At 35.1% G+C, this 72,089-nt stretch overlaps 3 protein-coding genes across 5 annotated transcripts; 2 read left to right on the forward strand and 1 right to left on the reverse strand.

Annotated features, from left to right (window-relative positions):
- Nucleotides 1-1,816: 1,816 nt before the first annotated feature.
- Nucleotides 1,817-32,247, forward strand: LOC110916161 (probable LRR receptor-like serine/threonine-protein kinase RFK1). 2 transcript variants are annotated; one of them, XM_022160913.2, is made up of 23 exons: nucleotides 1,817-2,295; nucleotides 2,776-2,953; nucleotides 3,477-3,548; nucleotides 3,645-3,713; nucleotides 3,804-3,875; nucleotides 4,030-4,101; nucleotides 4,209-4,280; nucleotides 4,380-4,451; nucleotides 4,582-4,653; nucleotides 28,240-28,311; nucleotides 28,384-28,455; nucleotides 28,540-28,608; nucleotides 28,699-28,764; nucleotides 28,859-28,921; nucleotides 29,048-29,095; nucleotides 29,174-29,217; nucleotides 29,534-29,922; nucleotides 30,003-30,345; nucleotides 30,420-30,538; nucleotides 30,629-30,839; nucleotides 31,073-31,304; nucleotides 31,379-31,529; nucleotides 31,756-32,247. In XM_022160913.2, the coding sequence occupies exons 1-23, from the start codon at nucleotides 2,202-2,204 to the stop codon at nucleotides 32,134-32,136; spliced, it is 3,033 nt and encodes a 1,010-aa protein (XP_022016605.1). In that variant the 5' UTR covers nucleotides 1,817-2,201; the 3' UTR covers nucleotides 32,137-32,247. The 2 variants fall into 2 exon arrangements, with proteins under 2 accessions (XP_022016605.1, XP_022016604.1); XM_022160912.2 differs by having other exon boundaries at nucleotides 1,819-2,295; nucleotides 30,629-30,842.
- Nucleotides 32,248-34,223: 1,976 nt separating this feature from the next.
- On the forward strand, nucleotides 34,224-36,667 carry LOC110915724 (seipin-2). 2 transcript variants are annotated; one of them, XM_022160460.2, is made up of 4 exons: nucleotides 34,225-34,655; nucleotides 35,061-35,251; nucleotides 35,387-35,821; nucleotides 35,929-36,667. In XM_022160460.2, exons 1-4 carry the CDS (start codon nucleotides 34,328-34,330, stop codon nucleotides 36,406-36,408), a joined length of 1,434 nt encoding a protein of 477 aa, XP_022016152.1. In that variant the 5' UTR covers nucleotides 34,225-34,327; the 3' UTR covers nucleotides 36,409-36,667. The 2 variants fall into 2 exon arrangements, with proteins under 2 accessions (XP_022016151.1, XP_022016152.1); XM_022160459.2 differs by having other exon boundaries at nucleotides 34,224-34,655; nucleotides 35,061-35,821.
- Nucleotides 36,668-42,222: 5,555 nt separating this feature from the next.
- Nucleotides 42,223-42,966, reverse strand: LOC110917416. The gene has a single exon (XM_022161976.1). It carries the CDS (start codon nucleotides 42,964-42,966, stop codon nucleotides 42,223-42,225), a length of 744 nt encoding a protein of 247 aa, XP_022017668.1.
- Nucleotides 42,967-72,089: the final 29,123 nt, after the last annotated feature.

A 72,089-nucleotide genomic window follows, 5' to 3' on the forward strand; every position in this document is an offset into this window, starting at 1 on the left:
TTGAAATTTCAGTTTTAACCTAAATCTTTAAATCTTTTACAATTTTAACTTTAAAAAATTGTAACCTTTTACTTTAAAGTCACAATTTTTCTTATTTTACAATTTAACTTAACAACTTTTTTACATTCAACTTTGTTCTCTTATACTTTTCATCTTTCGCAAATTTTTCGTTTTAGATTTCGTACTAAATTCTGTGAGTTACCACAGAGCAACATGTGTGTGGTTCAATGTTTTTACATTTCATTCATAATTTTGCGAGTTAACACGGCGCAACGTCCATGTGTAGTTCAAGGTTTTACATCTATTGTTTTTCATTTAATAGGTTTGTCGCAACGCGTGAGTCATTGATCAACTTTGTTATTTTTTTATATGATTTGTCTTTCGGTTTCTTGCAATTTTAACCTCACAAAAATGATTTTTTTACCTTTTTAACCCAAAACTTATTATCTTTTAGAATTGAACCTCATAATGTTTTTAGTTTCAACTTTGGTCTCCTGTACTTTTCATCCATCCCAAATTTTCGTTTACGTTTCGTACTAAATTATGCGAGTTAACACGGCGCAACATGCGTGTGTGATTCAACCTTTATACGTTTTGTTCATAATTTTGCGAGTTAACACGACGCAACACCCATGTGTTGTTCAATGTTTTAGGTCTATTTTTCTCATTTGATAGATTCGTCGCAACGCATGGGTCTTAGATCGACTTAGTTATTTTTTAATTGTTCTACATTTTGGTCCATCACTTCGTTTTAACACGCCTCAACTTCAGCGTTGATGGTTGCTGACGGTTATGTGACATTGGTGCTATTTGACATGCTTTTACGCCTCTGCCGCAACGCACTAGTGCTTAATTCTAGCTTTTTTTTAATGGACGTTATTTTTTTATTTTTTTAATGGACGTTTTTTTTGTTTTTAATTCTAGTTGAAATTGAAATTAAAATTCAAATGTATGTATGAAAATCGGAATACTTGGATGAAACAACCTTAATCTCTTTATCTAGAAGCCAACAAAAGAAGACCAATAAGTCATTCAAACACGTTGAGGGCCCCACAACTTAAGTCTACCTGCAATGTTCGTCAATCCGTGAAACTACCTGCAAATAGGTGTTGAAATAGTACAATCCATGAAATTACCAATAAGGGTGAAGAGGGTGCATCCTTCACTTGAGAGAAATTTTTACCCACTCAATAATAATGTGTTATGTCAATTTCCCTCTAAAACACTACTCTTGTCTAAAAAAACATAAGAGATGGTTTCACTCAAACCATTTAAAAAAACATGATTGGTTGAAAGATAGTGCACCCACCATTACCCCTCTCCCTCATCTTCCCCGCATGCATGCGGCAAAGTAGTCCCCGCAAAACACCTTCCCCGAGCGGCAAAACAGGGACGGCGGTGCACACCTCATGCGGCAAACCCTCACCGCGCTTGGTTTCCCCACTCCACCCCGTTCACCCTAAGGTGTTGAAAATAGTACAATCCAGAAATTACTTGCAATAACCTTTTGAGGGTTGAAACAGTACAATCCATGAAATTACCTGCAATAAGGTGTTGAAATAGTACAACCATGAAATTACTCCAATAAGACTATCTCCAATACTATGTGCGTTTTTATGTGTCCTTAGCTGTCACGTCATCTGTCACATCATATCCTTACAAACCCTCGTTTCATCTATAACCCTACAAATATCCTTACCTTAATTAATTTCTACCTCATCACCTACTCACTACACACAATATTTGAACAAAACCTTTTTATTTTTTTTTACTTTGAGTCCACTCATATGTAAAATCCAAGAAAAATAAACGCCCAGAAGAGCTTTTTTGCCACAGACATGTATGGACACACTTTCATAAGGGCTATTAAGAATTTTAAAGGATTCACCACCAACAGCCGCATTGGAGTTAGGCTAAGCTTTTGAGGTGTTGAAATAGTACAATAATCCATGAAATTACTGCAATAAGCTTTTGAGGTGTTGAAATAGTACAATAATATATCCATGAAATATCACATTCGTTTTTCCATCCATTCCAGTCTATCTCTACCTTTCCCCATCTCCCTTCAAAAATAAAGAATCTTTGAACTCTGCCAGTATGTTATGTTAGATCTAGGGCTGTTTAAAATAAATGAAAAAAAAGTGGTCTGATTGAATGAAATATCTCATTAGTCCTCCCATCACCCTTTCAATTCTGTAACAATGGCGGCAACAAAAGCTGAATTCATGCTGCTTCTGATTCTCAATGTGATCATCATGCAAAGATTAGCTGAATCCGGTGTGCCACAACAAGAAGGTAATACAATCTTTAGTGTGTGTGTGGATATTTTGTTAAAAAAAAAAATCACACCTTTTTGGTTTCAAGAAAAGGCAGTCTTTATTTTGCCGATGGTGTTACAATTTCAAATTACATAGCAATCTTTATTAATGTATATATATATATTGATAAATTTCAAGAATTCATGTGAATGTTGGAGTTGAAAATGAGTGTTATGTGCCTTATGTCCAAGGCTTGATGTAAAACTACTATTGAGAGCCGGGGTCTCACCGGGAGCAGCCTCTCTATTCCTACGGGGTAGAGGTAAGGTTGTCTACATCTTACCCCTCCTCAGACCCTACCTTAGTTTTGCTATTGGTGGGATTTATTGAGTATTATGATGATGATGATGATGTTGGAGTTGAAAATGAGCTAGTTTGACTCTAAAAGTAAAATTATATGTATTTTCATGATTGGAAGTCAATTATGATTTGTTACCTTTCTGTTAATTCGATTTAGTGGAAGCTGTTGGGAACATTCTTGCTTCCATGAATGCAACAAGTTGGAGATTTGATGGTGCTGATTGCAGTCTTTATATGGTTTCTGAAGTGCCAAAGCCATCTCAAGAAGCTAATGCCAGCATTGGATGTGATTGCAACATTGGCAACCATACCGATGATTGTCATGTCGTATGGATGTATATATTTCTTTCTTTTAATTCTATTCATTTACTTTCAGTTTCAAGCAAAGAGTACTTGTGTAGTTGTGTTCCAAAAAGAGGGCACTTTGACTTCGGAAGTCAAACTATGCATTTTGTAATGGAATTCATATAGGTTTTCTTTGCATGGCCATGTCACCCTTTTTCAATGTCTATTTTGTATCTCTTGAAATTGTTAAGATCTTGACTCTGAGAAGAGCATATCTTTGACATTAAAGTTAACACTACCTTCAAGGGGTTGGCGCAGTGGTAAGTGCTTGAGTCCCTTTAGCAGAGGTCTTAGATTCGAATCCGCTTCCGCTGGTTTTATGCCTTTAACCTCCTTGAAGACCACAGGCCCAAAGCAAGCTGTGTTTTACCATATCACATTGGTTGTTAGTAGGTTATTGGTGGGGTCAGTTTTCCGGTATCAGTTCTCACGTTTACCAAAAAAAAGTCAATTCTCTTCGATTTCAACCCGACTCAAGTTATGGGAATTTATCTAACTCTTTTGTATATGCAGCACACACCAGTTTTGCAGCCTTGATGGGGTACTGTCACCTGAATTAGTAAAGCTCCCTTACCTCCGGTCCATGTAAGTCCTCTTCTAAATACATGGTTAACTTAAATGCCGAACTTTTTATATAATCAAAATCTAATGAAACTGAATTATATCTTGTTCTGTTTTCAGAGATTTTGCTTACAATTACTTAAGTGGCACAATACCGCCTGAATGGGGTTCAACAACGTTACATGAAATGTGAAATCTCCATTTTACCCTTGAGTTCCGTAGTTTTTACTGCATTAGAGCTTATAGTTGTAAACTTTGAACATATTCTTCCATATGCAGCTCTCTTCTTGGTAACCGTTTAACTGGATCAATCCCACGGGAACTAGGCAATATCAGCACTCTCACAAAACTGTATGTTGTTGGTGTTTTTCTTTCTTCGGTTCTATCAATTTAGACTTTTTATATCACATGGGTCAAAAAATCTTTAGATGATTTTAATTTTAACCATAGTTACTTTTATGTTTATATGGATTCATATACTCATCTAGAAAAAATTCTGGATCAGGAACTTTGAAGCAAACCAGCTTTCAGGAACTATTCCATCTGAGTTAGGGAGATTAACAAATTTAAAAACATTGTAAGGCTGATTAAGTTTTTGAGTTACAAATTTTCTTCCTTTACTTGACTTATTTCTCCAGAATTAGAACCTGATTAAGCTATTTATGCCATAATATTATATTTCAGGATATTGTCTTCAAATAGGTTGACCGGAAGGCTGCCAACGACCCTCGGTCAACTAGGAAATCTAACAGACTTGTAAAGTCTTTACTTTATGCGATTATACCCGTAGTCAAAGTTTTCTGATTCCACTGTTATTTAAGCCTAAAACTGAGAATCTTGTTCATTTACTTGCAGTAGGATAAACGAAAACAATTTCAGCGGGTCGATACCTGATTTTATACAAAACTGGAGATTACTTACTAGATTGTAAGATGTTTCATGTTTACTTTCATAACTATTTACAACATAGTCTTCTAGATCCTAATAATTACACATTTGAGTAACTGCATAACACGTTCAGAAACGTTATAATTTTAACGTTTGGATGTTTTTAAAGACAGATGGTGGCGGGTGGACTCATGGGACCTATTCCTTCTAACATATCTCTTCTAGAGAATCTAACCGATCTGTAAGTTAGGAATCTTTTCTTGTTGAAACTGTTCATTTGTGTCAAGAAAGTGATTACTTATATAGGGCTAGGTTAACGTACAAATGCCTTTATCGTACATTACGTACGCTACAATCTCAGCCGTCCGATCATCTTCCCGCATTGAATTCTCATGTTGTTTTTTTATAACAATTTCGCATGTTGGTTTTTTAACATGCGATTTCATCAAAATTACCACATGCGAAATTGTTACAAAAAAACAACATGCTATTTCATCAAAATTATCACATGCGAAATTGTTATAAAAAAAACATGCTATTTCATCAAAATTATCACATGCGAAATTGGTACAAAAAAACAACATGCGAATTCATCAAAAATTATCACATGCGAAATTATTATAAAAAAACAACATGCGATTTTAAAATGCGGGAAGATGATCTTACGGCTGAGATTGAAGCGTACGTAATGTACGATAAACAATATTGTACAGTACTCTTTACCTATATATATATAGGGGGCTGCTAGAATGAAAACCACCCCGAGTTGTAAGAACCGCGAGAACTACACCCCACGGAGCGCCGTTCGCCATGATTTTTTTTTACAAGTAGATGTGTGTATTATAAACACAGCCGTAAAAAATCATGGCGAACGGCGCTCCGTGGGGTGTAGTTTTTTACACCACAAGTTTGGTGTTTTTTAGTTTTTTTTCTTTTTTTTTTTCACCAAACTTGTGGTGTAAAAAACTACACCCCACGGAGCGTCGTTCGCCATGATTTTTTACGGCTGTGTTTATAATATACACATCTACTTGTAAAAAAAAATCATGACGAACGGCGCTCAGTGGGGTGTAGTTCTCGCGGTTCTTACAACTCGAGGTGGTTTTCATTCTAGCGGCTCCCTATATATATATATATATATACATATATATATATATATATATATATATATATATATATATATATATATATATATATCCACTAAAAATGGATTTTGCCTAAGTAGCCTAAGAAGATTCTGATGATGACATGTGGCACTCCTAATAAGTAGGAATGAAGGACATTTTGTTCCTTATAAATAGGAGTAAAATTGACTTGTGGCACCCCTTTTGTTTTTTTTAAAATACAACAAAAAAATCCAGTACAAAAAAAATTAGCATAAAAAATCTAGTACAAAAAAATATAGCACAAAAAAATCTGGTACAAAAACATATAGCAAAAAAAATTCAGCAAAAAATGTAGTACAAAAAAAATCTAACACAAAAAATTGAGAAAAAAAATTAAAGACAAAAAAATTCAGCACAAAAAATCTAGCACAAAAATATAGTAAAAAAATGCAGCACAAAAAAATGTTATACAACATAGAAATACAACACATTTTAGTGGGTTTTTTTAGTCTCCATATTTTATATATAGCAATATGGTACTCAAATTAAATATAAAAAGACGCTTGATTTTACGGTGAAATTTTTATGAAAAAATAATGTCGTATAAAAAAGTTACGAACGTTTAAAAAACGGGGGTGGAATATGCATGTGCCTTGCATGTGGAGAGAGAAAGTCCATAAATAGGATTTTCCCAAGATACCCTTGCACTCCCCTTTTTCATACACTTTCATCTTAACCATTGATTTGAAAAATGAATGGATAAGATTTCTTCTCATTCTACTTAGGCAAAATAAATATATATAAGGGAAGGATCTACTAAAAAGTGGATTTTGCCTAAGTAGCCTAAGAAAGATTGTGATGATGACATGTGTCACTCCTAATAAATAGGAATGAAGGTTATTTTGGTCCTTATAAATATGAGTAAAAATGACATGTGGCATTCCTTTTGTTTTTTAAAAATACAACAAAAAATATAGTACAAAAAAATTTAGCACAAAAAATATAGTACAAAAAAAATATAGCACAAAAAATGTAGTACAAAAAAATATAGCACAAAAAAATCCAGTACAAAAAAATATAGCACAAAAAAATTCAGCAAAAAATGTAGTACAAAAAATCCAGCACAAAAAATTGAGAAAAAAATTAAGACAAAAAAAATCAGTACAAAAAATTGAGCACAAAAATATAGTACAAAAATTCGGCACAAAAAAATGTTATACAACATAGAAATACAACACATTTTAGTGGGTTTTTTTAGTATTCATATTTTATATAGCAATATGGTACTCAAATTAAAGATAAAAAAACGCTCGATTACGGTGAAATTTTTATGAAAAAATAATGTCGTATAAAAAAGTTATGAACGTTTAAAAAACGAGGGTGAAATATGCATGTGACTTGCATGTGGAGAGAGAAAGTCCATAAATAGGATTTTCCCAAGATACCCTTGAACTCCTCCTTGTTAAGATTACTTCTTATCCTATTTAGACAAAATAAACTTTTTAATATATATATATATATATATATATATATATATATATATATACTAGGTTAGAACCCCGTGTATTACACGGGTTGAATAAATATAATTTTATATACTAAATAATAAAATAGTTACATCTTTTAAAAACTCTTGTATTGCACGATTGAATAAACAAATGTCTTACACGAATAATGTAATCCGTTAAACATTTAGTCATCAAGATGTGTTTTCTAACAAAAGTAACTTTAACATCTCACTTTATTTTTTATTAGTTTAGAGAGTTGTTTATTACATGGTTTATAACATTTTACTTTGTTTTTTTATTTATTATTAGATTAGAAACTTACGTATTACCAGATGTTGGATAATCAGCAGAAAAAAAAAGAAAAGAAATATTTTAGTAAAAAATATTAAATATACAAGAGATAAGCTGGATTTTATGATTTAATATTATTATTTCATTGGAGTGTAAAACAGGATAATGAGATCCTTTATTAGAAATAGGATTCTAAATATACCATGTATAAAAAATATATATGTTCTACATGTATTGAATAAATCCTTATAACGGAACAGTTGATGAAAATAAATATTTTTATTTTAATATGTGATTATCAGTTATCATTGTCCTTATCATCAAAATATTAAAACAATTAAAAGTACCAATTAAATAAAATCTTTATCTTTATAAATATTTAAAACGCTAATATATTTTTTTTAGATTTTAATAATTAATATATTATTATCAGTTATCTTTGTCTTTATCATTAAAATCTCTTATACAAATTTTAAATTTAATATTATCAATAAATGACTTTTCATAATAAATGTTTGGAAAAATAATTAAGACTGCCTCATAGAACGCCATGTGTCCCTAATATGGTTTCTTTTATTATATGTATATATATATATATATATATATATATATATATATATATATATATATATATATATATATATATATATATATATATATATAGGATAAGGATCATGTGAGAAGTAGTAGGCTATTTGAGAAATCTGAGAAGCATTCTGGACCACACATTTTCCTTAAGCAAAAAAATGCAAGAAAAATGTAAAAAATGCAATTTTTTTTTGGAAAAATCGCAGGTTTTTCTTTAAGAATTTAATTTTTTATTTTTAAATTTTTTTTTTTGGGATTTATACACATGTGTATATTGTTAATCTTTTTAACTATACATATATGTATATTGTCAATTATACATATATGTATATACATGTTTAAAATTGAAAAATAAGTGTTATTTAGGATTTAGCATTAGTATTTAGGGTTTAGCATTAGGGTTTAGGGTTTAGCTTTATGGTTTAGGGTTTAGCTTTAGGGTTTAGCATTAGGGTTTAGTAATAGTATTTAGGGTTTAGCATTAGGGTTTAGCTTTAACTTTTGGGTTTAGCTTTATCTTTAGGGTTTAGCGTTAAGGGTTTAGCTTTAGGGTTTAGTTTTAGCTTTAGGGTTTAGCATTAGGGTTTAGAATAGGGGTTTAGCTTTAGGGTATAGCATTAAGGTTTAGCTTTAGTGTTTATGGTATAAGGTTTAGGATTTATAACACATATTTTTTCAATTTTAAACATGTATATACATATATGTATAATTGTCAATATACATATATGTATAGTTAAAAGATTAATATTATACACTTGTGTATAAATACCAAAAAAATAAAAAAATAAAAAATTTAATCCTTAAAGAAAAAGCTGTGATTTTTCGAAAAAAAAATTTTTTTTGCATTTTTTCACCTTTTTTTTTTTTTTTTTTTTTTGCATTTTTTGCTTAGGAAAAATGTGTGGTCCAGATTGCTTCTCAAGTTTCTCAAATAGGGTGGACTTCTCTTAGGATCCCTACCCTATATATATATATATTGGAGAGTTCAAATGAGAAGAATTTTTTTGTAAGAAGAAAAAAGAAGAAATTTCAACCAATATGAATGCTTTATTTTACTTCATTTAATATAAGTATTTAATTTTACTATAAGGGTACATTGGTAAATCTACATAGGTCATTAATTTGTAGTTTTCCTCTTTAATAGCTAACTATATTAAATTTCTTTTGTAACTTATTTCAAAATATATATTTTTTCAAAAAAAAATCAAATAAAATAATTTAAAGTGTAGGAAAAATTACGAGTTGTGTAGGAAAAATTACGAGTTGTGTAGGATAAATTTCAACGTGTAGGATGAATTTCGAAATATGTAGGATAACTTTTGATGTGTGTAGGCAAAAAAAATTTAGTGTGGAGGATAATAGTCTTTATGACTAATTAATTAGTAAAAAATGATAATAAATGAGATAAGTGAAAAAAATATTTAATGTTTTACAAAATTACCCTTTGTTCTTTTTCTTCTCAACTAATTTTTCTTCTATATATATACTAGGTTATAACCCGTGAATACTCACGGGTTGACAATCTATCTTTGTAACCAAATAAATATATACAAATATATTAATAAACGAAAAATTCTATGATAAATAAGGTGTATGAATAAACATTTAAAAACTATAAACATAACAAAGTAAATGTATATCATACAAAAACCAAATATCCAAAACTTAAATGTAAAATAATTAATCACTACTCTTTTTTTTTTGGTGAGGTACAACCAACTCAACATTCAACACTTGATGAGTTTCATCAAAAGAAAAGTGAATTGTATCACGCTCGTTAATGCGAGCACGTTTCATGAATCTGGACCATTTGCATAACGCATAACGCCAGCTTTCTCCTCTCTTTTCACGTCTGGTACGGTTGGTAAACTCGTCTTGCTCAGGCAGATGCAAAAGTCTAACGTTCATAGGTTTTAAATCAGCACCAAGTTTAGCCATACTTGAAACCTTATCAGGCAGTCGCTGTATTGTTTATAAAATCAAAATTAATAAGAAGAAGAATATAAAAATAATAATGTATTTCTATGTGACTAAAAAATATATAATTTTTATTATATAGTACTTGCTAAAATAATATTAAAACTTACAAAATCTTTAGAAGCCATGCGCCTAAACTTATAAACACGAACATTTTGGTGTTCATCAATAGCTGGCTCGTCAACTACATCAATAGGTGCAACTACAGTCTGAAAATAACATACAACAATTATTATAATAACAATATAGTAATTAAATATATAAAGAACCAAGCAAATGTATACTTACCTCATCAAGTTGTATATCAGCATAATTAATTTCAACACCATTTTTTCCAATAATTCTTAAATGGAAATAATTTGCAAAACCTCTTGTAAATATTAGATAACAACCGGCCTCCAATTGAAACAAATTAACAATAACATCAAAACCAATGGAGAAACCAACTTTACCAAAAAAACGTTTCAATCTTGACGTGAAAGATTTTGTTGCCTACATCTATAATGGAAATTATATCATCTGAAGTATAATCATAGAAATTAGGCAGTATACACTCAGGAATTACCTGTATAAATAATTAAAAAAAATGTTACTTTTGTAATCCGTTCATAAAACCTAAATATATTAACATAAATAAAATGAAAGAAAAACTAATCTTACAATAAAGTTAGATGTTGTAGGTAACAGAGATGTCCAGAAAGAGCTTTGAAACACACCATCAATGAAAGGTGTTAGTTTGAATATAGATAAATCGACAGAATTGAAGAGCACCAAACATCCTTTTTTGAGTTTTAAATGTTTCACAACATTTGACCAACCATGGAAAAAGAAATGTTTTCCTTTGGCTTCGCTTAAAGAAACATTAAATTTTCGACCATCTTGAGTTTGTATCATAACATTTTTGGGTGCTTTATCGTTACCCCACAATTTGGATGCAGCGTCTAAAGGAATCGCCTAATAAAGCAAGGAATCCAAAATAACTTATAATTATAATTATAATTGTAAATTATAAACCATAAGATAATTTTAAATTGTATTTCATGATAACAAATAAAAAAATATAATAAATGTCTGAATTTAGAAAATACCAGTAAAACTTCGTCCGCTCGATTCATGTGTCTACAAAAGAAAGGTTCTCTAATACTGATTGAAAAACATAATATATTAATAAAATATAACTTGTTAATGGGTATAATGCACAACAAAGTATAACATTAAAAAGAAAAAAATACCTGGAAGAACTTTCAGACATATTTAAAAGCTACAAACACATGTAACGTAGAAAAAACAATTAACAATATGTATATTATAAATTATGAAAATAATTAAATTATTTTTTAATTTCAGTCATAATATATTCTGATTACTTCAAAAACATATATGATATATTAAATAAAATGAATTGTGATAATATATTCTTATCAACCATGTGATAATATATTATTACTTAAAAAACATAAATTAAAACACATACCCAAACGTTATCAAGCATGTGATAATATAGGCTTATTAGTTTCAAAACATATTACATAATCCATGGTGATTAGTTACATAAACAACAATGTCATAAAGATGTAAAAATAAAAGTTTCTTATACATTAATAGGTTTAATAAACATACATAATTTAATTATCTTACCTTGTAGATTTAATCCACGATCAAGACCAGCTGAGTTGATTTTGATTCGGACAACTTAGATATATAAACAAACTCTTTTGTTATTATACACAAAAACGAATTTCAGAAGATATATATATATATATATATATATATATATATAGTGGAGGGTTCAAATGAGAAGAAATTCTTTGTAAGAAGAAAAAAGAAGAAATTTCAACCAATAGAAATGCTTCATTAGACTTCATTTAATATTTGTACTTAATGTAACTATAAGGGTATATTAGTAAACTTACATACATCATTAATTGGTAGTTTCATCTTTAATAACTAACTATATTAAATTTGTAACTTATTTTTAAAATATATATTTTTCACAAAAAATAAAAATAAAAATTCATTTATAGTGTAGGATAAATACGAGGCGTGTAGGATAAATTACGAGTTGTGTAGGATAAATTTCAATATGTGTAGGATAAATTTCGAAATGTGTAGGATAACTTTTGATGTGTGTAGGCAAAAATATTTAGTGTGGAGGATTATAGTCTTAATGACTAATTAATTAGTTAAACATAATAATAAATGAGATGAGAAAAAAACTATTTTATGTTTTACAATTATACCCTTTTATTCTTTTTCTTCTCAATAAAATTTTCTTCTCAAATGAACCTTCCCCTATATATATATACTAGTTTAAGAACCCGCGAGGTTCGCGGGTGGACTAAAACACAAATGAATAACTTTAATTTATTGAAGTAATCGTTTGAATTAAATAACCGTTCAAGTAATAATAAATTAGTAAACTACAATGAGACAACTAATGTAATATATCTCGAGATACATGATGATGCAAATTTGTGTAATATTGTGTTTATGGAAGATAATGGATAGCGAATTATAAGTGAACGTACTGTTTATTTATGTATAATTTTAGGTTAATATTTAAGTATGTGTATGAGTATACATGTTTTTTATTACATTAACAAAATTGAGTAAAAAACAACAAAAATAAACATTAAATGACTTCAAAAAAATGTTATTATGATTTTTTAGGGAACAGTTACATGGAATGAATGATCGAACGATGATGTATGTAGTTTAATGATTTTACAGGCTGGCGGGTATTTAGTCTTAAAAATATTTCATCTAATTCCAATACAAAATAATAAAAAAACAACCAAATTTATATAAACTACACCAAAATCTTGATATTTAGACATGGTCTACCTCTAAAGCTTTGCTAGTTATTGCCTTCAACTCCTGCAATTTTACATATTACAGTAGAACCACATAATGAGAAATCGAGAACAAATATACGTATATAAACCAAATATTATCTTTATTACTCTTGACAATTGATGATCGTGATTTACCTCATATGAGTTCGATATACATCACATCTATTCTTGATGGCAATGAAACTTGCGAGCTTTGGTCTCCCTGTTGTTGAGATCGGGGAAAAGGACGCGATAGAGAGTAAATTATTGCATGTCAGTTAAATAGAGTTTCATAACCTGTTCAAGCCGAAAAAAAGGCATATTCAAATACTATCCCATACAAAATGTTTTACTGACAATTATTCAAATAACCAGTTTAAGACATGTAAATAGTCTATATTCTTAATACAATGATCTTCAGCATGCTTTTTTGATATGCCATATTTAAAGAAAAGACCAAAATCCATCTTTACCCATTATCAGATTCATCATCCAAAAGACCAAAACAATAAAAGAAACCATAAATCCTAACCATAACTGAAAATCAATTTCATAGAGAGAAATTCTATTAGAAAATAACAAATTCATCGGGTATCCTCCATAAAGATTCATTAATCGGGTAAGGCTTTTGATACAACTTCGAAGCCTGAGTGAGACACCGTCTCCATGGCAATGGGTCACAGCCCTTGATCATAAGACTTTGCGCTACATTCCAAACATCTTTACAAAACGACCCGATATCATAATCCATATACACTTGAAGCTCTTTCTTAACCGACACACACCCATGCCCTATAGTATTATATATCTTCTCACTCCCATATATGTTCTTTTTCCCTACACGATTCTCCTTCGGGGTTATATACTTCCTAATTTCCTCCGTAACAAACGTGTTGATAAACGGATCCTCATTGGTCGTCCCATTTTCAACAGTAGGTAACCGAATCTGCCTAAGAGCGATATGAGCACTATACAGAGGCTGAATCACCTCTTCTTCTATAAACCTTTTATACTCCAACATCGAAACATTCGTTTTCGCCAAAGCAACAAAACCTTGAGCGAAATTCCATAAGCCGACAATCTGCGTTTTGATTTGTTATCACTTAAACATCGCTTAGGTTAATCGTATACTTTAACAGGTCAATCCCCTAATATAGGGAAGGCAATTGGCGGTGTAAAACAATCTATTTCCCCCTCAAATTGCAACTTTCTTCATTAAAACACGTAAAACACCCATGAAATCACTCTTCCTAAACACTAAGACCTAGCTTCAGATAAAATAAAAAAAAAATAATTTCACTTTCAAACAATTATTAAATGATTAAAATATATGCAAAGATGGTCAGGTAATCTGAATAATATGAACATCCACATTTAACACAAGTAGGATTAGTCTACCCCGAAACAATCTAAACATCTACATCACATTCATAACCACGTTTTGCCAATAACTCATTACTAAAAATATTGGACGTTGAACTAACATCTTCTATGCAAATTATTTAAAAAACAAAAATCTCACCTTTTTTTTTGCTTGACCATGGCAAGAATGAGATCAAATTCTTAAAAACCCAAAGGCCTCATCGAACTTGATATTGATTTGATTTTAATGCCCATTCTTTTAGAGGAAGCTCTGATTCGCGATCTACAGGACCCAAAGACACACAATATCAACCAAATTAAATGATGCTCAAATACCGCACAACTACGACAACTCTACAAACAAACCATTCGAATCTGCAGCGCATAATAACTAAAGATGTGAACAAACAAAAAATAGACATCTTCATGTATAAAACAGAGAAGTACGTTTAGAGAGCGAAAGAGAATAAGTAAACCCGAATGCCATGCTCGAGGCAGTTAAGTTCCCAGTAGGTGTTTCCGACCTAAAGACAATCAAACTGTGTAGATATTAAAAATAAATAAAAAACAATCTTTTATTATAATTTAGTATTATAATTGAAAGCCAATTCCGTCTTCTTCCCGATATCACTTTAGGGATTCCAGAACTGGGTTATCAGCGTATGAAACGGGTAATCATTATATATAACACTTTAAACAAATGTAATATTTATATAAACAAACCTCCAATCTCTACAAAGATCGATCCGGTTGGATTGAATGAAAGTATGCATTCGGTGACATTAGGATTTTAGAATAGAAGAAAGAAAAAGCAAGAAAGAAATCAGGGAAAAAGAAGGTAGCAGGGTTTATATATGGATCCGAATTAGGTGTGTCACTGAAAAAAAGCGGACCCGGAAGTTTGAAGCTTCTACAATTAACTTTTATATAATCTGAACAATATGAATAATCATTTAAAATAAAGGCACCAAATCATAGCAATATTGAAGACGATGGGGTTATTATTGTCTCTCGATAAAAAGTTACATGTACCAACTGATTCTGTTGAACAGGAGGCCTGAAACAGGCTTGATGAAACTGTGTTTGCTCTCATAAAAACCAATCTGTCTTCATATCTTCTACATTTGGCTAGAGCTACAGTCTTTGCTTCTGATTCAGGAAAACGAATAGAAAATACACTTTATCATTATGTTTGTGCCCTAAAAAATTGAATAAGAAACCTTTTACTTACTCGTTCTAGGATAGAATTCACATTTAAACTCAAAATTAAAAAAAAAACCGCAATCAATGAATGAAGTGGAAGGTTTGAGATTACAGTTTGTTATATATGATCTTCAGATTTGTCTTGCAAAAGAGGGGATCTTCAGCTCTCCCAAGTTCAACAATTTTCTCTTCTGTAGACTTTCCCTTTATCACCCAACCATCACGACTTCTTTGTTCACCAAACATACCTCAACATACGGTTTTTATTTGCGATTGATCTCCCTTTGTTGCCTAACCATCACAGGAATCAGAGTATCAGGCAATTCGTCAAACAACTGGTCTGCAACAAAAACAAAACACCCTTAGATGCAGTTGAAAACACTCAGACATGGAATTTAAGCAGTTTATGAGTATAATAAGGTCAAATAAACGTTAATGAAACCAAAAATCAATTTCATGGAGAGAAATTCTATTAGAAAATAACAAATTCAGAGTTTAAGCTACAACTTTGAGATCGTTTGTTAATATTGGTCCAAATAGTCAAATCCGTATAATTGGACCGAAATCTGAAAGTGAAATCGGAACCTTAAAATATGACTGGCTTATTAAGAAAAGCTTTTAATTGGAAATTTCCTTTCCGTTCACACATTATGTCAACCAGTTGGTATGCAGTAGGTAAGGGTTAGCTTATAATGGCAAATATCAGAAATATATAATTCAAATAGAATCCTTCAATACAAAATCACACGGTCAATCAATCATCAAACCATAACTAAACAAAATCTCGAAACGAAACAAACGGAATTATCAAAATTAGGGTTTAAGATCTTCCTAAATCAACTTCTCATTCAGTCAATTTCACTAACACATAAACTCAACATCCATAAACCGATCAATCAATCATCAAACCCTAACTAAACAAAATCTAAAAAACATATCAGCAATGCCACTGATAAAAACAGAGAGGGTCGCATGCCACTGATAGGTTAGAGCTAAAAATTAAGAACAAACTAAAAAACCCTGAACATTAGTGTTACGGATTTGTAAAAAAAACCCACAAAATCTACAATTAGGGTTTTAGAACTTTTATAATTCACCAAAATTTATACATACGTACAACGATTAAAGCAATATAACGTAAATGATGTGTGTGTTATAGTCAAGGAAATCAAATAACATATATCGATCAATCATTAGGGTTACAGATTTGTATAACCCCGACAAAATCCACAACGATTGATCAAATCAAAAAGTAATTTGACCTTAAACTAACAAATAAGATGGATTGAGAGCACCTGATAAATTCTGTCTCTAATTCTATAAACCCTAGTTTTTGCTTTCAATCAATTTCTCCATCAAGACGGGTTGCTTTCAATCGCGATTGAAATGAAGAAAGCTTGGGGGTCTGGAGATTGCAAATAACAATTATCTATGGAATGAAGATCTTAGAATATTTGTAAAGAGGCGACAGAGGGACAGAGGAAAAAGAGAGAAACCCTAGAAATATGAGGGAAAGAATAAGAGAATTAGGGTTTTTGAATGATTGAGAAGCCGTGTTTGAGAAAATAAAATGCCGCTCAAAATCAATAGAGGAGGAATATCACATTGCCACGTGGCAGAGATTGGCTTAAGTTACTGCCAAGTGGCACCAAAGTGTTTTGTTTTAATATAGATAATAGATATAGGAGACATCTAGTAACATATAAAAATTCAATTTATTACATATCTTTTGAAATTTTATATAACAAATGAAGATACATATTTCCAAATATGTATTGATAGAAATCAATTGTAATTATTACATTATAATTTGTTACAATTAGATGGAAGTTTCTAAAAATAAAATATCATTACGAAAATAAAATCATTCTTGAAGAACCATGATAAAAGTCAAATGTTATTGAATTAAAAAAAGAGATTTCTTCATAATCATCGATATATATTTAGGTTTAATTTATTAATTTTTTATTATTTAGGTTATATGATAACATAACCTGAATTTCACATAACCACATCATAAGCATATTAACAACATATACATATTACCAAAAGACATGTCTAACAAACCATAAGTATTATCCCAAAGTATCAAAACAAACCAACGATAAAACCACATCTAATATTTATACTTAACCATCTAACATAACATAATAACCAACATTCACGAACGGCCTCTTTTCTTTGTGATCTTGGGTACGAATTTGGTCAACATCAAACGCTTAGAAGGCTTGACGTACGTAAAGAAAAGAGTAGAACCGAAGTCGATGTAATTCAATTTCAAGAAAGCTGGCCACTTTTTAAAACCATACCTGAAACCCTTCCCAGACTTCTCACCTCTTGTGCCCAACTTAAGTAGTTCACATTTTTCGTTCTGAACTGTAACATGGTGCAAGTTGTGAAGAGAAAGACACAGATGGCTTGAAACATCAGTCGGTAAACGCTGAGAAAAATATAAAAGGATTAATTACCTTATTGATTAAAAAAAAGAGTAGAGCCGAACTCTATTATGTGCTATTAGAAGGAAACAAAAAATTATAAAGTATACCAGTCTGCTTTCGGCTTTCTTGGTGAATTTAATTATATCAGTTTGTTTTAACTTTTTTGATGTAGAGCATTTACGGCCAACTTGAAGGGCGGTTGATATTGTGGATCTGAATGACTTAGACTTTACTTTAGCCTACATAATTGAATAAGACACAATAAATGTAAACATAATATACATAAAATTTTACAACAATAAGATACACGGTCCTTTAAATAATAAAAGTAAGAATTCATGGTTACGGTATCTTACTTGAGAGACAACGTGAGAAGACAGATTTTGCTCAGAAACATAATCAGCTGATTTTCCTTTTTGTTCAACCTAAAGAAAATAAAACAATTAACATATTCATATAGAAGGGAATAATTAAATGAATTATATACTAATTAAGCATGTTTTTATACATGTAATGTGTTGTTTGGTATGAAAAAAGATTTCTAAACAACATAAACTGGGTTTTCACATTAACAAAAACGAAACTTGAAAATATTATTTTTTATATAGAAAAAAAACATCAAACTATATTATCTAATCATAAACAACCTTTGTCGAAAGCCCTTTATCTCCAACATAAAACTTTGATTTGAGCTTAGGATGAACCTACAAAACCATAAAAGATTTAACTTATTACATTTAAAAAAAATTCATTAAAAGGATTACATAATGGAAAACAAATACACCGAATAGAATAAAAAGTTTATTATATGTATTGAAATTAACTATTAAATTAAATTAGTATATAACAAACAACCTTTGTAGATACAGTCTCGTGACCAAAAACAATCTTTGACTTTCCTTTTGGGTCATTCTACATAATAAAAATGAATGATAAACATATAAGTATAGAAAAAAGTAATTAGAAACATTATATAATATATATATATAAGGCACATTGTGAATCACTTACATTAGACCGATACGAATCAAAGGAAGATGAAAGGCGGTTAGATTTACCAACTATATGACCACCAAGATCTTCATCAACATCACTTTCGTTGGTAATCACCTTCTCTTTGTGTTCCGACTACAAAAAAATAATATTCAAAAAACCAACAATGTTAACTTCAAGAATAACTAATTACTTGATATTATGAAAAAAATATATTGTAAGCATAATAACACTAACCGCAAGCAGTAAATCAAATCCATCATCTCCGTAAATAGGATCATCCAACACAACAACGTCAACCTTCTTGAAATACATTTGAGTACCAGTTTCATGATTAAAAACGGACAACTCAAAAGTCTCATATCCAGCCATTGTAAAAATAAAAGTAGTCCGGGAATCTAATTCAAGATCCCTAATCAACTTAGACCATCCATCAGTGAAAGCACATTTGTCGGACAACGCTTCCATCTTCACATTCCAAAACCTATTACCGAGATAAAGAGTTGTTGATCCACCTTTATAACTGATGCCATAAAACTGTCCCCAGAATTTGTCCGCCATGAGTTGTATATTTGTTAACAATTATGTTAAACAAAATATGCACAAAAAAAATTGACATAAAAAGAGTAATTATTTTATATACAGTACTTACAATGAAATCATCATCAACTCTAATGGAAGTGATAAAAGAGTTATCCAAAACACATGACTTAAAGACATCGAGATACCATGTAGATGGTCCAAGACTGTTGAACAACAGATAATCATTTTTTTGTAAACCACTGTCCGTAACGACTTTACCAAACCCATCACCTAAAACAGGACCCAACCCATATTTTTCAATTTCAACAATCCATAAGTTGTCAGCAGCAAAAATTTAATACGATCACCATATGGGAATTGTTCTCCCCACAGTAATGTAGCAAAATCATTCGGTATTTCCTATAATTTGAAACATAAGACATATTAGTATCAACATATTTTTTTGTAAACATAATAACAAAAAGTACATACCACTTTTGTAGGATGATGAACATCGACTAACTTCAAGAAAGAACAACTACTTCTCTTTTGATCCATATCTGTAAAATTATTATCAACATTTTTTTAGAGCAAGAAATAAAATGATAACATTACAAAATAAACACATTCAAAATAAATAAAATATTTTATTCTTCCAATTAACAATGACTAAAGATGGAAAAATATTACTGATAAATAAAGAAAGTATATATATAAATCAATAGTAGAAACAATAACCAAATTTGACTACCCTATTTTCTGTGAACGTAAATTTTAATCACATTATTATCAAATAATTACGGTTTACCATGAAAAAGGAAATTAAGAAACATAAAAAAGTGGGAAAGTGTTGTAAAGATAACATCAAAATCGGAATCGGATTGTTATTAAAGAAAATTGTGTATAACAGTTGATTGAACAACCGAACATTGGAAAATCTTCTAAATATAACATCAAAATCGGAACATTGCAAAACAATAGGACGAAAACCTCTCAATAGTCGGATTAAAGATGAAGAACATACCTTCTTCTGTTGATTGTAGTGTAGAAGATGAGAGTAATGGCTTCTTGAAACCCTAACCAACAATGGCGGTGAGAAGGAATAACCGAGAGAGGAGGTGAAAGTGATTTTGATGGGTAATGATGTTGCAGGTGATATGATGGTTTTGTTTTGAGTTGCACCAATTTTGAAGTAAATAAAATATAATTACAAATTCACCCCTTATAGATCTCTATTAGTTACAAAACTTTACAAATCAATTTAACAAACAACTTACCATAAAATAGTACTTTACCAATAGTTTATAAATTGTAATATTTATATTTCAAAAAAAATTTACAAATTGTTTAAACGATTCAACAATATGGTAGTTATACTTAAATAATTTAATTTAAAAGTGAATTACAATTATAATAAATCAAGATGTAAAACCAAATCAACAATTTATATACAAAAATAAATTCAAAACTAAAAATTTGAAATTAAACTTTAACTTTTCAACTACAATTTTCCAAATATTTTTTGTAAACAACATTTGAAGTTGGTGATAAGTGCATCAAGATCATTCAGCAAGGTGATATGACCTTCGTTTTCCATTGTAGCTACGTAGAAATAAAATAAATTAATAGACTGTTGCAAAAAAATTAGTTTGACTTAAAAAGAAAACAAATGATCTATGTATATAGATAAATGAAAATAAACCTCCTTTTTTAAATTCAATAAATAAGGAAACGGTATAATTTATAATTAGATAAAACGAATTAACATAAATACAAATTTGTAAAACCGGAAAATATACATAGATCCGCAATAATCATATTGATTTAAAAAATTCGGGTTGACTTTAAGAATTTAAATATAATTTAAAATTATTAAATTTTTATATATTTTACATATTTTCTATATTTATATAAATATATAAAAAATATATATTATGTAAAATATAAAATGAGGAAAAATACGGAAATTTAAAATCTATATCTATAATCTATAAGAATATACATATAAAGATTAAAATAATTTTAAACATGCAATATACATTAAAATTATTAGTCTACAAAATTTAGAATCCATATTAGGTAAAATTGCTTGTAAATTAGTAAGGAAATCAAATTATGTATCATAGTTTTTATTATATATAGTCAAAAGTTAGAAAAATATTTACCATATTTTTGTTGTAAATAAAGGTAGGAAAAATAACAAAATATATGTATGTAAATTAAGTATTACTATTTTCTTTTTCGTTTGAAATATAAGACATTTTCGAAAAATATATTATTTTAAAAGTCTATATACATTTAAAAACCTAATTCAAAATAAAAAAGATTACGTAAAGCAATTAACATTATTTCAGTATCGATTTGGAATAGGTGAAGAAATGTTGTATATGACATGTTAACGGCTACAGTATCAGTTAAAATGGTTGACTGTAGGAATCAATATCATAACCAAAAAAAGTTTTTGATATGGAAAGAAAGACACAAATATGAAAAGGAATGTAATAACAAAATGGTGTTATGCATTCAAACCAAGATTAATAGGTATTTGTCAGATTTTTCACAAAATAAGCTTTGTTTAAGTAACAACAGTTCAAAGGATAACATATACAACTATCCACCTTCAACCATGTCAACCACTACATACTACAAACATAACCGTCTAACCATACTTGACTAATACCCACCACAGATCAAAAAACTAAAACAACCTACTACATTAACTGTTCTGCCAAAACGAAGCAAAAAAAAACCACAAATGCTAAGAATCACGCACGAGCTCTTTTCTTTATAGTCTTGTGTACAACGTTCGTCAACACCAAAAGCTGCGAAGACTTGATGTACTTAAAGAAAAGAGTGGCGCCGAACGGGATGTGATTTGATTTCAAGAAAGATGACCACTTGGTAAAACCATACCTGTAACCATCACCAGACTTCTCGGCTCTTGTTTTCATATTACTTAGCTCACAACTTAGGTTCTGGATACTAACGTCACGCAAGTTGTCAACAGATAGACAAAGATCATATGAAACATCAACAGGTTAACGCTGAGAAACAAAGAGAACAGATTAATTATTAAATATATTAATCAAAGAATTTGTAGATAGTTAATAAAAAATTATTATAAACACATCAGAAGGTATACCGGTCTGGTTTCATTCACTTTTGTGAACTCTAAAAATGAATTGTTTTTTGACCTTTTGACTTTACGTTTAGGGCAAACATTAGACGGGGACGTGGTGGATCTGCAAGCCTTACGCTTTGATTTAACCTATATATTTAAAATATATAAAATAAGTTTAATAGTTAAAAAGAACTACAATAATTTCATGAATAATTTATTAATAAACATTAAACAACATGTACTTACAGAAATGTTTTCAGAAGGCTTCGTCACATCAATGTCAACACAGTCATTGTTGATAGGAAAGTTTCAACGCGTACGATAGGCGATATTATCGAGATCCATATCAACATTGCTTAACACCTAAAACAAATTAACAACTTCATGATAAAGTAAAATATATTATATGATACAAAATAAAATTTACATATTTAAAAAATATACTAAATTATGTTATTATTTGATATAAACCTTTGGATGAACAGTTTGATCACCACAAACAACCTTTGACTTCCCTTTCGTGTCAAACTTCAAAAAAAAAAAAATGAATAACATAAAAAATAAGCGTATCATGAAGTAATTAATAGAATCTATACAATATATAAAAAAACTTATAAAAAAATATTACATGACATTCAGAGGTAGCAGACGGAGTATTTTTCAAAGCATCATTCTTTGTATTCCAACCATCCTTGAACTAAATAAAATAAAATAAAATAGTAGCACAATTAAATAGTATACATATATAATACATATAATAAAATCTGTTAATAATTTGAAGTTATTTACTTACCAGCTTCTTAGCTTCTTCCATCTTAATAATTTGGAAGTTGAAAGTCACCAACACTATAACCAGAAAGACATTCTTCAACATGACTTTCATTAGTCTCTTGATTCTCCTTTTGTTTAGACTACATACAAACATTCCACATAATATAGGACTAAAAAGATATTATAAAAAACATTGAATAATAAATTATATAACACTAACCGCAGTCAATAAATCAAATCCTTCGTCTCCATAAATAGAATCGTCCAAAACAACTACTTCAACTTTCTTGAAATATATTTCAGCACCAGTCAACTGATTAAAAATAGATATCTCGAAAGTTTTATATCAAATAATTGTAAACAACATAGTAGCGCGAGTATCTAACGAAAGATCGTGAATCAGCTCAGAGAAACCATCAGTAAAGGCACTCCTGTCGGGCCATCCCTCCATCTTAACATTCCAATACCTATTTCCAACATACAGAGTTGCCTCACCACCTTTAAAACTTTTCCCGTAAAAATCATTCTAGAATTTGTCCGCTATATGCTGAAAATTATTTACAAAACAACATAAACAAACAGAAATTAAAAAAGGAAAATTTTATAAAGCATATTTATTAGATTATACATATGACTTACAATAGAGGTATCATCAGGAGAAACATTAGAGATGAAGGAGTTCTAAAAAACACATGATTTAAATAGAGAAACATAAAATGTCGATCTTCCAATAGCCTTCACCAATAGATAATCATCCTTTTTGATACCAGAATCTTTAACAAATTTGGTGAATCCATCACCCAAGACAGGTCCCGAAACATTTCTTTTAAGTGTAACGACCCATGATAAGTCATCATCAATAAGTTCAATACATTGATCATATGGAACTTTTCCTCCCCACAATAAGCTTGAAAAATCATAAGGTATTTCCTATGAAATAAAACAAAAAACATAGAAGGTTAAATAACTTATTGTATGTTGAAAAACGAAAACCAAAGAAAAATACCAAAAATATAGGATGATGTTCATCAATCAACCTTAAAAACGAAGGAGAGTTGTTTTTAGGATACATAACTGCAAAGGAAGTAAGCAACTTTTTAAAAAAATATAACCGTAACCTATTTATAGAAACAATGTCTAATTAAAAAAAACAGACTTATAATTCAAATTTCAAAAATTAACCTTAAAAACAGTAGTCTATGTATAGGAAAAAAATAAATTTTAAAAAGAAATTAAATGTTTCTTTAAAGCTAAATTGAACAAACGATAACTGAAAAGTCAAAGAATATGAACTTCAAAACATTGATAATTTAATAAGAATAAAACACACTATATATATATATAAAACAATACCAAAAACATTTAAAAAATAAGATAAACTAACCTCTGTTGCTTGACGAATGGTGGGATTCAGATTGTTATAACGGATGTAAGGAATCACATGAAAAAATACAACAACCAAAATCATTAACTGCGATAAATGTGGAATAGATGATTAAGAAAAACCCGGAAACTTGATTTTATACATAACAAAAATCAACAAAAAACATTTGATGTAGATTTTGGTTTAAGAAAAAAATAAACATGTTCAATCTCTTAGATTAAAGATGTATACTACATAAACAACAGAGTAAAACAACATACCTTCAAGATTTATGGTCAGATCTACAAAATCAGAAAAAAAAAAGAAGTTAATAGAGTTAAAAAAATTAAACATGTTCAATCGCTTAAATTAAAGATGAATACTACATAAACAACAGAGTAAAACAACATACCTTCAAGATATATAGGCGGATCTACAAAAATCAGAAAAAAAAGTTAATAGAAGTAGAAAGAACAAAGATTCAACATACCTTTAAATACAAAGGAATAACATAAATTCAACATTAGATCTTCATTCGGAACATATAATAACAAAGATTTAAGTTCGATTAGTGTACGGAATAACATGAAATCAACATCCGATCTTCATTCAGAACATATAATAACAAAGATTTATGTTCGATTTGGTGTATTTACCTTTGATCTTGATTCAAAGCATCATTCTTTGTATTCCAACCATCCTTGAACTACATAAAATAAAATAGTAGCACAATTAAATAGTATACGTATCTAATAGATATAATAAGATCTGTTACTAATTTGAACTTATACACTTACCAGGTTCTTAGCATCTTCCATCTCAATTTGAGCAGCTATATGTCGATCAAACTTGGAGTCTTCAGTGTCCTAAAAAATGACACCATAAATATAAAAAAAAAAAAATAAGAATACAACAATGTACTGGTTGTTAAAGTTTGTTAGTATATATTAAAAAAATAGTTACATACATTAAAAATAGACTCAAAATTTGAAAGTTGAAAGTCACCAACACTATCACCAGAAAGATCTTGTTCAACATGACTTTCGTTAGTCTCATGTTTCTCCTTGTGTTTAGACTACATATAAAAAATCCACATTAGTAACAATGTTAAAATAAAGTTAAACTAATAAGATAGTATTAATAAATAATTAATAATAAATTATATAACACTAATCGCAGTCAATAAATCAAATCCTTCATCTCCATAAATAGAATCGTCCAAAACAACAACGTCAACTTTCTTGAAATATATTTCAGTAAATGTTAAGTGATTAAAAATAGATACCTCGAAAGTTTTATATCCAACACTCGTAAACAACATAGTATAGCGGGTATCTAACGAAATATCGTCAATCAGCTTAGAGAAACCATCAGTGAAGGCACTTATGTCGGGCCATCCCTCCATCTTAACATTCCAATACCTATTTCCAACATACAGAGTTGCCTCTCCACCTTTAAACCTTTCCCCGTAAAAATCTTTCCAGAATTTGTCAGCCAGGAACTGAAAATTATTTACAAAATAACATAAACAAACCGTAAAAGGACAAAAAAAAAAAAAAAATTCTAAAACAAACTTATTATATTATAAATATGACTTACAATAAAGGTATCATCAGGAGCAACCTTAGAAATGAAGGAGTTCTCGAAAACACATGATTTAGATACAGAAACATAAAAGGTCGATGTTCCAATAGCGTTGACCAATAGATAATCATTCTTTTTGAGACCAGAATCTTTAACGAATTTGGTGAATCCATCACCTAAGACAGGTCCCGAAACATTTCTTTTAAGTCTAACGACCCAGGATAAGTCATCATCAATAAGTTCAAAACATTGACCATATGGAGCTTTTCCTCCCAACAATAAGCTTGCAAAATCATACGGTATTTTCTATGAATCGAAACAAAAAACATATAAGCTTAAATAACTTATTGTCTGTTGATAAAATGAAAATCAAAGAAACATACCAAAAATATAGGATCATAGTCATCAATCAACTTTAAAAATGAAGGAGCGTTGTTTTTAGGATCCATAGCTGCAAAGGAAATAAGGAATTTTCTAAAAAAATATAACGGTAACTTATTTATAGAAGCAATGTCTAATTACAGAAACCGAGTTATAATTGAGAATACAAAAATTAACCTTAAAAACAGTAATGTGTTTATGGAAACAAAAACATCTTTAGAAAGAAACTAAAGGTATCTTTAAGCCTAAATAGAAAAACTCATAAATCATTCAGAACATATATTACTAATTTAAAAAAAATAGTGACACAAAATTTAATAAGAAATAAGAAAGACTGTACATCAAAAAACAAACAATACCAACAACATTTAACTAACCTGTTTTGGTAGACGAACATTCCGAGTACGAATTTCACAAAAGATTGACAGTTAACCATGGGAAAATACAAACCATAAATCATTCAGAACATATATTACTAATTTAAGAAAAATTACTGAACAGAAAGGATAAAATTAAATATTACAAACTTAAAAAAGATTAAAAAAATATAAAATTTAACTAACCTCTTTTGTTTGTGGAATTATCGGAGTCCGATTTTTATCACAGATTACGGATTCACATGAAAAAATAAACCTAAAAACCAATCTTCAGATCTAAAAAACTTCACATCAAACAATAACCTAATAGATTATGTAACAAATAGATCTAGACGATTACAGCCAAATTAAACCTAATCAATAACCAAAAACGATAAGATTCGCAATCAAAGAGCTAATAAGCCTAAATTCGTAAATACAAAATATATGTGAGATTGAAAGGAAAAGATTACCAGTAATCAAATCTTGATAGACCAACATGATGATGCTTCTGGAAATCGGTGGAAACAAAGAGAGCATCGAATCGGATTAACATACCTGCAACTTATGTTTACGGATCTACAAAAAAAATAAGAACAATGACAAACTTAGTATCAATCGAATCAGTTTGTAAAAAAAAAAATCAACATCTATATAATCGAATAACACAAAGAAACCATATTTAGCTTTGATTTGGTAGATTTACCTTTGAATTTGATCAAATCTTGATAAATCTAAACAAAAAAAAAAAAAACTAAATCAAAACTTTTTAATAGACAAAAAAAAAAAAAAAAACAAACCTCAGTTGTCCGACCAAAAGCATCCCACGTTCAGACACCATCAAATGAATATAGTCCTTCAAGCCCTAGAAAAAAGACGTGCAGGTAGAATTTTTTCGGTGCTTATCATCAAAATACTTCTTGCTAACATGAATCTGTTATGGAACAACAACGACAAAGATGTGAGGTAGATTATATGCGAAGAAACAAAATAACATCAGAAAGAGAAATCAAAAGAATAAAATTAAAATCTACGCTAAGAAAAATAGATTGAAGGGTAAAACCACATACCTTCAATAGCGGAAGAAGACCTGATTAGAGAGATGAGAAATCGCTGTGACGTGCAGAAAGGTTGAGTTGATCTAGGGTTTGGTTTTAGGGTTGTGGAGAATGTTGAAGAGTATGGAAGAAGAATTAGAAAAAAAGACATATATAAAGGATCCATCATGATTGATCCAAATCCAAAAGTCCGACCCGATGCTTTCTGGATCCCGTGTTCATTGTGAATTTGTGTGATTTCCCTCCTAAACTAAATTGCCACATCAGCCCAGATGGCCAAATACAAATGCCACCTAGCCCAAATCCATCTCATTTATATATATATATATATATATAGATATAGCAAGCTCATGATGGCACATGTTTTGCAGGAGAATTAGCGAAATAACCGGACCCGCTCAACCTTTTCCTCAGCTTAACAATACTCATGGATTAAAAAGATTGTATGTAGATATTTCTAGCATTGACTATTGTGTTGACTCGTTTGAGCTCTGATATTCCATTCATAAATTTAGGATCTTGAGAAATTGCAACATATCTGGAGAAATACCGGAATATATCTGGCTAATGAGGGAACTTGAAGTTTTGTAAGTATGCACAAAACGGACCGTTATACTAATCATTCAAGATTTATACGTCTAGTGATATCATTTCTTGTGTGCATATGGCAGGGATTTAAGTTTTAATAGGTTAGTAGGGAGAATATCTAATAACATCTTGGGGAGGACCTTGAGATTTGTGTAAGTTTAGTAAACTTTGACTTTCTTTGTGCTTCATTGACTATTATGAAGCTCCATGTCATGTCGCTAAAATTACCCAATTTTGAATAGGTTTTTGACTGCTAATATGCTAAGTGGAGACATACCAGATACACTTTTGTTAAATGGAGCTACTATGTAAGTTTGTTTCTTGAAAAATATGTTAAAACTTGATGTTGCATACTTGTTTTTTTTAAGAAATTAACATTTTTAGTTGACTAATATGTTTTAGTGATTTTTCCTACAACAATTTTACATGGCAAGGACCTAATCAAGCCACATGCCGACAAAACCAGTGAGCATTTTTATTAAAAAATTGTGTGCTGATGGATTTGTATAGAAAGATGTGTTGTTATGCAACTTGGACATTGTTTAAAGTTTGATGTTGTGTAAATTGTTATTTCGGTTGTCTTCATGTTAGGAATTACTATGTAAACTTATTCAGAAGCTCCTCGACAGGAAAGCCAATGTAAGATAGTTTCCATTGCTTTTATTAGCATTTATATGTTTTTGATGTTTGTTGTTCTTGTGATGGTATTCTCGACAGACATGATATGCTCCCGTGCACGGAGAATATCAAGTGTCCTAGATGTGAGTATATCCCACCTCTAAACCTGTTATAAGGGTTGAGTTCAGATGAGAAATATTAAATAACTGGAAACTAATATAATAACCATTTTAGTGACGTCCACTTTGATAATGGAGTGGACAAGAAAATGGGAATGATCGAGATTGAAGTGGAAGAGACATAATCGTCTCAGGTCTCAACCATCCATTGAAAATGATCCAATGGCCAAAAATGGTTTCTTTAGTTTTCAGTTATTTAACGTTTCTCATTTTAACTCATCTTCCTACTGTACATGATCTTATTGACTTTTGTGGTTATTTTCCAATCGCCATATGACAGATGCGTGCTCTTTACATGTTAACTGTGGTGGGAATGATTTAACGCTCAGGGAAAATGAGCAGTCTGTTCTTTATGAAGGAGACGCCAATGTGCATGGTGGTGCCGCCAGGCTGTACAATGCCGCCAGGAAATGGGGACTTAGTACCACCGGTGACTTCATGGATGACAACAATTTTCAAGATGCGCAATACGCAGAATCTTTACAGGGCAACACGAGGTTACCTACACTTTATACAACCGCACGGCTCTCACCACTTACACTCACTTACTTCAGCAACTGTTTGGAGAATGGTGAATATTCTGTTAAACTGCATTTCGCAGAGATACAGTTCACTAACGATAGCACGTATAAAAGTCTGGGCAGGCGGATATTTGATATCTATATTCAGGTTATTATAGTATGATGTTCTTTATTAGTCGTTGGATTCCCTAATCCAACGGATACTAAATGAGTTATGTTTTGAGTTAGGGACGGCGGGTCAGAAAGGATTTTAATATCGAAGATGAGGCTGGTGGTGTTAGACGGCCCGTGGTCGTGCCATTTAACGCTAGTGTGACTGATAGCATCTTGGAGATCCGGTTTTACTGGGCGGGTAAAGGGACGACCTGTTTTCCTAAAAGAGGAGTTTACGGGCCTCTTGTATCAGCTATTGACGTTGACCCGCATTTTAAAACTTGTTCAATGGGTGGAAAAAAGTCGAATAAAGCTGTTTATATAGGTGTTGGCATTGCTGTCCCGTTTCTTATTTTCTTGATCTTGGTAGTTTTGTGGCGGAAAAAATGTTTTAAAGGCCGAAAAGCGAATGATAAAGGTGACTGTTTACTTCTCTGGTAACTTGTTCCATTTGTTCAGCTGGTTGCTGATGCAAAATGCTTTTTTGAACAGCTTTTGAAGGAATGGAGCTTAAAACGGTTTCATTTTCTTTGAAACAACTAAAGATTGCTACAAACAACTTCAAGGCTTCAAACAAAATCGGGGAAGGAGGTTTTGGGGCTGTTTACAAGGTTATAACACGTGTTTTTAACCTTTTACAGAAGGGTCGGCTTGGGTGATTTTAGTTTTGTGTTTGTAACGTGTGTATTCGATGGCTGCAGGGTACGTTGAGTGATGGCACGGTGGTTGCAGTGAAGCAGCTTTCGTCTCACTCAAAGCAGGGAAACCGTGAGTTCTTGACTGAGATCGGTGTGATTTCGTGTTTACATCACCCGAATCTTGTTAAACTTCATGGATGTTGCATTGAAGGAGATCAGTTGTTGCTGGTTTATGAGTACATGGAAAATAATAGCCTTGCAAATGCTTTGTTTGGTGGTGAGTGTTTTTTGATTTTCTTGCAAGTTTGACTTTTGAGGTCAACAAAGACATTTTCAAATTCTAAATTAACCTGGTTTTTGGTCAAGTTACTAACATCAATTCTTTCCAAAATTACAATACATATAAACCCTAAATTTGGAAACATAAAAGTCAACCTTGTACCCCTTGTTTTGTACCATTGTCTAGTTCAGACGGTTTATGAACACCTATTAATTTCTCTTATCCAGGTAAAAGTGGATTAACGTTGGATTGGCTAACGCGGTTCAAGATATGTATTGGGATTGCTCGAGGTTTAGCTTTCCTTCACGATGAATCGAGGCTCAAAATTGTCCACCGGGACATCAAAGCCACAAATGTGCTACTTGATAAAGATCTTAACCCGAAAATTTCGGATTTCGGATTGGCAAGGCTACATGAGGACGATAAGAGCCACGTTAGCACACGAGTTGCCGGAACAATGTAAATTGTTCTTACTCACATTCCTTTGTTTGATCGGTTTTAAGTCCTAACATTTTTCATTGATGAATTTGCAGTGGATACATGGCACCCGAGTATGCCCTCTGGGGTCACTTGAGTGACAAGGTAGATGTTTACAGTTATGGAGTTATGCTATTGGAAATCGTTAGCGGGAAGAACAACACCACTTACATACCAGTTAACAACTCCATTTGTCTTCTAGATTGGGTAAGATTCGAGTTCTCATGGTCAAATCTGTAAGTGTAGGGGCGTGCGTGGGTCGCTGTTGGGCGCAAACCCAACCAAAAGTCGAAAATTCAGTTTTTTGGTTTTTGAATACCGTTCGGTTCAGTTTTGCCGTTTGGGTTTGAACTTTTTGGTCCAAAAAAATGTCACAAAAAAGTAATCAGTAAATTGTTGTTTTAGATGTTATTTAATTGAATCGATTATGTAGGCTTGTCAAGTGGAAACAAGTAAACAATACGAAGAGCTTTTCGACGAGAGATTGGAGTCGACGATCAACAAACAAGAAGCGGAAACCGTCGTGAAAGTAGCGCTTCTGTGCACATACAATTCGCCAACGATGAGGCCATCAATGCCGGAGGTTGTAAACATGCTCGACGGAAGCACCAGAGTACCGGAAATAGTTCCGGAACGAATCAGTAACTTCGAAGATCTGAGATTAAAAGCAATAAGAGACTTTCGAAGTGACATGACAAGTGAAGGAAGTCAAACCGGTGGTCAAACTGAAAATTTTAACACGAATCGGACTGAAACGTACTATTGTTTGACCTCTAATGATGATGCGTTTGAGATCCGGTCAGTTGATAAATGATCTTACTGAAAATCAGGTTCAATTTTTCGCGAACGGTGTTGAGTTGTAGAATTTAGGGTTTGAATGGTTGACGCAACACAATTAATTCAATTGGTGTGAATTTGTGTTTTATCTTGTCTTGCCATATATTTATTCCATCTAGTAGCCAAACTACCATTAAGAAGAGATAAACGATCGATTACTTTTCTTACCGCCTTAGCTGATATTTACCGATTCACACCTTTCAAAGCCATTCATGTACCTGAAAAACATGCTTAAAACTATAGGCAAATCTCTTTTTAGATTTCCTATTAATTATCAGACATAAAAATATTTGCATATCAACATGTGACGTTGTAAACTTGCTAAAAATACGATATATGTTGTTAACTAAGAACCCATAGTCAACACATGACACTAGTGTTCTCCAATAACAACCTGCGATTATATTTTCCACACTGGGATCAGAGCGATTGGTCGGTGGCTATGGTAATGGTGGTCAACCCCAATAGATCTATCAATATAAGTATCTATGCCGTCCTCTTGTTAGGTTAATGATTATGACGATATGGAAATTAGTCCATGCACAACACCCTCTTTTTAGGGTCAAACAATTACCACTACTCAAGGCCCGCATAAGGCTATAAGAGAGCATGGGGCGGTCCCGTGATAATATAACGGGAATGTTAATAACGCGTGATACTTTCCAAAATCCCACCCCGCCTCCTTGCTATAACGCGTTATACAATCATGCGATTCCATTTTCGTTATTTTTCAACGCGTTATTCTTTTGTTTTGTGAGTGTAATTGTTGGTTGGGGGGAAATTGTTGGGTGTGGTGGTGAGTGATGACCACCCCCACTAAAAAAGGTTGTGAGTGATGGAAAAATGGTCGATGACATGGCAGAATTTGATTGGTGCTTGTGAGTGATAGAATTCTATCACTAGTGACCACCCCCCTCCCCCAAGGAGTGGTGCCTGGCATAGGGGCGGCATCAAAGTTGGAGCTCCAAGTGGGACAGCAACACCACTCCGGGGTGGCCCGACATGGCCACGGCGTGGCACCGACGGCATGTTCTCGCCGTTCATGACGCATCAAAGGTGGAGCCTCTCTCTCTTCAACCGGGTCATCCTCAATTCCCCGGTTCCATCTTCGTCGGTTCATCCTCCAACTTGGGTGACGTGGCCGCCTACGTGGAGCTCCATCCTCAAGGATGGAGCAGCACCACTCCTTATAGGCTAAGTCCAATTTCCATGTTTATTATTTAATGACTACTTTAAAATCAAACGTGTTTTCCCCCTCTAAAAACTTAAATAAAACCGTATTTAAAATGGGGCTATGAAAACTCAGCTTTGTTGCAAGAATTCCGTTAGTATCTATTCACTTTAATTTGACAATGATACCAACCAAACTCACGCCGCAACGCACGAAATAAAAATTTCTAGTTTTTATATTAAAAATCAAACCTTAGATACATGCTACACCTTAGATAAAACACACAAAATAACCATCACTAGTGATCTAGTGGTGGCCACGGGTTTTTAACTTCCACCTATGGTGGGCCTGAGTGAGTTTTCCCCTTCAGGTCTCAAGTTCGAGTCTGAGTAATAGGGTTTCTCATTGAGGGGTTTAAATTGAAAATCTATTGTGCGAGGTGACTCTCTAGCAAAAACTCAGTTAAGACAATGTAAGGGTATACGGGGCGCAATCGGGGAGGGCATCGGTGAACCATTTCCCCGATCGGGAACACCGCCGCCATCCCCGCGGGGTCCCGAATCGGGGCTGGAAATGGGTGTGAGGTTACCGACGGAGAGAGGGGAAAGGTGGTGGGGCCAGCTTTGTTTCAACCAATGAATGCTTTCTTTGTTTTTTTTTTTTTTTTTTTTTTTTAAAAAAAACCCAATTCACCTAATAGGGGAGTGGCGCCATCAAATGGGGGTGTTAGGGGAGTTTAAGAGGGGAGTTGATGTGGCACACGGGGATTGGTTTAGCGTAAGAGAGTGCACTCACCTATTAGGTGTGCACCCCCTTCACCCTAAGCTAAACATCGACATGACATTCGCGAATAATTCACACCTTAAAAAAAAAAAAAAAGAAGCCGTTAAAAAGACAAAAATGATAAGAAACGTGAAGTCCGTAGTCCTATCAAACCCCCTTTCTTCTCCCCAAATTATCAAACCCTAAACCCTAACCTTGATGATCTTCCACTTCAATGGAAATGGAACAACAATCAACCTTCAACAACACCAATAACAACTTAATCGACACCGAATTTCACGACGCACTCGAAGAATTCTCGTTTCTCGATGCCTCAACTTCCTTCGAAGAATCTTATCAATCAGTTTCCACTTCCGATTCTGATATCATTAACGATGAAGCTACCGAAACAGCTACTGTCATATCGGACCACTCGCCGTCGTCTCCTTCCGCCGCCGGCCTCCGTCACCGGCGACTCGTTTCCCCGCGGAGTCGCAACGAAGTCTCGCAGTCTAGGTTTTTTAAGAAGAATCCAGAAGGATTGATAGATTTTGATCCTAAAGGTAATAATAGGTTTTGTAAACGAACTGAACGAATACTAATGGAGGCGTGTTTGTGTTCGCTTATGTTCGTTTTTGTTAACATTTTAAATTTAAACGAAATCGACATAATGAACATATATAAAAAATATAAAAACACACATAATTTGAACTTCTGTTATAATATTGAAATGAACGAATATAAACGGACATTCATGATGATAAATGAGCGAACGAAACTTCACGAACATAAATGATCGAACGAACATGTCATGTTCGTTCATTTAATGTACTCATATTAAAAATAAGTGCACTGTACTCATATTAAATGTTCGTTCATTTAATTAAATGAGATGTTCTTTTATTAAATAAACAAACCTCCCGCCGAACATTCACATACGGTTAAATGAAGGTTCGGTTTATTTACAGGCGTAGGTAAGAAGCACAAGCGATCGTGCAGTTTGAAGGACAATGAAAAACTAAATGAAAATTTGAGTTTAGACAGCCATGGGAGTTCTGCAATTACTAGTGTTAGTGATAGTCAAGGAGTCCATGATGAGTCAACTACAGTTGACTCGCCAAATTCTGGACCAGATTTTCTGTCTACGTTAGCTGAATTGGTAATTGAAGTTATTAGTTTTCAAACAAAACTGTTAGCAAAGTCTGTTAAGTTTTCAATATGGTTAATACATTCTTCATACATGTTAATATGTGATCCCTATGGGGTTATAAGACTTTGGAGAAATGATTTGCAGGGGGGTATTTCTGGAATTTGGGGGATTTGTTATAATAGTTGTGTTAAGCTGATTAATTGGTTTCAAACTCATGAGTCTGCATTGAAGCTGTGTGTGCAAATCGGATGGGGACTGTTGTGGTTGGCTTACTGCGGTTTCCTTTTAGTTTGTCTGTTAGTTCCCGCTTTTGTTTTCGGCGCCGTGGCGGTGAAGTGGATAGTTGAGGAACCGGTACAGATAACGGAGCAGTTGACTTTCGATTATACGAAAGACACTCCCATGGCCTTTGCGCCTGTAATTTATTGTCCGGATTCATCTTTTGTAGTGAATGACGAAAAGAGTACGATTGGGAGTTTTGCTCAATCGCGGGTTGTACCGTTTGGTCATGAACTGAAGGCCATCGTCTCTTTAGTGCTACCAGAGTCAGACTATAACAGAAATCTCGGGATTTTTCAGGTGTGTAACAATGTAACAAGATTTACAATAGATCATCTTCTTTTTTTTTTAATGATATCTTTGACTTTGAAGTTCCTAAATCATTGTTAGTCTACTTCTTATTGAAGGTGAGGGTGGACTTTCTGTCTAGTGATGGTAAGCTCCTTGCAAGTACAAGGAAGCCAAGTATGCTGCAATTCAAAAGTGAGCCGATCCGGCTTCTTTCAACTTTTGTCAAATTAGCTTATCTTCTCACCGGCTATCCATCAGAAACACAAACTTTGGATATGAATTTTAGCGGGTATACTGAAAAGGATGTCCCTTTGTCATGCTTACGGGTTGTCATTGAACAACGGGCAGAGTTTGCAAAAGGGGGCGGTGTTCCTGAAATATACTCAGCGTCTCTGAAATTAGAGACTCAATTTCCTTTCTTGAAGAGGATGTTGTGGTATTGGAAGGGGTTGATATACATGTGGATTAGCATAACGTTGTTTATAACGGAGTTGTTATTCACGCTGCTATGTTGCACGCCTGTCATATTTCCATGGGTACGGCGTGCGCGTGGTTCTTCAATTAACACTGCAGCTCACAACAAGCCTCCTGGTTGAAGTTGCTGCAGTTGGGGAAGTCTCAGATGATCATCTTTGTTCCTGGTGTGCAGTCAAACTCTTACTCTTAGCATGTATAGTATATGTGATAAAAAGTTGAAACAAGTTAAAGTTGTCAAAATTAAATATTATTTCAAGATACATATATAATGTATAGATAGGGGATTTTTAATTTTTTTAGTTTATGTAAATGGATTTGTATATTACTCAATTAGTTTCTGCACATTGTATCAATGCAACATATTCGCATTGTATCCTATATTGTTTCCAGTGTTCATTTTGTTAAAGCTCTTTTTACCAGACTTGTATATCCGCTGTGTTCGATATACCTTTCTGTATTATCCAAATCTAAACATTTCTACATGCATCATTTGTGGGATAAAATAATCAAATTTAAAAGGAAATAATGTGAGAAGCAACAAATATACATGTGGTATTATGTTGTAGAAAGAGAAAACGGGTTCAGGTCGTGTATCTGTGTTAAAAAGGGCATATGTGTGCATCCAGTTTTTGGAGGAATGATGAACTCTTTACAAACTCATGTCGGGGCTTATCGGTGAGTCTTATGATACTGTTCGACCAAGCGGAGGCTATTGATCCCAGTATGTAGACCCACATGCCATGGTATTGGTTCGACACGATGGCCGTGCCTTGGTTCAGGGCTGGTTTCCTTGATGCAGTTGCAAACATGGCATTAGTAAAATGGTTGAACCAGTGGCTACTCCTTGCTGTTTCTCCTATCTGCATCAACGTAATTCAAGCCAATGAGCTATTATAGCTCAATTGGAATTGGTGGGGAAATGAAGATTTGGGTTTGAGGCCATAGGGCTCAGTTCGAATCCGAACCTAACCGGGTTTTACCGCAGTGGGTTTTCCTCGGAATTGGAGATGGTGGGCTTGGGTTATCCAACGCTGTCTGCGATCGCGGGCGTATGGTGACAGCCTTTTCCCATTAAGAAAATCAACATAAATTAAAACATAATGATGTGAGAATACTCTTTTTGGGTTTTAAGTTAACAAGAAAAGCTAAACATCATATCTATAATATTATATAATTCATATTAGATGGATAGAATTAATTGTTGACATCAATCTAATAAACTTCATTAAATAAACTTTATTTAATAAACTTTTCATAACTAAGATGTCATTAAAAATCTCTATTTAATTTTTTTTGAACAGTGAACTTTATTAAAAAAACAAAACGGGCAAGCCCTCGAAACAAGGACCACCACCAAAACAACTACATCATATACAGAGGATTACGAACCCAGTCTTTCCAAACTAACCCGGAAAATTTTGACCTACATTTTAACCACAAAAAAGACCAAGATTTGACTAAAGCAACCACATCTACAACCTTCGGACAAGAGCCGTGAAAAACTTTATCATTCCGCTTTATCCATATCACCCAACAAGCAATCATGACGATTCCTCTAATCACTTTTTTCGCCCACTTGCATCCGGAAACCTGCTCGTGGATGCCCAGTAAATCTGAAAAATCAAACGTCATAAAAGGCATAATATTACACCAACGTCCCACTGCTTCCCAAACTCCAAAAGCAAAACGACACCCCGTGAAAAGATGCATCACGTCCTCCTCTCCGCCACCGCATAAGTCACACGTCCCGTCTTGAATGTTTATCCTTCGTCTAATCAAAGCCGCTTTAGTCGGAATACGATTCATTTCGGCTCTCCAAATAAAAATATTCACCTTCAACGGCACCCAAGACTCCCAACACATTTTATGATCACGACCCACCTCATTATCCTCTCTTATTAATTTTTTAACCATCGCCACCGTGAAAATATCTTTAACATCCACACCCCAAAACCATTTATCCTTTGAATCTGTTAAAGAAATATTGGATAAAAGAAAATTAGTATCTTGCAATTCTGAAATCTCAGCAACCGAAACCAAACCCCGTTTCCATCTCGGACTAAAACGTGTCCCATCGTTATCGTGAATCAACCGCTCGGCCACCGTACAATCTTTATCTGGATCTAACTTGTAGAGATTAGGCCACCGATGTTTTAATATTGTTGAACCTATCCAAAGATCTGACCAAAAATTTACCGTCAAACCGTTGCCCACCTTAGCCGTAATAAAGGAGCCGAACGGCTTCCCTTTTAAAGACTGCCTTTCCATCTCCTTAACCATGGAATTCCAACACCCTTTGAACCGACGATTATTAGGAAGGAACAACCACCGGCCCCTCCCACCGTGAACCAACTCCACTACTTTACGCCAAATGCTATCCTTTTGAGTCTTAAATCTCCAAGCCCATTTAGCTAGAAGGGCAAAATTTACATCCCTTAACTTTGAAATCCCAAGTCCCCCATTTTTCTTACTCTTCGTCACAGTATCCCAAGCAACCCAACTCATTTTCTTATCTTCACTTGAACCGGCCCACAAAAAATTCCTCATCATTTTTTCCAACTGTTCAGTCACTTTAACTGGGGCTTTGTATAAGGATAAGTAGTAAACCGGAAGGCTAGCTAAGACAGACTTAACCAGAACAAGTCTACCACCCATAGATAACGAATTTGCCTTCCAAGAAGCTAACCGCCTTTTAACCGTCTCTATAATCGGCTCCCAATGGCAACTCTTGTTCATATTTTCCCCTACTTTAATCCCCAAATATTCGAACGGGAATTCTCCTATCTCGCACCCGACAATGTCCGCCATAACTCTAGTCTCTTGCTCATCCACTCCAATGCCAAACAACTGAGATTTTTTAATATTTATTTTTAGCCCCGAGCATAAGTAAAAAACTCTAAGTAACCTCGCCGTCTTTTCGATATTTTCTCTCGACCATTCCCCCAGAATCAACGCATCAGTAGCATACAGAAGGTGAGAAATAGAAGGACCCCCGGTGGAAGTTCTAAAATCCTTTATCTCCCCCACCTCGCACGCTTTACGGACTAAACATGAAAAGGCCTCCATGACAATCAGAAATAAAAAAGGAGACAATGGATCCCCTTGTCTGATCCCCTTGTGCATTGAAAATCAAACGTGGGCGACCCATTAACTAGCACTGCCGCTCTAGCTGATTCGATAATCCCCTTGACCCAAAGACACCACTTTTCTGGAAACCCCATTTGCCCCATAACCGCCAAAAGAAATCCCCAATTCACATTATCATACGCCTTTTCGAAGTCGATTTTCAGCAAAAAACCTTTCCTACCCGTCTTCTTTAAGAAAGGCCGTCTGCGTCTCTGAAATTATCTTCCCCATCGTCTCTTTCACTCTCTCAGCTAACACCTTAGAAATAATTTTACTAATAACTCCAACAAGAGTGATTGGTCTATAGTCTTTCAACCCGATTGGAGACTTCGTCTTCGGAATAAGCGTAATAAACGATGTATTGCATCCTCTACTAATTACTCCCGTCTCGTGAAAAGAGTAAAAAAGCTTAAAAAAATCCTCTTCCAATATGCTCCAAAAATGTTTAATAAACTTGAAATTAAACCCATCCGGTCCCGGGGCTCTATCTGATCCGCATTCAAAAACCGCGTCCCGAATCTCCTGTTTAGTGAACTCTCGCACTAGCCTCGCGGCATCATCTAAAGAAACAGTATTAAAATTATCACATACCAGTTCCGGTCTCGAAACATACATATCCGAGAAATGGTTTCGAAAAAACTTTAACACTTCTTTCTTCACCAAATTAGGCTTAGTAATCCATTGACCATCCACCATAAGACCTGGAATATCATTCGACGCTTTCCTTCCATTAACCACCCTATGGAAATACGTTGAATTATCATCCCCCTTTGAAGCCCATCTAACCCGGGATTTTTGATGTAAATCTCTACCCTTCCACTGATTAATTTGAGCTACCCCTTTTTTACATTCCTCCCAGACCCAAATCTCATCTTCTTCCAATTCCCTTTCTTCCATAATGGTCTCCAACATTTGAATTTCGTTCTTGTAGTTTTCCAAATCCTCACCTTCTTTTTTGATTGCAACTGACCACCACCTCCTAATAGCCTCCCTAACACACTTTAACTTACTTGAAATGACTACATCTGGATGTCCCTGAATCAAACAATCCGAATACGCCTTTTTCACCACCTCCTGGCAACCCTCTCTATCTAGCCAAGAGTTGAACCAACGGAACGGTTTGTACCCAAAATTAGAGTCCACCAACGTTAAAAGCAAAGGAGTATGGTCGGACATCTCTCTCGGAAGAGATCTAAAACATGCCTTCGGCCACCTATTAAAGAAACTTTGGCATACCAAAATACGATCAATTTTACTCATCCTGACTTTACCGTTGTTAACTGCCAAATGAGTAAACCTACTTCCCCGCATATAATATTCCTGAAGCTCAGCCTGGTCAATAAACTCATTAAAATCTGAGGCGCACGAATGATTGAATCTAGAATTCTTCCTTTCTTCTCTACAGCGCACTGCGCTAAAATCCCCTAAAACCGGCCACATACCTTGGGTGCCTGAAATAATAGCTTTTAATTTACCCCACAAATTCCTTTTTGCCACTACATTTTGGGGCGCGTAGACGTTCAACACGTTCAACTGAGTTCCGTCTTCCACCAAAATTCCCGACGTAAGTAAATAATTCGAATCTGAAACAGTTGAGCTTTTCCTAAAAATCTTAGGATTCCACAAGTTTATAAGCCCCCCCGATCGCCCCGTAGCTTCTACCATATCCGATTCAACAACTCCCCTCCCCCAACAGCTACTGGAATCGAATCTTTCCGCCTCTGTAATCTTAGACTCTTGAATAGCAACAAAATCGGCCCCATTATTCACCCTCAAGTCCTTCACCCAACCCTTTTTCCCTTGTAATCCCAAACCCCTCACATTAACTGATAAAACATTCATAACTTACCTGCCTGTAATCTCTATTTAATTAGTCTTATTAATTAACAAATTTGTATTTTGAATAAATAAATAATAGAAAGTAAATAATAATAATAAAACGATCTCCAATGCTAAGGTCGCCCTTAGACGTCCTTAGATGCCACATCATATCCTTACAAATTCTTAAAATCCTTACAGATCCTGAAAACCTCTCAATTTCTTCTCCAATCATGCAAACATTCTTACATTTTTCACATCACTCACTTTTTTTTATCTAACTTTGATAAGTAGAAGTAGGGATTTGAATAATAAAAAGAAAGAAATAAATAAAAACATAATTATTGAAATTACTTAATTTTTATCCAATGGATTCCAGAAATATTATTTTATAAGTTGGAGTAGGCAGGGATGAACATGGTATCTGTTCGGTACCAAAAAACGAAGAAAATGGGTACCGTTACCTGAAAGCGGGGAAAATTGGTACCGGTATCGAAAAACAGGGAAATGAGTATCGACACCGGTACCGAATATACCCGGTACAGTTCGATACTGGTGCCAAATACTCATCCCTAGAAGTGGCATTTTTAACTTTTAAGTTAGACACCACCTTCAAAAATATTTTTATGTAATGGGCATTGGGCTATAAATTAAAGTAAAAGCCCAATTCATAGATATAAATACATAATTAATAGGTTATCTTCTCCACTAAATACATTTGGGGATCAGACACCGGCCTCCAACGCAGGGACGGGTTCAGGCATGGCTGAGGTGGATTTCAGATGGGGTGGGAAAGGCGCGTCAAAGACGGTCTAATAATAATTGCATCTATAACAACAATTTAATGAAAGAGACTTAATTATATGCATATGGTATGGTTTAATTTTAAACAAATAAGAGGGGTTAATGTAGCCTTTTTTTTTTTTTGAATTTCAATAAAAAACAGCTACGAGCGTCCTCAAAGAAAGGACCCCGGGCAACAACCGGAATTACACTATGTTTAACGGATATTTACACCGATCAATCCAATCTAAACATTTCAACTTAGATCTATGTTTAAACCAAAAATACGAAGACATCTTAATACTCTCAACCACTTCAATCGCCCGCCGCCGCTTGCTTTTGAAAATACGATCGTTACGCTCAATCCAAATGGCCCACATAGTAGAAAAGACAATGCCTCGGAGGATGTATTTAGCATCTTTAGTGAATGGCTGGGAGCTTGTTATCTCTATTAAATCGGCAACATCAAAGATAAGTAACGGATTCAATCGACACCATGCTTCCACCCGGTACCAAACTTCAGCGGAGAAAAAGCATCCTGTGAATAAATGCGTATTCGTTTCAACATCCGTGTTACACAGCTCGCATAAGTTGCTTTGCAGGATAACTCCCCGTTTATGCAATTCATTTTTAGTCGGTAACCGATTAATAAGGGATCTCCACACCATAATCCTAACTTTCAAGGGAACCCAAACCTTCCATCGCATCTTGTTCTGACTGCTGTTGCACGGATCAGCAGCTAACAGCTGCTTAGCGCTTGAGATAGAGAATTCCCCAGACGAACATGCTTTCCATCTCCACTTATCCTTACCACCTTTCCAATCGAAATTATAAATGTCCTCCATCAAATTGAACAGCTCCGAAACTTCTGCAGCTGATGAAGGACTCGAACGCCACTGCCACTGCAAATTTTTGATGCCATCCACTACGTTCAGCCTCTCCGATATCATCACCCACTTCTGTGTCTCAAGTCTGTATAAATGCGGATAGTATAATCGAAGAGGGCCTTCAGTGAGCCATGAATCCACCCAGAATCTGATCGATGAACCATCTCCCACAATACCTTCGAAAAAGTTGTCAAGATTACTACCACTCCCAATCGTTTTTCCACAGATCTTAGTTATTTGTTTCCAACACCCACTCGCAGCAGTGGTACAAGGAAGAGAAAACCAAGATCTACCAAGGCCATGACAACCAATAATCACTTTCTTCCATAAACAATCCCCACCTGATTTAAAGCGTCACGCCCATTTAAGAAGAAGCGCATCATTAACTTCCTCCAATTTGGATAAGCCTAGGCCACCCATCTTCTTAGAGGTTGTTATGACATCCCAAGCCACCCAATTTATCTTTTTATCCGCACTACAAACCGCCCAAAGAAAACGCCTCATAATCGCCTCGATACTCTCTAAGACCGCCTTAGGGGCTTTATAGAGGGAAAGATAATAGATGGGTAAGTTCTCCAAAACGGACTTAATGAGAATCAAACGACCACCCATGGAAAGGTGTTTAGCTTGCCAACCGGCTAAACGATTCTTAATGACATCCACCACCAAACTCCAATTATTGATTCTAGTCATTTTAGCTCCAACTTTAATACCCAAATACACAAAAGGAAAAACCCCTCTTCGACATCCTAAAACATCAAGCATACTATCCATTTCTCCATCTTCCGTACCAATCCCGAATAAGTTTGACTTGTGAATATTGATACGGAGGCCCGAGCATAGATAGAAGATTCTAAGGATACGAGCCGTATTTTGGAGATTCTCTTTAGACCATTTGTTGGTGCAGTTGTCGTCGACTACATCTTCGTTCGAGTCTTAGGGTAGGGCTGATTGTATTGTGTACGGAAAACGAGAAATCTTGTATTTGGTAGGTTCGCTTATAGGGTATATAGAGTGGTCCGCTTGTTAGTCACTGTATATATAGGTTCGCTCATATGTCACATAGGTGGTTCGCTTTTGTGACATGATGAGTGGTCCGCTTATATGGACATGTCCATATAAGCGAACCATGGTGCCTATATATATGTGTGTCATATGAGCGGTTCTAAGAACAGTTTGTGTGTGTGAAACGGCGAAGCCCTGTCCGTTTGTCTCCAGAATCTTGTATATTTGTCATATAATCAATAAAGAGACGTTAAGTAGTGAAATCAAGCTTTACGAAGACCGAATCAATGAATTCCGCCTCTGATTCTGTCTAAGCGCTCTTCTGATCGACTCGTCAGGTCTCAAAACGGTCCTACAAGTGGTATCAGAGCTCAGGAGGAAGAGTTCTTACCGTTTAGCTCGTTTTCGCTCGAAAATTCTGATTTCTACACCTTCTTTTTCTGATTCAGACACTTTCAACGGTCGAAATGGGCTCAAAATCTCAAGGATTGTGCGCATCAGTACAAAGACAAACCCTTGAAAGTTTGGTGTCAAAACTCGAAAGAAAAATGGGTCAAATTGATGTCCGAAAGTGGTTCGCTTTCTGAACAGATCATAGGTTCGCTCCTGTGAACCCCACTGGTCCGCTCAAAGTGACAGTTTCAACCAGGTTCGCTCCAAAAAAAATTGAACCTGGTCCGCTCGAAAGGTCATGTCTGGTCCGCTGATAAGTCATTTTTGGTCCGCTTTTAAGTACTCATCTGGTCCGCTTTTAGGATTGATTGTGGTTCGCTCATAAGGTCCGCTTGAGTGAACAATTCAGTTCGCTTTTGTGAACAAACCAGGTCCGCTCGAGTGAACAATTCAGTTCGCTTTTGTGAACAAACCAGGTCTGCTTGAGTGAACAATCCAGTTCGCTTTTGTGAACGTGTCAGGCGGTTTGCTTTTGTGATCTTTATTTGTTTCGCTTTTGTGTTCACTAAAGATTTGTCGGGATTATCGGTAAAATGACAATGAGGTTTGATGAGCAGGAAAACAATAATATTGAATGTTTAAATAGTTGGTATATGAGAACTGTGGATAACAATTATAGGAATGTAAGTACGGACATTTGGGTTAACAGTTTTGAACTTTTCATATGTCAAAAGGATGAAACATTGAATGAGATGGAAGCAAGATTTAAAGTTCTAACGGACAATTTGTGGAAAATGGGTATTAGAATGTCAACTGATGAACATATATTGAAATTGACAACTGCATTACCTGCTAAATGGGATGAATTCATGGTTGAGCTTAAAGGAAAAGATTTTTTCCAAGAGCTTAATCCACATCAGTTCTTTAATGAGGTTAAAGCAGAGGTTCGTAAGGAAGATAAGAAAAGGAGAGACTTTGTGAACGAAATGGAAAAGAATTTAAATAAATTGGAGTTGGATGTACTTACTGAAATTGATGAAAAAGTTCGTGGGTTTCTTGCAACAAAGAGTATTTTGAAATATGATATCAAAAGGAAATGTTATATTGATGATAGTATGAATCCTATTGATTTTGTTAAACTCTTTCGTGCAGGAACATACAAGATGGAAACAAAGGATACCCCGAAGGTTGAAGAATCTGTGAAGAATGAAACTTCGTGTTCTGAAACAGTATGCTTCGAATGTGACAACTTCAAGACCGATAATGACAAACTCTTGAAGGATGCGGAAAGTTTGACATCGAAAGTTAAGAAGTTGGAAGATGAGAAGCAAATTGATGAAAAACAGATTCTGGTGTTGCAGGGCAATTGTGAGAAACTGAAAGCTGAAAATGACAAACTGTTGGATAATTTGAATAGTTTGACATCAGAAAACAAGGTTTTAAAAGAAAATGTAAAGGGTTTTGAAAACAAACAGAAATCATCAGAAAATGACGATTTCTGGAAAAAGCTGGAAAACAAGAATTTAAAAGCAAATGAAAAGAAATTTCAAGAACAGATAAAAGCTTTGGAAATGAAAAGTCTGTTCTTGAAAACATGAAAATTGAAAATGAAAATACAATTGCTTCTCAGCTCAGTAAAATATCTCAGTTTGAAAATGAAGCCGAGAATTCTAGAAAGAAAATTGATGAGCTCGAGAAGAAATTGAAAGGTTTTGTGACTTCATCTGACGGTTTGAAATTTCCTTGTCCAAAAACGATCAATTCTGTTCCAATAAGTGACAATGTCACAAACTTTGATAATGTCAAAGTTAAAGATTGTGGTGTGAAATCTGATGTTGAAAATAAAAAACCTGAAAAACAAAAATTATTTTTGAAATCAAAAGAAAAATTTCAGAAAACTGTTTTGCAATCGACTGAAAAGGGAGAATGCTCTAAGCAAAAACCTTTGAAGAAGAAAGTGGAACAGAAACAAAAAGTTAATAAAAGATCATCAGATCGAGCATCCAATCGAAATGAAAAATTACAAAAAGTAAAAAATGAAAACTCAAAAAATGTTGATAATAAGTGGTGCAGGTCGGACCACAGTGCTTCAAAGCCAAATTCAGCAAATTTGAGAAAGGAATATCACCAAGCGAAACAATGCTTTGATCTGAGCGTTTGGACTCAAAATGGTGATTGGTACGATAACAGAGTGTGTTACAGCTGCGGATATCACGGACACATTGCTGTTAACTGCCAGTATTGGAGTTATGAGACCAGGAGGTGCTTTAACTGCAACATCAAAGGTCACGTTGCCCGAGATTGCCCAAGGAGATCGAATGAAAGATTGAGGGCTAATTGTCAGAAATCGGCAAAGATTCCAGTCAAAGTCAAGCCCCAGGAACAGAAGGTTCTGAAACCTAAAGTTCAAGAACGTTCAATTTAGGAAAAGAAAGTTAAACTTTCACAGGGGCAGAAAGACAGACTGAGGAAGAAGAGGAAGAAGGCGAGGGAGTATCTCGAAAGGATTTTGTCCTCGGGTTCATCCGTTGGGAAAAATAAGAGTTCTGATGAATCGAATCCTTTGATTGAAAAGTCTAGCAAGACGAATTCATCAGATACAAATATGAGGACAGAACAGAAAGAGGAAAAGAGAAAGAAGAAAATGGTCGGCGATGAATCTGATGTGTCGAAGTCAGACAAGCCACCTGCAAGCAATGATTCTGGTTTGTCAAAGCCAGAGGAGCCATTGGTTGAGGTAAAAAAAGGAGAGTTCTAGTTTAACAATGGATGATGCAAATTTTCCACCATTGTTGAATAAGAATTCGAAATCACCCAAGGCTGGTCAGACTTGGGTGAATCTTTTTAAATGAAAAACCCTGACTTGCCGGAGCTCCCAGGTTTGTAAGCGTGGAGCATGAATCGGCATCCTTCTAAATCAGTGTTTGAGATTTTGCAGGAGTTGCCGGAGATCCCAAGATGGTATCGTGGGTCATGAATCGGCATCTTTCTCTAATTCTATTCGGTAATGTCAATCATACAAACGGTAAAAAGGTTTGTATGTGTTTTTCTTACAAGTGGTATTAGACGAATTTATGTTTCGCAAGTGGTACAGAGGATTCTGGACTACAAATGGTAAATCAAGGACATTAACTTGTACTTGGATTTTCCTATTTTTGGTTGAAAGACAAGATGATGAACCGTAATCTCGTACCTAAAATGTTTGGTAAACAAACTTATATTTTCTGGAAAAACCATTTTGATTAAAACAAACTTAAGTGGTTTGAGATCATAATGGGAAAATAGTTTGTTGTGAGGGGGAGTTCTGATTGTTTATGCCAAGTGGATGGAGAATTGAAGTGATTCTCATCAAGTTGTCATGGTTGTACAGTTTGTTTCAAATTTTCCCAGAAAATCAAAATTGAAACATATTTTGATTTTAGGGGGAGTAAAATTTTAAAAAAATTTGAAAATTTGAAAATGTCAAAAACATTGAAAAATTGTAGAAAATGAGTTTTGTTGCGAAACAAGAGGAAATGATAGTAAATCAGTTGGACTATCACAGCACGCTAAAGAAATGTAATGCTGTCACGCCCCCCGACCCACCCTGGATGGAATCGGGAGCCGCGAGCAGTCCAGTGGTACCCGTGGTATCTGATTTATGCGGCAGCGGAAGTCTTTTATTACAGGATCTTTTCACCGTTAAAATGCTCGTTTAATATATTACACAAAGTTTTTAGGGATAAATTCCCATAATTTACAATACGTTGATTCCACACAGAAATCATTATTTGCCAAAACATGTTTTATTTATTTATTAACAATGAGCCACTTCTCTGAGCTTGTAGTGCTTTACTGCACTTTTCCTGGATCACACAGATCACCTGAAACATGTTTGAAAAAGGTTTTGTCAGCGGGGAAATACTGAGTGAATCATTCTGTTTTCTAAAACGACCCGTTAGTTATAATTACAGTATTAAGGGGAATTACAATGTTTCTGATATCAAACGAACTACCCACAGTATTTGTCACTTGATCAACCATTGGCTAGCCCATTTGTCCAATGGTGTCTGTGACTGTGGTCAGATCACCCCTTGGCCACCCGTTTGTCCAAGTGTGACGGGAAATAAGTAATGTATACAAAACCCCACATACCGGCTGTAATATGGTGATTACATAGACTTAATCCCTGTAATTATAACCTTTGAAAATAACTTGGAGTTTTGTAAACTTACTCACAACTGTGAGAAAACAGTTTAAAAGAAGAATGACTCACATTGCAGATTAACGAGCAATAGATATAAGCCTACTGATTAGCCTTGATTAAACCTAGTTTAACACAATGCACACACAGGCAGGTTAGTAACTAATACAGCAGTTACGTCAATTCACGAGATTAAACCCTCACAACGATTAATCAGTGCGATACTCGATAATTCAATCGGATTCACAACGAATAACAGAGCATAGTCCGAATTCGGACAGCACTCTAATATTCAAGTCGAAATCACGACAAATAATCAAAGTATAAGCTCAATTCGAGCAGCACCCGGACTATCGTTGGATAGTTATAATCGATCGGACGTTGAATCGTAATAGCGATCGAGTTATTACCCTGATTGCGGCAGCACCTCGTGATCGTGTGTGTGTGTTGTGAACTGTATTGCATGTAACTCGACGTACACACAGAAGTTTTACGTCGTTTTAAGTTCACAGTTTAAGTGCCAAGGTCGGCTATTTATAGCCAGAATTTCGTCTCGCTTACGGACCGTATGCCTAACCCCTTACGGTCCGTAAGGGAACCTGGTCTGCTTACGGTCCGTAAGGACCAACCTTTACGGTCCGTAAAGGGTGCAACCTACTTCCTAGCCTAGTTGAGTTCGGTTGTAGCCTTGGTGAATCAAAAATTTCAACCAATCAGCATCTAGCAACGAATTAAATTAGATAATTATCAATTAGGGTTTGCCCCCCTCGAGTTTTAGGGGCCCTGATCCTGATTCCGATTGTTCCGGAAATTTCAGGGTTTACGCCAAATTACTTGGGTGTTTTAATTAGGGTTTTCTTATTGGATAATTATTATTCTAATTACCAGTTTTATTGACGGTTGTTACATCCTCCCCACCTTAAGAAAATCTCGTCCTCGAGATTTATTGGAAGAGATGAGGATATTTTCGCTTCATTTCTGATTCCAGCTCCCAAGTGTATTCTGGTCCTCTCTTTGAATTCCACTTGACTTTGACCAATACCAGTCGTTTATGCTTGAGGAATTTGACTTTTCGATCTTCGATTTTTAATGGTTTCTCCATGAATTTTAGTTTTTCGTTTACTTCTACATCTTGAAGAGGGACTACCAAGGATTCATCTGATAAACATTTCTTGAGATTGGATACATGGAATACATCATGTACTCCTGCTAATTCTTCTGGTAGTTGTAAACGATAAGCTACTGGTCCTATTAGTTGAATCACGGGGAATGGTCCAACGTACCTTGGACTTAGCTTTCCTTTCTTACCGAATCGTACTACTCCTTTCCAAGGAGAGACTTTTAAAAGTACTTTATCTCCTACTTGGAATTCTAAAGGCTTACGACGATTGTCTGCGTAGCTCTTCTGATGATCTCGATCCGTTTTCAATCTTTCTTTAATCTGAGTTATCTTGTCAGTAGTTTCTTGTACAATTTCAGGACCTGATAGTTGACTTTCTCTGATTTCTGCCCAACATACTGGAGTTCTGCACTTACGTCCGTACAGTGCTTCGAATGGTGCAGCTTCGATGCTTGAATGATAACTATTGTTATAGGAGAATTCAATTAATGGCAAATGGCTATCCCAATTACCACCAAAGTCAATTACACATGCCCGGAGCATGTCTTCTAGAGTTTGTATTGTCCTTTCACTCTGTCCGTCTGTTTGTGGATGATAAGCAGTACTTAAATTTAGTCGAGTTCCCATTGCTTTCTGAAAACTTATCCAGAAATGAGAAGTAAAACGACTATCTCTATCCGATACAATGGAGAGCGGGACTCCATGTAGGGATACTACTTCGTCCACGTACAGTTGTGCTAACCTTTCCATGCTAAAGGTTTCTTTCATTGGTAGGAAATGAGCTGACTTGGTTAATCGGTCCACGATTACCCAAATCGCATCATTACCTCTTTTGGTTTTGGGTAACTTTGTAACAAAATCCATTGTTATGAGTTCCCATTTCCATACAGGCATTTCTAGTTGTTGCAGTAATCCTGAAGGTTTCTGGTGTTCAGCTTTAACTTGTGAACAAGTTAAACACTTGGATACGTATTCGGCTATATCCTTTTTCATTCCTATCCACCAGAAATTATTCCTTAAATCTTGGTACATTTTATTGTTTCCTGGGTGCATGGTATACCTAGATTTATGAGCTTCTTCTAAAATCTTATTTTGTAACTCTCCTTGCTTAGGTACCCAAATTCGTTTCTTATGGAATTTCCAAATTCCATCATTTCCTTGTTCTAGTTCTTTTAGGTAACCTTTCATTCCTTCAACATCATCTTTGATTGCTGTTTTCTGAACTTCTTTGATTTGTGCCCTTAAATCTACTTGTAGATTAATCCTCAGAGCACGGACTCGTTTCTGTTTCTCATGGTACTTACGACTTAAGGCATCTGCAACTACATTTGCCTTTCCTTCGTGATATTGAATATCACAGTCGTAATCACTCAGCATCTCCATCCATCTTCTTTGCCTCATGTTTAATTCTTTTTGCCCAAATATATATCTTAAACTTTTATGATCTGTATAAACAGTAAACTTACTTCCATACAGATAATGTCTCCATATATTAATGGCAAAAATTATGGCTCCTAGTTCTAGGTCATGAGTCGTATAATTTTCTTCGTGCTTTTTCAATTGTCTAGAAGCATACGCAATTACCTTCTTGCGTTGCATTAACACACATCCATAGCCTAATTTTGAAGCATCACAATATACTTCAAAATCTTCGGTTCCTTCTGGTAAAGCTAGGATTGGTGCATTCGTCAATCGATGCTTTAAAATCTTAAAGGCTTCTTCTTGTCTAGGTCCCCATTCAAACTTAGCAGCTTTACAGGTTAACTTAATTAAAGGTACGACTATTTTAGAAAAATCTTTGATAAATCGTCTACAGTATCCAGCTAAGCCTAGAAAACTTCTTATCTCCATAGCTGTTTGTGGGACTTTCCACTTTGTAATGGCTTCTATCTTAGCAGGATCTACATGGATACCTTCATGATTTACCACATGACCTAAGAATTGTACTTCTTGTAGCCAAAATTCACATTTCGAGAATTTGGCATAAAGCCTTTCTTTTCTTAACAAAGTTAAGAGAACGTGAAAGTCTTCACAATGTTCTTTTTGGCTTTTGGAATAAATAAGTATGTCATCGATGAAAACGATCACAAATTTATCCAAGTATGGTTTACAGATTCGATTCATCATGTCCATGAATGCTGCTGGGGCATTTGTTAATCCAAAGGGCATGACTGTAAACTCATAATGACCATACCTAGTTCTGAAGGCAGTTTTAGGTATGTCTTCTTCTTGTACCTTCAACTGATGATATCCAGATCTTAAATCTATCTTAGAGAAATACCTAGCTCCTTGCAATTGATCAAAAAGATCATCAATCCTAGGTAGTGGGTATCGATTCTTAATCGTAACCTTATTCAATTCTCTATAATCGATACACATTCTCATCGATCCATCTTTCTTTTTCACAAACAATACTGGTGCACCCCAAGGGGATGAAGTCGGTTGTATGAATCCTTTGCTTAATAATTCATCTAATTGCTTTTTCAATTCTAGCATTTCAGTAGGTGCTAATCTATATGGTGTTTTGGCTATTGGTGCAGTACCTGGAATTAAATGAATTCTAAATTCTACTTCTCTATCAGGTGGTAATCCAGGTAATTCTTCTGGAAAAACGTCTGGGTATTCTGAGACTATTGGAATATCCTGAAGTTCCTTATCTTTAGTGTTAATGATTACTGAAATCATATACACCATTTCCTGCTTTCTCGAATAGCTTACCACTTTCATTACTGAAATAAATTTCAGTGGCTTTCGAGGTTTATCTCCAGTAATTAAAATTACTTCTCCTGTAGGGGTTTGAATTTCTACTGCATTTTTATCACATAGAATTCGTGCATGGTTGGCTATTAACCAATCCATTCCTAATACTACATCGAATCCGGCTAAATTCATTGGTAACAGATTTGCAGAAAATTTATGGCCTAATAGTTCTATTTTTCCTTCTTGCCAGACTTTATCTATTTTCACAGAGTTTCCTTCTGCGGTTTCAACTGTGAAAATTTGCCTAAGAGTGGTTAAAGGTAACTTAAGAGCTTGACAAAATGAAGTATTAATAAAACTTTGGTTCGCACCAGAGTCAAATAATACTTTTGCAAATATGTCATGTACTAGGAACGTACCAGCTATCACATCTGGAATGAGTTCGGCCTCTTGAGTGGTCAGCTGGAATGCGCGTACATTCTTCTTGGTTGCTCCTTCAGCTGGTTTAGCTTTGTTGTCTACTGGTTTAGCTAGCTTAGGACATTCGGATTGAAAATGTCCCCTTTCTCTGCAGTTATAACAAATTCTTGTTTTCTTCCTGCAGTCTTCTTCACGATGTCCTTTTGCCTTGCAAAAATTGCAAACTATATTGCATTGTCCATAATGCTTCTTTTTGCAATTTCTGCAGAAAGGAGGTGATGAGGATTGCCCTGTTCCTCTTTTCTTGATATTACCCATACGAAACGCTTGGGTAATCTTCTGAGCTATTTCCTTCTTACGATCTTCCTCTCTTGTGCGTACCAATTCATCCGTTAGGGTGTTAGCTAATTCTACCGCATCGTCAATGGTACGAGGTCTCGCAGCTTTAACGATGTTTCGGATTTCACTAATTAACCCCCAGATGTAACGGGAAATGAGTACCGGTTCTGGCGAAGCCAGTGTTGGCACCACCCTTGCGTATTCAAAGAATGTCGAAGTATAGCCCCGGCAATCTACCCCTGTCATGCGGTGACTTAGGAATTTGTTTGCCATTTGATCTTTTTTCATATTCGGGACAGAATTTTCTTTCTACAAGATTCTTAAATTCTTCCCAACTCATGGCATAGGCTATCCTTCTTCCTTTTGCCTGGAGGACCGTGTTCCACCATTCTAGTGCTCCTTCTTTGAACAGATTTGATGCATACATCACTTGATCCTCTTCGGCACATTTGCTTATTGCAATTACTGCTTCGGTTTTCTCTAACCAGCGCAGTGTTGCAGTTGCCCCTTCGTTACCTGCAAATTCAGTGGGTTTGCAAGCAAGAAACTCTTTGTAAGTGCAACCAGATGTTGCAGCTTTTATTCTTTTTAGAAGTGGGACTTGTTGCGGATCATGATCGTTATGATTGCCACCTCCATTTATGCTGTTACTGCCGTTATCTTCCAGAGTACGTTTACTAGGATGTAATGGTTGTGGTTCGGCAGGTTTTTGAACAGCAGCCACAATTTCTGGAATAGCATGGGCTATTCCTTGGGCGATAAAGTGCTCAATATCTTGACGGGTTATATATTGATCTTCCGGTTCTTGCTCAGATTGATTTACTTCATTAATTGGTTCATTGTTAGCGTTTTCCATCTGCTAATTAGTAGGAATTTATTAGTGTCTAACTTATTAATAACAAATTTAGCACAGATGAACACATAAATTACTACAACATACAAACATAACCAAAATTGTCGATTTCTCGACTTTCATTTTGTTATTGTATATTGTATATGCCTCCGTACACACCGTGTCTTACAAAGTTTTATTGCCCATTTTACAGAATCAGTTTTTACTATATTAGTTATAATACAGACAAACTTTTTCCAGCCCTTCCTATCTTTTGGTCTACTGGCAGTTTCAGTAACGACGCTCCCTCTCGTCGTACTTCCAAGAGATCTGCTCCCCCATTTCCCGGATCCTATTCCCGGTGCCTATCAGTTCTTCACCAAACTGACGTAACTCAGCTAAATTTTCATAGCTTATTGGCGGATTAGGGATAGGTTCTGGATCAAACTGTGGGAGAAAACTATAGGGACTATTAACTATATTTTGGAATTGCCAGTCATTAGTCCACCATTCCTCCATTTGGCCTAATGGTCTGGGGTGAACTAGTAGGTCTGGAATAGCTGGTCCTAGGTTTAGTGGGAATTGGGCTGTAGCAGGATAAGAGAAGAGATTATTGTTGATAGGCTCTAGAACATCACAATTATCCAGTAAGCGGTCTATTTCGTCCTGGAACGTGATTTCCTCAGACTGTTTCGAGCTTTCTCCGATCTCTATTCCCTTTTGCTTTAGGTCTATTCCTAATTCCTTTTCTGGTGGTTGCGAACTTTCTCCAGTTTCTATTTCCTTTCCCTTGTTCATGCTCACAGGATTTTCCATTTTAGGAAGTCTCCTAGTGGTTGGTTTCCTACGGCGTACTTTCCTCCACCCTACGTATCTTCTTTTCTTTTTAGGTTTGGCTTTTTCCAGCGGTGGAGCTTTGAATTCCACAGGTTCTTCTATGTCAGCAATGTAACCAGTAAAGTCGTAAGAGACTTCGATAGGCACTGGATATAGGTTGAGATTCTGAAATGCTTCCGATATCTCATTCATGCTGCATAGCATATATGCAAAATACAAGAATGCAATGTTAAAACTTTGGAACAAAGTTTAACAAACAAACACTGAAGTTTTATTGCATACTAATTTATACAAAGGACAACAGAAATAAACACACTAGGATTTTATTTATTTACTGGATTGTGATTTCTCTTACTAGACCCAACTTATCGGATATTTAGAGGTTTGCCTTTTCTGCTACAGAAGCTAGCATATAAAGATTTGCCCATTTCTTGTCTATTTTATCTTCCCAAGGTGTACTATTACCAAATTCTTGGACTTCTGGGTTAACCCTAACTCTCTTGGTTCGGGGTTTCTTTTTCTCCTAACTCTTTTTAAGTATCGAATCCCTTTTCTCTGGGGAAAGAGGATTCTCATAGTTTGCCTTGCGGACAAAGATTCCTTCTTCTAGGTTTACTGGATTTTTAGAAGAAGATGCAATATCTAATTTGTGGTAGATAGCAGAAAGCTTTTGTTTACCCATACTGTAACTAACAAATAATTAGTTAACACAACAAATAATCACAGAATGATAACTAGTAGGATTAAGTATTTTGTCAAATACTTAATTCCGTAATAGGCTTAAATCAGTGGCTCGATCAGTGGCTCAATAGTTATTAATTATTAGCTCTGATACCACCTTCTGTCACGCCCCCCGACCCACCCTGGACGGAATCGGGAGCCGCGAGCAGTCCAGTGGTACCCGTGGTATCTAATTTATGCGGCAGCGGAAGTCTTTTATTACAGGATCTTTTCACCGTTAAAATGCTCGTTTAATATATTACACAAAGTTTTTAGGGATAAATTCCCATAATTTACAATACGTTGATTCCACACAGAAATCATTATTTGCCAAAACATGTTTTATTTATTTATTCACAATGAGCCACTTCTCTGAGCTTGTAGTGCTTTACTGCACTTTTCCTGGATCACACAGATCACCTGAAACATGTTTGAAAAAGGTTTTGTCAGCGGGGAAATACTGAGTGAATCATTCTGTTTTCTAAAACGACCCGTTAGTTATAAATTACAGTATTAAGGGGAATTACAATGTTTCTGATATCAAACCAACTACCCACAATATTTGTCACTTGATCAACCATTGGCTAGCCCATTTGTCCAATGGTGTCTGTGACTGTGGTCAGATCACCCCTTGGCCACCCGTTTGTCCAAGTGTGACGGGAAATAAGTAATGTATACAAAACCACACATACCGGCTGTAATATGGTGATTACATAGACTTAATCCCTGTAATTATAACCTTTGAAAATAACCTGGAGTTTTGTAAACTTACTCACAACTGTGAGAAAACAGTTTAAAAGAAGAATGACTCACATTGCAGATTAACGAGCAATAGATATAAGCTTACTGATTAGCCTTGATTAAACCTAGTTTAACACAATGCACACACAGGCAGGTTAGTAACTAATACAGCAGTTACGTCAATTCATGAGATTAAACCCTCACAACGATTAATCAGTGCGATACTCGATAATTCAATCGGATTCACAACGAATAACAGAGCATAGTCCGAATTCGGACAGCACTCTAATATTCAAGTCGAAATCACGACAAATAATCAAAGTATAAGCTCAATTCGAGCAGCACCCGGACTATCGTTGGATAGTTATAATCGATCGGACGTTGAATCGTAATAGCGATCGAGTTATTACCCTGATTGCGGCAGCACCTCGTGATCGTGTGTGTGTGTTGTGAACTGTATTGCATGTAACTCGACGTACACACAGAAGTTTTACGTCGTTTTAAGTTCACAGTTTAAGTGCCAAGGACGGCTATTTATAGCCAGAATTTCGTCTCGTATACGGACCGTATGCCTAACCCCTTACGGTCCGTAAGGGAACCTGGTCTGCTTACGGTCCGTAAGGACCAACCTTTACGGTCCGTAAAGGGTGCAACCTACTTCCTAGCCTAGCTGAGTTCGGTTGTAGCCTTGGTGAATCAAAAATTTCAACCAATCAGCATCTAGCAACGAATTAAATAAGATAATTATCAATTAGGGTTTGCCCCCCTCGAGTTTTAGGGGCCCTGATCCTGATTCCGATTGTTCCGGAAATTTCAGGGTTTACGCCAAATTACTTGGGTGTTTTAATTAGGGTTTTCTTATTGGATAATTATTATTCTAATTACCAGTTTTATTGACGGTTGTTACATCCTCCCCACCTTAAGAAAATCTCGTCCTCGAGATTTATTGGAAGAGATGAGGATATTTTCGCTTCATTTCTGATTCCAGCTCCCAAGTGTATTCTGGTCCTCTCTTTGAATTCCACTTGACTTTGACCAATACCAGTCATTTATGCTTGAGGAATTTGACTTTTCGATCTTCGATTTTTAATGGTTTCTCCATGAATTTTAGTTTTTCGTTTACTTCTACATCTTGAAGAGGGACTACCAAGGATTCATCTGATAAACATTTCTTGAGATTGGATACATGGAATACATCATGTACTCCTGCTAATTCTTCTGGTAGTTGTTACAAATGCCAAATGTGATAAACGGTTGTTACAAATGCCAAATGTGATAAACGGTCTCACTGATGATGTGACGATAGGTTTTTATACACTTAGTAGATTTATTCGGGATATAAACCTAAAATTTCAAACTTGTGAAATTTGTGGGGAACACTACTTGGATATATAGGTAACCCCTGAAATCTCGTTTGAAAGGTCTCGTATTCTGATATACTAGGTGTTAATACTCTATGATGTCTGGGGTATTATTCCGGGACTTCTGCTGAACGGTAGTTCTGACCTAGTCCTTAGCTAATACTTTATCCAAAATGCTTGAAACATAGCATAAAGCCCTCAGCTGATTAGACAATAAAATTGATAATCATCTGTTGTAGCTGAAAAGATCCTCTAAAGGGGACACACTGCTAAGTCGAAGATGATATCTCTCTGCTGAACGGAAGTTCTGACCTGAGATCCCTCAGTTCTCGCATTTTTTCCCCTAATTTATGTACAGATATCATTGTAGTATACATACCTGTAAGACTGAATATTGGGATTATGGATACGGGAGTATATTCAAGAGGTGGGACACATGAATTGAACTAAGTTCATAAAACACTTAAATAGTATCCTGAATAGATTGAAAATTGTATGAAAATTTAAGAGGACAACTATATCGTCAATCTACGTGAATCGTTTAGAACTTAAAACGATTAGAAGCTTAATGGTGCTTGTGATGTGTCTCAAAATTTGATATGATCCTCTTGCACAAACTCACAAAAATATGTGTGTTCTGCATTTAAATTTCTATCTTTGCATTTACGTTTCATATTTTGAAAAATCCAAAAAGATTTTCGACAACTGATGTTGAAGAGCTGATTTTCAAAATCTCAAAAGCTAAACTTGATGAACAGACAGGTTGGTTAAGTGGTTTGAAATGTTTAAAATGATTTGTTAGATTGAATCAGAAATTGGAATGTTTCAAATTTGTGATCAGTGTTTAATTGTAAAAAGTATCAAATGATTAGTTCATTCATTAAGTTGAATCACAATTATTTTGGTTTGAAATAGAGTGTTTGAGTGTTGCAGGTTTCTGATCCTGTTGCTACGGAAAGCCAGGAGGTATAGCAGAACCTGAGGAGAGCTTAAACTGATAAAGCCAGGATTTGATTTCAATGGTGATAACAAATGCCAGACAGCGATCCCAGCTCGTTGATAGAGGGAGTCTGATGAAAGTTAGAGCTAGAGAAAGATCCAGGCACATGATTCCAGGATGAAGATCCTGAAAAAGATATGATTCCAGGCAGAGTTCCTGAAGAAGATCGAACAAGATAGAAGGGCTGTGAATGATTGAAGACTCTCACTGAAGATTCCGTCAACATTCAAGGGGGGTCTGTTGGTGCAGTTGTCTGTCGACTACATCTTCGTTCGTGTCTTAGGGTAGGGCTGATTGTATTGTGTACGGAAAACGAGAAATCTTGTATTTGGTAGGTTCGCTTATAGGGTATATAGAGTGGTCCGCTTATTAGTCACTGTATATATAGGTTCGCTCATATGTCACATAGGTGGTTCGCTTTTGTGACATGATGAGTGGTCCGCTTATATGGACATGTCCATATAAGCGAACCATGGTGCCTATATATATGTGTGTCATATGAGCGTTTCTAAGAACAGTTTGTGTGTGTGAAACGGCGAAGCCCTGTCCGTTTGTCTCCAGAATCTTGTATATTTGTCATATAATCAATAAAGGAGACGTTAAGTAGTGAAATCAAGCTTTACGAAGACCGAATCAATGAATTCCGCCTCTGATTATGTCTAAGCGCTCTTCTGATCGACTCGTCAGGTCTCAAAACGGTCCTACAAGACCATTCACCAATAATTAAGGCATCGTCCGCAAAGAAAAGATGGTTAAGACCCACATTGTTATCCGAGAAAATAATCCCTTTAAGAATACCCATATTATTAGCCTTTTTCAACAACCACGAAAGGCACTCCATAACAATAAGAAATAAGAATGGGGAAATCGGGTCACCTTGACGAAGGCCTTTTTCACTTTTGAATTGGAAAGTCGGGGAGCCATTAACGAGAACCGAAGCAAAAGCCGACTCAAGGACTCCTTTTATCCATTTACACCACAAATCAGGAAACCCCATCTGAGAAAGCAAAGACAATAAAAAACGCCAGTTAACATTGTCGTATGCCTTCTCGAAATCAATCTTTAGGATAAACGCCTTTTTCTTCTTTCTTTTTAACCACTCTAAAACTTCATTGATCACCAACGACCTATCCAAGATAAAGCGGTCAGAAAGGAAAGCTGATTGATTCTCCGAGATTAACTTACCCATCACCTTCTTGAGACGATTAGCAAGGACTTTAGAGACATCCTTACTAATCGCCCCAATCAAAGTAATGGGCCTGTAATCTTTGAGACCTACAGGAGATTTAACCTTAGGAATCAGAGAAATGAAAGCCGACCCGCATCCCATGTTTATAGAACCTGTGGCATGAAAGTAAGATAAAATACGGTAGAAATCTCCTGCAAAAACATCCCAAAAATGTTTAAAGAAGCTAAAATTGCATCCATCTGGCCCAGGGGCCTTATTGTGACAACTCGAGTTTCTGACTTTCACTTTCGCATTAGATGCGCGTTTGACTTTGACTGTTTAGTTGTTTGGATTGTGGACTTGAAATTGTACGCGTTGTGTTTTAATGAAACGTATTGTCGTTTTGCCTATATGTGATTAAACGCTGTGGTAGAAAATAATATTAGAATTATTATTAAAACACTTAGTCTAGATCACGAAACATGACATACAGATCGAAGGATCACGAAAGATAACCTTAGGTTCGAAGGATCTCGAAACATACCCTTCGAGCAAAGATAGGATCCTTCGACATCTTTCGGCCCGAAGGATCACGAAACATATCCTTCGACATCTTTCGGTCCAGTCTTTCTAATGGGCTTGGCCCATTCCTGTGATACGTTTATATACGGGAATGCATGAAAGTCGACAGCTATTTTCAAAAAAAAAACCCTAGCTCCTTTGTGTGTGTGTGCGACGGCAGACCCCCACATCCGAAGCCAAATCCCTTTTGTTGATCATTCTTAATTTCGGTTAGTGATTTACGTGTTTTGTTCTTGATTTCGACATACTTGGTTAATCTATTATGTAACTGCATGCGAAATACATGTTGATCTGGATTGATAGGATCGAATGCATAGTATTGAATGGGTTGAATGATATTAATTTGATCAGGATTCGAAAACAGATTAACATGCCAATAGTGTTCGATTATGTGATACGTTATGCTAATCGACTGGATGATATACGTATATATGTTAGATAGTTGAACCGAATGATGATTATGTTTACATGACACATAGATGATGATTCGGATTGGTTGATGATTGATTCTGTAACCGTTAAATGATTTCTGGGAATGATAGTAACTGTCGTAGATGATCTTTGTGCCTTCCGTGTAACGTAACTGATGAAATGTGCTTGTTAATCGATAACATGATAAGATGGATTAGGGTTTTGTGGTAACTGCCTATGAATGAAAACTGTTGTGACCGAAAGATACTTGTTAGTCGAAGCATAGTTGTTGTGACCGAAAGATACTTGTCCTTCGAACCATAGTAGTGTTGACCGAAGGATAGCTTTGACCGAACCATAGTAGTGTTGACCGAAGGATAGCTTTGACCGAACCATAGTAGTGTTGACCGAAGGATAGCATTGACCGAAAGATGACATTGGTTCGAAACATAACATTCGGTCCGAATGATAACTGTGATAACTGTGTGTCGAAAGATCACTAATGTGTCGAAAGATAACAGTTGGATCGAAAGATATTAGGGATTATGAACATACTTTGAATGATGGAATATGTGCTTGATTTATTTGGCATGCCATGCTTGGTGTTGAACGTTAACATTTGTATTCGTGCACACTAGCTGATGATTTAATGTGAAATAATACGTGTTGTGCCGATATGCAAACTGACTGTTATGTGAACATTAAATTGCATGCGTATCATTGTGAACATGAACTGATTTGTTATACGTGCACACAATAGGACTTGATTAATTTCTTGTGAGTGCATAACCTAGCATACCGAGCAAACCAAGGTGAGTTCACACTATTACCAAGGCATGGGATTCCCGGGGTGTTGGGAATGGGATTGAAAGGATAAGGTTGAATAGATACACTACTGAAACTATGACTAGACTACCATATTACTATCCTCGGATGTGAAGGATACTTATACTGATCACTATCCTCGGTTGTGAAGGATACTTATACTGATCACTATCCTCGGTTGTGAAGGATACTTATACTGATCACTATCCTCGGATGTGCAGGATACCTATACTGATCACTATCCTCGGTTGTGAAGGATACTTATAGATACGATTAGTCTAGTGGTTATACAACATGGGAAGCCCCCACCAATAGAACGTACTAACGGCCCAGTAGAGCCACCTGTTACAAACGAACTTACTATTACGCATTTACTTTCTGTGAACTCGCTCAACTAGTTGTTGACCCTCTGTTACATGCCTTGCAGGACGTTAGGTATATGGAGCTTGCACACGGAGGAGCTGGTCGTTGTGGGGCTTGGATCTTGATCATCTTGTTAAACACTTTTGATATTTGATACTTATTTGCGATGGGTTTTACAATAATACGCTTCCGCTAACAATGACAACTTACTTATGTTTTGGAAACACCTTTCATATGGAATTGGTTTGGTTTATATTGCATTTACTTTTACTTTATACAATGTTCTGTATGATTGGTGGCTTGATCCTGGTCAGTCACGCTCCCAAGCGGTGATACCCCGCAGGTGGATTTTGGGGGTGTGACACTTATTGGATCCACAACCAAAGACTACATCTTTTATTTCCTGCAAGGAAAAAATGGCAGTCAAAGCATCCCCATCTTGCTCGTTTAGACATTGCAGACCGTCACAAGTAAGATTAGGCCGAACTGGGACATTCTCTTTAAAATGGGTCCGAAAGAAATTTAAAACCTCCCTTTTCACTAAAGCCGGCTTGGATATCCATTCTCCTCTAATCTCCAACCCAGGTATCGAATTTCTAGCTTTGCGACCATTCACAACACTATGGAAAAACTTGTGTTCTCGTCTCTAAGGGCTGCCCACTTCACTCGTGACTTTTGTCTCATGTCACGAGTTCTATAATACTCAATCTCTTGAATACTTTTTTTACATTCTGAAATTTTCAATTAAAACAAATCGTCTTCTTCGTTTTTAAATTCTAAAATTGATGATCTATTTTTTTCTTGTAACCAACGAAGAATAATTAAGATTGATGATTAAATCAATCATTACAGTATATTGGGTTATAAAGTGAAAGCTTAAATGTAATGCGTGAGATACTAAGACACGTTATTTTAAGACGATACAATTAAAGTGAAAGTTGAAAATTTATTTATCCATTATTTTAACCTAAAGATTAATTACCTCCTTCCCTTCAATGTTGTGGTTGTTTAACCTTTTAATAACGACACTGTAGGATCGTTTTCTGACCTCACGAGTCGTTCAGAGAAGTTCGTGTCCGAATTAAGAGGCGGAAACTAATAATTCGGTGCAATTGACGCTATATTCACTTTAATATTGCTGTTGTATTGATTTCTTGCAAGTTTACACGATCAGACAGCACTTCGGCAGAGTACCGAAACAATACACCTCTTTCTATGTGTGTGGATCGCCCCTCCTATATATAGAAGTTCTGGACCACTCATACGACATGCCGTATGAGCGACCCTACATGATGACATATAAGCGATCCAGCACATGACCAAATAAGCGACCCTAACCTAAAATTGACACAAAAGCGACCCTAGGTTATGTACATATGAGCGATCCATATACAATAACACTATTCTAGGATTCCGTGTCATTTCCGATCTTCTTAATCTTTATGACTTGATGAAAGACGTAGTCAGCAGACGTAGGTGCACTAACAAACTCCCCCTCGGATGTTGACGGAGTCTTCATAATTGTCTTCATAGATCATTCCAGTCTGCATTCACACATGTTTATCTACAATCTTCATCAATCGACATTCTGCCTCTGAAATATTTGTCGTTCCAAGAATCTTCGTTCTCTATCTTCATCATCAATAAACTCTTCTCTCTTGAATGTTAACACGGTGTCTTCAGACTCCCCCTCTCACATAGCTGGGATCGTAGTCTGGAATTCAAACTTTCACTGGTTCTGAGATCGTAAACAGGCTCCAATCAGATTCAAGATCGTAATCTGACTCCATTCTCTCTCAAGATCAATACCTGGCTCAATTCCTGCACAATCTCTACCCAACCATAAGTTTCTACAAAGATTAAACTTTTCAACAATTTAGAAACTATGTTGAACAAATACAGTAATGATTTTGCATTCAAGAATATTACTGATTCTTATCAAAACAATTTTACCATCTACACACAAACTCTTTCCAAACCAGTTCTTCAAGTTTAGCACTTTGAATTTCAAAAATCAGCATCTCAACACCAGTTGTCGAAAATATTTTTGATTTTTCAAAATTTATGCTAAAACATACTGAAAATATTTTTGGATTTTCTGAATAAAAATAAACACAGAAATGAAATATTTACAAACAATATTTTTGTGAGTTTGTGCAAGAGGATCATATCAGTTTTGAAGCATATCACAAACACCGTTAAGCTTGATTACATGATAAGTTCTAAACAATTTACCTAGATTGTCAGTATGTTTGTCCACTTAAATTTTCAACACAAATTTCAATCGATTCGAGATACGATATTAATGTTTTAAAGACTTAAACTTAATTGTGTATCACTCCACTTGAATATACTCCCGTATCCAGATCCCAAATATTCAGTCTTATAGGTGAGTATACCACAGATGATATCTGTAAAGGGGTAATATGCGAGGGCCGTGAGAGCTCAGGTCGATACTTCCGTATACGCAAAGAGATGACGGCTTCGACTTTTGGTGGGTCCCCTTTAGAGGATCTTTTGTTACAACAGCAAAGATTACCAATTTTATTGTTTAATCAGTTTGCTGAGGGCGGCGCTTATATTTCAAAGCTTTAGCAGAAAGTATTATTTGGGGACTAGGTCAGTATTTCCATACAGCAGAAGTCCCAGAATAATACCCCAGATATCACTGAGCATAAAGACCTAGTATTTCAGAATACGGGACCTTTCAAACAAGATTTCGGGGGTTACCCATATATCCAAGAATAGTTACCCACAAATTAAGCAAGTTTGATTTAGGTTTATATCTCGTTTCAATTTACTAAATGTGTGAAAATCTACTGACACATCCGCAGTAAGATTGTTTATCACATTTTGACTTTACTATTCTTTAGCGTGCTGTGATAGTTCACTGACTTACTATCATTTCCTCTTTTACGCAACAAGAACTCATTTTTCAATTTTATCATGTTTTTGGCTTTTTCAATTTTTCTGATGTTTTTGGATTTTCTAAAAATTCTTACTCCCCCTAAAATTCAAATACATCTAAAGAAAATTGAACCCAAACTGTACAGAATATGACAACTGATATCAAAACACCTCAATTCTCCATCTGTTTGGCTTAAACAATCAGAACTCTCCCTCACAACAAAACTATTTTCCCATAATGATTTCAAAACACTTAAGTTTGTTTTAATCAGAATGGTTTTTCCGGAAAATAAGTTTAGTTGTTTTTACGACTTGTAAAAATGGGGCAAAATCATCACATTGTTTACCAATTTCATGAATGATAATTAAATCAAGTCCAATTTAATGACCTTGATTTAACCACTTGTAAGATCTACACCAATCACAACTATTTAACCAATTGTAATTTTAGCAATTCAAGCTCATCAAACCTGTTTTTCATCAAGGTGCCGATTCCTACTCCTCGCTTACAAACCTGGGAGTTCCGACAAGTCCTGCAACTTCTCAAACACAGATTTAGAAAGATGCCGATTCATGATCCACAATACCATCTTGGGATCTCCGGCAAGTCAGGTTTTCATTCTTGAAAAAATATATCCACCCAAGCCTGACCTTCCTTGGGTGTAACCTCATCGTTTTCATTGTTTCTTTCAACCGACCTGTAAACCCATCCTTTGGAAGCATAAAAATCCTGAATGCTTTGGGCCTTACCACTGACCATTTTTCCAAAGATGCGTTTTACATTTCCGTTGAAAGTTTTTTCAACATCAATTTTCTTCTTGTCAGAATAAAACTGATTTGAAATGTCAACTTTTCCGATTTTAGATTTGTAATTTTTAGCACTTAGTGGCGGAAAATTCACATCGTCCACTTTTGAGACTTTCTTTTTAATTTTTTTCTCAACACATGGCTCCTCTGGTTTTATGGAATCAGATTCATCACCAGACTTGTTACCTGAACCTTTTACAACTCATTTCTGATTTGTAGCATTGTCTATTCTTTTGGAAGCACTCTTTGAACATTCTCCTTTCTCATAAGTTGAATTCTCAAAACCTGTGAACTTCCGGGTTGACAGTTCAGTCTTCTTGACAACTTTTTCTTTCATTTTTCTTGAGATTTCCTGTTTTGGTCGAAATGTCTTTGGACAATCTTTTGCAACATGACCCACAGCTTTACACTGAAAACAAGATCTCTTTTCAACCTTTTTCGGGTCTTCTTCTTCATGCCTTCTTGCTTCTTAGCAAGGAATTCTTGATTGGTCTGATTTCTGAATGATTTCTCTTTTTCAGCTTCTGGAGTTTTTCCTGCAACAAACATTGTTTTTGGTTTATAAACTTTTTCATTTTTATAGTTTTTCTGTGGATTAAAACCAAGACCTTTCTTTTTGTAATTACGATCATGGTTTGGTTTCTTTTGGAAACTATAACCACAATTGTAACCCATTTTCTTGTTGATTCTTTGTTGGTCTCTTGAAGTGTATTGTTTAGGTTTTCCATTAAGATTAAAATCTTTTATTTCAGAAATATTAATTTCTGTGATTTTGAAAACCTTTTGAATCATTTCAATTCTGACACTTCTTATTGGAAAACTTTCATCTGAATATAATTTATCAGAACCTTTCAAAGTATATGCCACTTTGACTGATTCATCATTCAAATTAGATTTCGAAAGTAAAAATTCTTTATCATAAACCCGTTTGTCCTTTTTGACTGTTTGCTTTGACGCACTGGACCCAGACTTTGACTCGGGTTTTGACTTCGGTTTTGATTCCTCATTGTCATCTGTGTCTAACACCTGATCGACCATACTTTTTATCAACTTTGACTCATGATCAGTGTCTGATGACGTATATGTGACATCAATACTTTCTGGTAAGTTATCCGACGACCCAGACTCCCATTTCAAATTGATCGCTTGATTGACTCTTTCTGAATTTGGATTTCGAGGTGAATATCCATTTTCGACTGGGGGCGGACATCTATTGTAGGATACACTCGGTTTCTTACCAGAAGTCTTCAATTTTTCTTCATCTTTTGTCACGGATTTTTCTTCTTCAAATATCTTCACTTCTTCAAATGTCTTCAAATCTTTCACCACTGGATAAATTCTGTCAACAACAAAAGTAGAACATGAGTAACTGTCTAATAATTTCTTAACTTTCTCAGTTTCTATCTTTTGTGTTGCCAACTCAAGCTCGAGATCTGCACATTTCTTTATGTTATAGTTCGCCGTATCAAGCTGTCTAAGGTAAGCTATTTTCAAAGTATTCATCGCTTCAGCTTGTTCACCATCAGAATCAGTATATTTGTTGATTTCTCTGTTCATAGTATCATACGACTCTTTCAGCTTGTGAATGTTGTGCAACAGCTCGTTGTTTTGCTTAATCAGCGAATCACAATTCATGCACTTTTCTTGGACCATGACCGGTTCAGCATCCACTTTAATTTCAAATTCAGGAACTTCTTTCACTGTCCTGCCTGAATTTAAAAAATGAGCTCTTCTCAATTTTTCAGCTTTCGCTTCTTCCTTCAATCTCTCTTCCTCTTCAGCCTCCTCTTGAATCTTTCTTCGTCTCTTTTCAGCAGCTTCCATGACTTTTCTGCATCTTTCTGCACATTTTAGATCATAAGCATTAGCAAAGAAAGCATGAGAAGTATTTTTGGCCATAAAGTCTTGATCTGTACAGAAATCATCCCAAGTAAATCCTTCAGCCAACTTCTCGTCATTTTGTTCAGCTACACACACTTTGCTTTCTTTCGGAAGATATTTTTCCCAGGTAAAATTATCATATTTTCCCTGACTAACAACACATGCCTTTTTATCAACCACATCTCTCCCATGAGCCGTTTGTGCCTGATGCTGCTGTGCTGGTTGAGTGATTTGATGATAAATGGCCTTCTTGTGATAATCATTGTTTCCAAAAGGATTCTGGGCACCGGTAGCTTCACGATTTTTGCATTCTCTCTTGAAATGCCCCTTCTCCCTGCAACGAAAACATGTAACTTTAGATTTGTCAAAACCTAAAGCTGAAACATTTGCATCACGAAAATCATCACGGCCAGTAATTTGTTTGAACTTTTCAGCACGTCTCATCACACTCGCCATACACCATTTTATATCCATCAATTCCATTTCTTCAGCATCAATTTGATCGTAATCCTCTTTCGTAAGCATTGGATTTCCGATCTTTCCTGCAACAAAACAACTATAAGACTCTAAAATCATTCCTAATAAAGACATTTGATTTTTAGCAATATCTTCAGTGTAGTCTTGATCAATTTCAAGGCTTAACACAATGTTACACTGAAGTTTTCTACCATTCTTTGTTACAGAGATGTTAGGATCAAACGATGAAAATCTTGTGCTGCTGCTTGATCCTTGAGATGTCTTCTTTTCAGTAGAATCGTTAACGCTGTAAGCAGTTTCAATCTTAGGAGAAAACTTTGTTGAATCAGTAGCACCATGCTTGTAGTACAGACTGATATCTTGCTCTCCATCGTAGTTCTTCATCCTAGCGATCTTTCTCTGCTCCATTTCCTGAGCTTCCAAATGCTTGATAAAATCTCCCAAAGTCATAGTTTTGTAATCTTTTCTGTTAGACCTCAGCATCATCAGAAAGGTTCCCCATGTTTCGTATGGAAGCGCATCTGCAAGTTTTTCAATTAACTCATCAGTATCCTTTTTAATACCTAACTTTGTCATATTTCTCACCAAGTTACAATATCTATCAATAATCTGCTTGGTGTTTTCAGACTTTAAACCACGAAACAAATCAAATTCTTTCTTCATGAGAGATTTTTTATTCTTAAGCATATCATCACTTCCAATAAATTTTGCTTCCAACTCTGTCCAAATTGAATATGCAGTTCCATCGTGTTGAAGCAGAATCAAGATATCCTCTTTTATAGCTTGCTGAAGCAGACTCACCATAAGTTTTTCATCCCGATATTTCTTTTTATCATCTGAACTCATTTCTCGAAGTGTTTGCTGCACACCATTTTTAACTGGTCTAACGTATGGTTCTTCAGTATGTTCCCACGCATCGAGATGATAAGCTTCAACCCAATTTCCAAATCGTTCCGACCACACATTGTAATCATCAATATCCATAAGTTTCGGTGGTTTCTGAGACGTTCCGGTTTCATTTTCGATCAAAGCACTCTGAGTAATCGAAGTCGGGGTAGCAAAAGCGTTATAAAAATCAGTATCCATCGTTCACAATTTTCACAAATTCACAATGATTTTCAAATTTTATCAATCAGTTCACAACAACGGTCCAATGAAATGATTAAATGTCCAAACAATGTCTGAAAGAGCGATCCAAAAGTTGTTCGTACGAGCGATCTAGAAGCTGTCAGATGAGCGGTCCAACTATCACCTGTTCGAGCGGTTCACAACAATTTCGTTCGAGCGGTTCAGACAAGATCCGTTCGAGCGATTCAACCTCTTGATTTTGGAGCGATCCAAGTACGATGTCTATTCGAGCGGTCCAAAATTTCACTAAAAGCGGTTCAAAAGTGTACAGATGAGCGGTCCACAATCAAAATTTCGAACGGTCCAAAATCTTACGTCATCTTTTGAGCGAACCTGAATGAACAAAACACCTAAAATCTTGGTTTCTACTTCGATTTTAGATCTGAAAACTTCAAGGATTTGTTAATTCATGATTCCGAGTGCACTGTGTGATTTTGAGCTTGTTTTACCGAAAAAAAATTTTGAAAAAGTGAAGAAAGTGTAGAAAAACAGAAGAATAGCAGCTACAATGGCAAGAACTCCTCCTTCTGAGCTCTGATACCACTTGTAGGATCGTTTTCTGACCTCACGAGTCGTTCAGAGAAGTTCGTGTCCGAATTAAGAGGCGGAAACTAATAATTCGGTGCAATTGACGCTGTATTCACTTTAATATTGCTGTTGTATTGATTTCTTGCAAGTTTACACGATCAGACAGCACTTCGGCAGAGTACCGGAACAATACACCTCTTTCTATGTGTGTGGATCGCCCCTCCTATATAGAGAAGTTCTGGACCGCTCATACGACATGCCGTATGAGCGACCCTACATGATGACATATAAGCGATCCAGCACATGACCAAATAAGCGACCCTAACCTAAAATTGACACAAAAGCGACCCTAGGTTATGTACATATGAGCGATCCATATACAATAACACTATTCTAGGATTCCGTGTCATTTCCGATCTTCTTAATCTTTATGACTTGATGAAAGACGTAGTCAGCAGACGTAGGTGCACTAACAGACACCTTCATCTTATTTTCACATATTTTAACTATATCATTGTAGTGAAATTGATCACTCCATCACATCGAGGCAGATTCCCTCTAATATGTTTAAATACAACCTGAAATATAAATATGTCTCCTTCATATTTTTATATCTGATGCATTTTAATAACCTAAATACAACTTGAATTTATATATATTTCTGTCATATTTTTATTTGAAGCACTTTAATAACCTAATTTTTATATCAATTAAAACAAATCGTCTTCTTCGTTTTTAAATTCTGAAACTGCTGATCTGTTTTTTTTTTCTGTAACCGGCAAAGAATAATTAAGATTGATGATTAAGATGGAGGTGACAGAGATGAGAATGCTGATATGGATGTGTGGGCACACAAGGTTAGACCGGATAAGAAATGATGTTTTTTGAGAGAGGTTAGAAGTAGCTAGTATATCAGATAAGATAAAGGAGGGAAGATTGAGATGGTTTAGGCATGTGAAGAGGAGGCAGGTGATAGAGCCAGTTAGAGTGGTTGAAACTCTCGAGGTGGAGGGGAGGAGGAGTAGAGGCAGACCCAAAATCACTTGGGATGCGCGGATTAGGCAGGATTTGCAAATATTGCACCTCTCTGAGAACATGGTCCATGATAGGAGCTCGTGGAGACGTATGATTAAGGTTAAGGATTTCTAGGAGAGGGTACAATTGTGTTTTTAGGTGTAGTGTATGGTCGTAGATATGTAACTATCTGTATAGGCTGTTTGTGTTGTTATATTTGTCTTGTTTACCATGCACTCTTTCACCACTCATGTTATATTGATAGCTTCATACACACACACCCCTCATGTTCTATTTATTTCTTTCCTAGGTGTTTTGGAGCCGAAGGTGTCACTAGAAGTAGCCTCTCTGTCCCTAGGGGTAGAGGTAAGGTGTGCCTACATCCCACCCTTCCCAGACCCTACCAATAGCTTTGCTATTTGTGGGATTTTACCGGGTATGACTGATTGATTAAATCAATCATTACGCTATATTGGGTTATAAAGTGAAAGCTTAAAATGTAATACGTGAGATACTAAGACACATTATTTTAAGACGATACAATATATTAGTTTTGAAGTGAAAGTTGAAAATTTATTTATCCATTATTTTAACCTAAAGATTGATTACCTCCTTCCCTTCAATATAGCGATTGTTTAACCTTTTAATAACCGACACCTTCATCTTATTTTCACATATTTTAACTATATCATTGTAGTGAAATTGATCACTCCCTCACATCGGATTCCCTCTAGTATGTTTAAATACAACTTGAATTTAAATATATTTCCTTCGTAGTATTTTTATCTGATGCATTTTAATAACCTAAATACAACTTGAATTTATATATATCTCCCTCATATTTTTATTTGATCAACTTTAAGGCCACGGGGTGTGGCCTAGCGCCACCCCGCCACATCACCATTTTTGGTGCCCCATATCGCCCTCCCCCACCCCTTGCTTGTTAACAAGGGGCGCTACCCCATGTCCGCCAGCATGCTAACGGCTGTTAAAGGGGAAAGAAGGTGGGACCCATTATTTTCAACCAATCAAATCTCTTCTCTTTATTTTTTTTATTTTGTTTAATAGGGGGCTTTAAACCATTGCATGCAAGTTAAGGGAAGGGGCTGCTCCTATGTGATGTGGCGTTGACGACGACGTAGCGCTAAGGTGGCGTGATAAAGCCCCTAGGGGCTTTATACCACACACTGTAGCCTAATAACCTAAATTTTATATCAATTATTGGCGCAACTCCTCATCATATATTGTACACAAATAACGAGTATGATTGAGATACTAGATAAAGGATTAAAAATGTTCTTCAAGGTCATTTGACCTTGGAGAGTAGTCTGCCCCTGCTCAAGATGATGCTAGACTACTAGTAACAAGGAAAATTGAAAGTTAGTACTAACTCAATCATCAGTGGCAACACTGGAGATAATGAACATGAGATAGAACAAGATGA

The sequence above is a fragment of the Helianthus annuus genome, chromosome 15 (assembly GCF_002127325.2).
Source record: "Helianthus annuus cultivar XRQ/B chromosome 15, HanXRQr2.0-SUNRISE, whole genome shotgun sequence".
Classification (NCBI taxonomy): domain Eukaryota; kingdom Viridiplantae; phylum Streptophyta; class Magnoliopsida; order Asterales; family Asteraceae; genus Helianthus; species Helianthus annuus.

What these genes read in the sequence shown, in the direction of transcription:
- LOC110917416 (XM_022161976.1), bottom strand. Translation starts at nt 42,966, where the DNA reads ATGATATCGGAGAGGCTGAACGTAGTGGATGGCATCAAAAATTTGCAG.
- LOC110915724 (XM_022160459.2), top strand. Translation starts at nt 34,328, where the DNA reads ATGGAAATGGAACAACAATCAACCTTCAACAACACCAATAACAACTTA. An exon ending in GATAGATTTTGATCCTAAAG is followed by an intron (nt 34,656 to 35,060) that starts GTAATAATAGGT and finishes GTTTATTTACAG; the next exon opens with GCGTAGGTAAGAAGCACAAG. An exon ending in GAAATCTCGGGATTTTTCAG is followed by an intron (nt 35,822 to 35,928) that starts GTGTGTAACAAT and finishes TTCTTATTGAAG; the next exon opens with GTGAGGGTGGACTTTCTGTC.
- LOC110916161 (XM_022160912.2), top strand. Translation starts at nt 2,202, where the DNA reads ATGGCGGCAACAAAAGCTGAATTCATGCTGCTTCTGATTCTCAATGTG. An exon ending in TGGAGATTACTTACTAGATT is followed by an intron (nt 4,452 to 4,581) that starts GTAAGATGTTTC and finishes ATGTTTTTAAAG; the next exon opens with ACAGATGGTGGCGGGTGGAC. An exon ending in ACTCATGGATTAAAAAGATT is followed by an intron (nt 28,312 to 28,383) that starts GTATGTAGATAT and finishes TCATAAATTTAG; the next exon opens with GATCTTGAGAAATTGCAACA.